We start from the raw sequence: 72,089 nt of genomic DNA, 5'->3' as shown, positions 1-72,089 counted from the left end.
CCTTCTCCCTCCAATCAACGGATTCCGGCAATTCCTCACCCACGCGTGGCGCGTAACGATCACTCTTCTTGGAAACTTTCCTGATGGGTTTCTTAGTTCCCAAATACATGGCTCGGTACTCCTCGTTGGTCAGATCAGCGAACCGGTTCAACCCAACCTTAAAACTGTGGGTATCATCGGCGTTATGTTCATCGATGAATCTAAGATTATCTTTGAAAATCCCAAACCTCCTCTCTTTCTCCCCCAAACCGTTGTACGCTTTTCCATGCTTTACAAGCCATTCCTCGTACATGGCCATAACATCGTCGTCTGTTCTCCAACTGGATTTGAACTTGTCGGGATGTCCTTCATCGTAGGATATGATGGACATGTCAAGCGCTGATGATAAAGCAAACATTATCAGCGAGAACACCGCCATAGTTGATCGCTGTAAACCCATATCTGAAAGAAATACAAAAAGGGGAAAAAACAAGAGGAAAAGGATAGGATTCTTTTTAAAATGTGGGGAGAAGAAAGGGTAGCGATGGAGGATTTATATAGGAATGAAGTGGGTAAACTCAAAAATAAATATTACCAGATGAACAAGAACTTTAATGCAAAAGAAATACTCCAACTGGATTAGTTGGGCACTTATTATTTATTTGTTTATTGAGAAAGGGAGGGAGGGGAACTGACAAGGTAGAACAGAACATCAAAGAAGCATGTGGATGAGTTGTAAATGCAATGGGTTGAGAAAAAGACAGCAGCCTACGGAAGTAGATCTTGTAAAGATTCAGACGCCCGCTTTGACAGTTGTAAGAACGTTTGTTTTTTAACCTACTCATGCAAGCTAAACTAAATGCTTCGGGTTGGCCATTTCTTGGGATAACCCATTATGTGTAGGAATGGCAACGGTTCGGGTTCGGGCCGGGTATTGGTCTCCCGTCTCTGTTTTCGTTTAAAAAATCGGTATCCGTTTCCGTTTAAAAATTCGTGGGGATTTAAACGGGGATCCCCGTCGGGTAATCGGGGAAAACTGCGGGAAAACGAGTATCACCGTTTAGCATAAACGGTTATTTAAACGGGTTTTGGGCCGGGTATTGGGTCGGGTATTGGGCCGAGAATCGGGCCGGATATATATATATATAAATAATTATTTTTAATATTTATCGGGTCGGGTATCGGGGCGGGGATTTTTTATTTAAATTAATTTATAATATATATATATATAATATTATTTTTAATATTTATCGGGTCGGGTATCGGGGCGGGGATTACCAAACCCATCCCCGTCCCCGTCCCCGTTTAAAATAAATGGGTTTTCCCCGTCCCCGTCCCCATCCCCGAACCCGACCCGTTTAATTCAGTTTTCGATTTTTCTCATTGAATTCGGATTTTTTTGCCATCCCTAACTATGTGAAGTTGGATTGCACTGTTAGAGGAAACAAATTATATCACGACTTTTTATTATATCAGTTATGATTTTAACTAATAAAAATTATTTATTTTATTTTAAAATTTTTTAAAATTATTTTAATCAATATTTGTTCATATTATTTTTTATAATTATTATTTAAGTAAATTAATGACATCAAAATAAATAATAAAAGAAATAATTTTAAATGATCAAGAATATAGTTGTTATTAACTTAGAATGAGAAGAGTTATGATTTAAGAAGAAATACTATATATGACTATAATGACTTCAATGTTTCAGCTTCTGTAATTTGTGTCCACAATTTCCGACTCCCATTTTTTAGGAAATTATAAAATATAATTTGTTAATTTAGATATCTATTAGTTAATTTTATAATATATTGATAACAAGCATTTTAATTTTAATTAATATCAAAATTTGATATCAGAGGCAATTTGGCCATTGTTTAGAGGGGAAATCAAACGCTGTCCCAATAAATAAGAAACATGGTCTCGTTTTATCTTCGATTCATTGAATATGTAAGAAGATCCATAAACTTCAAGAATAATGTATTACCATATGATTTTGGTTCCACTTAGCACGTGCTTTGTTGAACTTTATACCTAATTTTAACCTTATCGCGACTTAAATTTATATTACACGTGATTTTGTCATTCTATATATCCAATCTTTATCCTAATTAACAAGTTCAAAATATATCCAATCTTTATCCTAATTTATATTACACGTGATTTTGTCATTGTAATTATCGAAAACCAACCAACATCTGACACGTCCCATCCAAAATATAAACAAATATCTAGTGGAAGCTAATTTCAGGCATGGGGTCTAAAATATATTTACTCGCATAAGCTCTTATTTCTCACACCTAACCCTAACGTCTATATATGGACAAATTAAAAAAAATGTTATTTTTGACATATTAACGACATTAGACCAAGAACCCATGCTTCATTAATTTCGCTGAACATACCCATGTCTGCATTATTATCATATATATATCTTTTATTTCTTTATATTATGCCGATGGTTCCTGGTGGTTGGTATTAGTATTAATTTTTGTTTTTAGACATAAGATGAATGAATTTATTGATTGATGTGAAATTTGTTAAATGGATTTTATTATTGTTGAGAATTTGTTTTCAATTGTTAATTATTGAAACTTTTTAAATGATTAAATAAAAATGTAATACCCAAAAAATTTGGTTAGTAATCAAAATGAATAAATTGAAAGTTTGGTGGCTAAAGTATAAACTTTGGAAAGTTTAGGGACCAAAGTTTAATTTTAAAAAGTTGTATAATTTGGTCCCGTGAATGAATAATTTACACCCAATAATGATATTTTCGTGGGTTTCAGATTTTTCGTACGTAGTTTGTGTTAAAAGCTATAAAGTATGAAAGTTCGAGAAAAATTCGGATAATCGGATCGAATTGAAAATTCAAGAAATTTTGCTAGATGATAAAGCAAGGGAAAATTTTTTAATGTTGTTCATGCTTATAACCCTAAATTTACGAAAAGGGTGGATGAAAGGGATGATGAAATTTGAGGTTTCAAAGCTTGAAAATTATGATATATGTGTTGTGACGTTGATTTCATGTTTCAAGCAACGAAAAATCCATTAGTTTTTCTTTAAGGATCCATTTGGAAAAGATGAAAAGTTAAGGGGTTGATGTTTTGAATTGATTTTTATGCTAGATATGAAGAGAATATTATGTTTTTATACCTTAGTATGTTTATTCAAGCTGGAAAGGAGGAAGAATGGTTGAATCCTAATAGTGACCAAAACGACACTTTAGGAAAAGTTTGGAAATTATAGTCAAAGTTTGAATTTGATAAATGTTGTGGTATAAAATTACAATACATGTTTAAATGTGTTGTTTGGATCTTGAAAACACATTGTAAGGTGATGGATTACATTTGGACATATAAGTTTCTTAAGAAAAAATTATAGGAAAATTTAAGTGACTTATTTATGATATTTGTTACCTTTCAAGGATTAATTTGATGATTAAATTATTGGATTTAGACTTGCAATGTGAAATTTTTATGATTAGTATTTAAAGCTTAAAAGAGAAAAATAAGGGCTTAAAGTGAAATTGTGATTTTAAAGGTGAATTCAAGTAAGTCAACGTGGAAAGAAGTGTAGGAAACATTGTAATTATAATGTTGTATTGGAATGAATATTATGAATTTTTCCTACACTATATGTGCATGGGTTAGATGGACTCTAACATGTGCTTTTAATTATTTGTGTTATATGTTTGATATATTTATAGACATCAATCAAAATCGGGATCTAATAGCGACAAAGAAAAGGAAAAAGATCGAGCTTAATGCTTAGTGGAGCTTATATTTTGACTTGTACAATGTAGCATCCCAACCCGTATCCGACCCGGATACGAGTCCGAGATGTCACATTGACATTTCAAAACCTTTATTCTTGCAAAATAACAGAACATTTGGACTTATATTAAGAAAATACGATCATATAACGTTGAATTATGTTTGTTATTGTTAGGATTTTCGGAAGCTCGAATCGACAATCGGAACGGTTTGCAAAGAGGGGTCGGAACGGTTTTGTGTTTAGGGAGTAAGGAGATTGAAAGATAGAGAATTGCACAGCGATTTAGTGGTTCGACTTTCTTAATCAAAGTCTACATCCACTACCTTAGCTCCTCACCAAGGATTTTCCAACAAATTCACTAATTTGTTCTTTCTTTTGAGGATAAAGAGTAACCTTACAAACTCCCTAGTTTTTCCGGGATAAACTAGAACCTTTCCCTAGCTTTTACACGGGACTAGCTAGAACATTTCCCCTTTACAAAAGGATAAGAAATGTAAACAAGAAAACCTCTATAAGGTAGGTGTTTATAAGATTGAGCTCACAAGAACAAAATATTTACAAGAGAAAGATGAAATAAGATTGAAAAACTCTTCTCTTGTGTTTGATTGTTTGGATAGTTGTTCTCTTACTTCTTCAAGTGTCATTAGCTTGTATTTATAGCTTGGAATGTGTTTGAAGTCATATCTAGCCGTTGGGGATGTTTTGGAGCGTTTGGGAATGTTTTTTTCTGCAAAAATAGGCTGCCCAGAATGGGGGGAATCGGTACCCTTTCATAGGGAATCGATACCCCTTCATAATATTCAAATATTATGACCGTTGGGCTGATGAACAGTGAGGGAATCGGTACCCTCAAGGGGGAATCGGTTCCATCCGAGTAATTTGTTATTTCTCGGAGCCAAACCATACAGGGGGGAATCTGTACCCGGGGAATCGATACCCCTGGGGGGAATCTGTTCCCGGGGAATCGATACCCCCTGGGGGGAATCTGTTCCCCCTGGGGGGAATCTGTACCCCCTGGACAATCTGATTTTTCTTGAAACCCTTTAAAAAGAAAATATTTTTTGCTCGATTAAGGCTCGAAATACTTTGTAAAATTGTTTTAAAATAGTTTTAAGTATAAAACATAATTTTACACTTTAGTAAGGATTAAAATGAACTTTGAAAGACTTGGAGTAATATTTTGATATTCGAATAATTACATCGAATATACTTAGAAAATCTTTTGTAAAATCTTAAAATTCATTTAACTTAATTTGTTATATCGAAACATCAAAATGTTTTCAACAATCTCCCCCTTTTTGATATAACAAAACATTTGAGTAATTTTAAGATTTTGAAATCAAGTTTGAAATTACTCCCCCTTACTTTAACACTTCTCCACTTTAACACCTTCACACTTCTCCCCCTTTTTGTTAAATCAAAAAGACTCTAATCTTTGAAGTTCAAAATAACTTTGGAGAGTAAGTAGTAAATTTGACATTTTAAAAATCATTTGAAAAAAAATCAAATATCCCCCTCAATAAATGCATTCCAATTAAAAATTTTCTTTTAGGATCTTAACACTTAAACATAATTGAATTCAACAAAGAATAACAAACATGTTAGTAGCATATGAAATTCAATATATCCAAGACTAAAATACTTTATACAATATCAATTGTTGAATTTAAGATCATATGCATAAAGTTCTCTAAAAATGTTATGCATTTGAAATTTTTTTATATCAATTATTAGAGGGATATCATTTTTATTTAAACCACATGCATAAATATTTAAATTTAGGTCAAATTTTGTTTTTAAAGATTTATAAAATCAAAGTATTTGAAAAGTTGATATCAATTGTTAGAGAGATATCATTTGCATTAAAACAAATTTTGACCAAAATTTTATTATGATGAACTAAAAATTCTGAAAAAATCATTACAATTTTAAAATGTTCATCATAATCATCTTTTCAACATACATGAGATTAAAACAATGATGCATAATCATTTAAAACCAAAACTCATGCATGCTTAAAATCAAATGAGCAACCAAATAATCCAAAATTAAAAGTATTAAGCTTAGAGGTTACCCATTCCTTTTTTATGTGTGGCTAGAGCATCTTGAATATCATCATTTTCATCACAATTGTTTCCACACAACTACAAGAGACATTTAAGTAGATTTTGGTATCCAAATGCCCCTTGTCCTTTTGGAACCCATACTTGCCTAATTTAAATGTTTTCCTTCTTCAAAGGACAAGTATGTTCCATATGACCATGATAATGGCAATGTGAGCATTTTTCCATTTTAAACATAATAGATTGTTTTTAGAAAATAATTCTTTTTCTTTTGTTAAGCTTTCAAGCTTAACTTCTAACTCAAAATTTTTCTTTTCTAAATCTTTATTTGATTTTTGAAAGTTCTAATCATTTTTCAAATTTCATTTTGATTTTCAAATCAACTCTACTTTCAAAATCGATTTATTTTCAATTTTGAGTTTTGAAATTACTTTCGTATATTTGGAATTAATGGTCTTAAATCCAAATACAACCTATTATAAGCATCTTGTAACTCATCAAAAGTAAATGATTAAATTCATTTGAGTTAGAAGATACCTCAAATTCTTCTTGAGTGGTCATGAGGCATAGGTTGACTACTTCATCTTCATCATTGGAATCATCTTCATCACTCCAAGATGCAACAAATGCCTTCTTCCCCTTTTTCTTTAGAAGAGGACATTCATACATGACATGCCCCTTTCTTTGACAATCGAAACATACCGGGGGACTCTTCTTCTTGGTTGATTCATGTTTCACTTCCTTGGAAATCATGAATCTCTTGAGTTCGTTCAAGAGCTTGACCATCTCTTCTTTTTATTTATCATCGTCTTCACCCACCTCATCACTTGAATCTTGATAGCTTTTATTGATGCCTACGTCCTCATTCTTCTTCTTCTTCTTGTTTTTCTTCTCTTCCCTTTCTTCATCTTCCTTCACCATCATCTCATGAGTGAGAAGGGAACCAATTAGCTCGTCGAGAGTGAGAGACTTTAGGTTTCTTGCTTCGATAATGGCCGTCTTCTTTGATTGCCACTCCTTTGGAAGAGAGTAAATCATCTTCCTCACAAGCTTCTCATTTGGGATTACTTCTCCATATCCATTAAGACCGTTAACAATCATAGAGAATCTATCATTCATAGCTTTGATGTCTTCATCGGGTTTCATCTTGAAGTTCTCGTAGCTATGGTTGAGAAGACTTTTCTTTGATTCCCTCACTTCGTCGGTTCCTTCATGAGTGACTTGGAGCTTATCCCAAATCTCTTTGGCACTGGAACAAGATGAGACTCTTCCATATTCATTTGGGCATAAAGCACAAAATAGAATATGTATAGCCTTAGAATTAAGCTGAAAATTTTTCTGCTCTTCTCTACTTCAATCGTTGTACTTGCCGGGTGGAAAGGAGTAACCGTCCATGATTGAGTACCAAGCTCCTAGATTGTATGATTAAATGAAGTACATCATCTTATTCTTCCAATGTGCATAATTTGCTCCATTGAATAATGGTGGCTTGTTGACCGGTTGTGAATCCATAATAGGATATTCTTCAAGATAATAAGCACCGGAGGAAAAAGTCATTTCTTTGTTGGTTGCGTCGGGAATTGGTAGATCTTCTTCTAGGATCGTCTCAAGGTGGTTAAACCTTCTTAATGAGTTAGAGTCTGATGCCAATTGTTAGGATTTTCGGAAGCTCGAATCGACAACCGGAACGGTTTACAAAGAGGGGTCGGAATGGTTTTGTGTTTAGGGAGTAAGGAGATTGAAAGATAGAGAATTGCACAACGATTTATAGTGGTTCAACTTTCTTAATCAAAGTCTTCGTCCACTACCTTAGCTCCTCACCAAGGATTTTCCAACAAATTCACTAATTTGTTCTTTGTTTTGAGGATAAAGAGTAACCTTACAAACTCCCTAGTTTTTCCGGGATAAACTAGAACCTTTCCCTAGCTTTTACACGTGATTAGCTAGAACCCTTCCCCTTTACAAAAGAATAAGAAATGTAAACAAGTAAACCTCTCTAAGCTTGTGTTTGATTGCTTGGATAGTTGTTCTCTTACTTCTTCAAGTGTCCTTAGCTTGTATTTATAGCTTGGAATGTGTTTGAAGTCATATCTAGCCGTTGGGGATGTTTTGGAGCCGTTTGGGAATGATTTTTCTATAAAAATAGGCTGCCCATAATGGGGGGAATCGGTACCCCTTCATAGGGAATCGATACCCCTCCATAATATTCAAATATTATGACCGTTAGGCTGATGAACAGTGAGGGAATCGATACCCTCAAGGGGGAATCGGTTCCTTCCGAGTAATCTGTTATTTCTCGGAGCCAAACCATGCAGGGGGAATTTGTACCCGAGGAATCGATACCCCTGGGGGGAATTTGTTCCCCCTGGGGGGGAATCTGTACCCCTTGGACAATCTGATTTTTCTTGAAACCCTTTAAAAATAAAATATTGTTGGCTCAATTAAGGCTCGAAATACTTTGTAAAATTGTTTTAAAATAGTTTAAGTATAAAACACAATTTTACACTTTAGTAAGGATTAAAATGAACTTTGAAATACTTGGAGTAATATTTTGATATTCGAATAATTACATCGAATATACTTAGAAAATCTTTTGTAAAATCTTAAAATTCATTTAACTTAATTTGTTATATCGAAACATCAAAATGTTTTCAACAGTTATAACCAATTTAAGAAAATATACATTTTATGAAGAGTAATATATAGTATGAACAATACTATACGTTATGAACAATAATGTGAACAATACCAAATGTTAAAATTTTTCCAGATTGCTTCAGGGGTATCGATACCCTGCTACAGTAACTTCGGCAAACATTTATAAAACTCATAAAATACTAAGCTTTCATCAGTATAAAAATTCCATTTTCATATATACGTTTAAAACATTACAAAAATCAATCATATGATTTTACAAAACTGATTTATAACATATCGAAGTCAAATCTTTATATACATGGCAACCAATATCAATATTACAAAATACAAATAATTCAATTTTTTTCTGATCTGATCTTTGGAAATGAGGAACAGACATGTCTTGCATAACTTTTATCAATCTTCCTTTTCTCGAAACCTACGTGTGAAACAATCACACGCTAAGTCGTTGACTTAGTGAGGCATATAAAACATATAATAAACCATAGAACATTTCATATAACAAAAAATGCATACATGCATTTATATATACAATCCTTATCATCATTTATGTTCCTATCATATTCATACACTATTATCATTCATATTTCTTATCACTTGTTCATATAATCTCATATATTCTTATCATATATCTTATATCTCATGCTTATAACAGAGGCAATAACTCATAAAACACATATATCATTTCATATAGTTCATATCACACATCATATAATTCATGTAACACTTTTCATATCACCAAAAGCATGCACACCACATATATTGTATTTGTTATTGTCTCTTTATTAGCCCATGTACATTATTGAGAACTCAAGGTATTCGAGTACATTGAGGTTGTGCACTAATGCTGTCACCACAGCTCGTATGGGGTTCCACTAGGGGCATATGAAATTTGTCCCGAATGACCTATGTATATCCCGAAGGACCGCTTAGACCCTCGACTTTTGGTATGCCAACTACACCTATAGCTCTCGTATCATATAACATGGGCATTTTTCTTATGCTTCATATATTCACGTACTTATATCATTGCTCTTATGATCACATATCACATGTGCATATAATCACGTAGTTTACTTTCATGTAATTCATATCACTTTTCATATGATTTCATATTCATATGTCATTTAGCTTATAACATTTCTCTTGTTCTCATATGCTTCACATACATCACATATTCATATAGGCTCACGGTTTTATCACCTATCAATAGTATATGTTCATATAATTTCTTTTTACCTTATCAGTAAATACTACTTATTTTATCTCACCTTTCCATTTATTTACATAAGCCACATAGCATTTACAATAACATATCCAATCATAAAATCAAGCATACATACATTTCGTGTCATTCATTTCATTCTCTATATCCTTATCACATAGCTTATTTTATTTCTCATGTTCTTATTTACTTATGTTCATATATATATCACACAACACATAGAACAACATGTCAAACATATCATATATACATGTAACCATGTAAATCATGTCACATATCATAACCTTTTAAGAGTTACTTCTTACCATGGTAACTCCGTCACTGGCTCATCGCAAGCCAATGTTTGTTCAATAACCTAAGTACAAATTAAATTGCACTCACCTTAGCATTGCTTTGATTCAATCGTAATTCTTTGATTGTTCCGGAACTCGTTTAGGCTATGTATCTACATAAATATAATTTTCAAGATAATTATCAGAAGCCTAAACCTTATAACGTGATGTTAATAACTTAAGCTAGTCTAATTAACCAAAATTCTATTTTTCCTTTAGGGGTATCGGTACCTCCCCCTAGGGTATCGGTACCCTTGTTGAAATCTGTAAATTTTTGCCCAAAAATCACTATTCAAATACGAAAATTCACTATTTTCAGCTTCAATACTTCATGTTTCATTCCCTTTCATATTATTAACTCAAATACACATACTTAAACCAATTTATATTCATTTATCTCATCTTAAACCTCAAAATCTGCTCCTCTTTATGAACTTCAAGAATCATACCAAATTTTCAACATGTTTCAAATCCAATTCTAAGACTTAATACTTCTTAATTAAGCTGATGACAAGTCAAATTTAACTTCAAATTCAACTTATCAACTTTATTTCAAGATTTCACTCGAGAACTCCAAATCTTTAATCTTCTCTAACTCCTTTATCTTTTGATTTTAAGATAACTTAAGCTTTCCTTAAGCTTAATTATCTTTTAATGATCAAAACACATACTTAAAATCAACAAATAATCAAGAAATCAGAAAACTCACCTTTGCTTGGGTGCTTCACGGTGGAGAAGAAGATAAAGAAGAGAAGAGAGTTTTCTATTTCACTTGTAACACCCCCAACCCGTATCTGACCCGGATACGAGTCCGAATTGTCACATTGACTTTTCAAACATTTATTTGTATAAAATAGTGAGTAATTTAAAAACTTTTATAATATTTAACTTATTCAAAACGTTTACAAAATATATCAGAGTTCATACAATTTATATCTTTAGACTATATGCCAACTACACTCTATATACAGTACATATATTTTCTGATCTGACATTTGGTAAGAAGAACTGACATGTCTTGCTCTGCATTACTCTGACTCTTCTCGAAACCTACGTGTGAAACAATCACACGCTAAGTCGTAGACTTAGTGAGGCAATAAATGAATATGCAACAATAAACTTATGAATGTTCATACTTACCATTGGATCATGACATTTCAAGATGCATGTATCTATCACACGATAACATATATAATCATATAATGCACATACGAAACTTACCTTCTTGTATCACTTTCACTTTAATTCGGTATTTCAATTGCATTGCCCATGTATATTATTGAGAATAGAGGTATGTGAGTGCATTGAGGTTGTGCAATAATGCTGTCACCATAGCTCGTATCAATTCCCTCATGGGGCACCGAACCTTAGTTCAGTATTCGTCCCGAAGGACCACGATCCAGAGGTCACAATATAAACTATTCATATGTGCCTTTAAACATATGTAGACTGTTCATATGTGCCTTTAAACATATATAAACTGTTCATATGTGCCTTTAAACATATGTAGACTGTTCATATGTGCCTTTAAACATATATAAAATGTTCATATGTGCCTTTAAACATATGTAAACTGCTCATATGTGTCTTTAAACATATGTAAATTGTTCATATGTGCCTTTAAATATATGTAAACTGTTCATATGTGCCTTTAAACATATGTAAACCCTCGACTCTTGGCATGCCAACTACACCTATAGTTCTCATATCGTATACTATGGGCATTATTCTTATACCTTTCATATCACTTGTTCTTTCTCTTCTGTCACATACCACATGTATGTGTAATTATATATTTCATATCATATCACATGTATCACAAGTGCATACATTCACGTAGATCATGTAGCTCATATCACTTAATTCATATAATGTTCTCATATCACATATCATATCACCATAATTATCATGTATGCATGTTCACAATCATTGTATTATAAAAATCAACATAAGGATTAGACTTATCACAAGTCTTATTCCATTATATTATACATATAGTATGCACTTACCTTAGCTTTGCTTTGATTCAATTCTAATCCTTTGATCGTTCCGGAATAAGCTTACTTTTAGTATCTACATAATCACACATGAATCTATATCAGTATTATAACTAATATACTCTAATGGTTCACTCTTTAGACCAAGAGAAAAGTCAATTTCATCTTTTAATGAAGGTATGCATCGATGCACTACTGATGCATCGGTGCATAAAAGGTATTCGATGTAGTATTATTGCTGGGATGCATCGATGCACTCCTTATGCATCGATGCCCCAATTGCATTAGATGTTTCATTATTAATGGGATGCATCGATGCACTACTTATGCATCGATGCATGAATTGCATTCGATGTATTTATTTTAAAAGAGTGCATCGATGCACTACCAATGCATCGGTGCACATTCAAACAATTTATGGGTTTTAACCTTGATGCATCGATGCACCATGAATGTGCATCGGTGCACTATGCCCAGAATCCTCTTTTTGAACCCGAAAGTTCATTCATTTGGATTAAATCCTTCATGTTTAATCCCCTCTTTCACTCTTAACTCTAGTACACATCCTTAAACCAATTTATACTCATTTATTTCATCTTTAACCTTCAAATCCTATCCTTCATATGAAATTCAAGAATTACATCAATAATCCAACATGTTTGAATTCCACTTTTAACACTTCATATATCTTAACTAGATTGATGACAAGTCAAATTTAACTTTCAATTCTAGTTATGTCTATTCCAAGATTTCATTTAAGAACTTCAAATCTTAAATCTCCTCTATCTCCTTTATCTTTTGATTTTAGGACAACATAAGCTTTCCATAAGCTTAGTTATCATCTAATGATCAAAACCCAATCTTAAACTTAACAAATAATTAACTAAGTAGAAGACTCACCTTTGAGCTTGGAGATACGGGAGGAGAGGAAGAAGAAGAAGAAAAGAGATTTTCTGGAGAAATCTCTCAATCTTATCCTATATATATCATTATCTTATCCTTTTCAAGTCAAATGGCCACTTTGCCCTTAAAATCCTTTAATAATTACTAACAACTTTTAGGATTATTTTCAGATAAATCATTGAACTAATCCATTCTTCTACTTTAATCACCAAATTCTGAAACTTTATAATTAAGTCACTAACCCATAGTTTGGGATGTTATAAATCATTGAACTAATCCATTCTTCTACTTTAATCACCAAATTCTGAAACTTTACAATTAAGTCACTAACCCATAGTTTGGGATGTTACATCACTATCCCCCTCTACGTGTTTATCTCCTATTAAATGGGAGAAAAATATATTTCCTTGTCAATTGACCATTTTGCCCTTTAATTCCTTTGATAATTACTAATAAATTTTTAGGAAATATTTCCAAATAAATCATTGAACTATTGAACTATTCTACTTTTATCACCAAATTCTGAAAATTTACGATTTAGTCACTAACTCGTAGTTTGGGATGTTACATATAATAAGTGTCAAGATGAGTGCAACGCATACATAACATGATACATGGATGTTTTATACATCATTAGGAAGACTTGCGATGAGTTACCTTGTTTATATTTGCATGAAATTTATGTCATTAATCATATATTTTACATATTTTAAATATGTCAAAAGTTAATATAAAATGCATTAATCACTAGTTTATTTATGATGTTATAAAATGAATGTTATTTCGGGTATGAATTGTCAAATGTTGAATTATGTTGATATACAATGCCATGAATGAAATAAATATATATTATATGCCCAAGTAGGTCATTGAGGGATAGTGGTATAGTTGACATACCATAGAGTCCAGCAACAGATTGCATATTTGATTTAGCATTGTAGTGTATATAAAGGACACTTAGTGCATATGTTTGGCACGATCTTATGTGTATTAGCACTTTGGTGCATATTTGACTCGTGTACCCAAGGTTCTCATATGCTTATATTTAGGTTATGGTTTATTGATTATTAATAAATTATAAGCATATGATTAAGTTTATGAACTTATAGAATAGATGAAAAGTATATTGGTAAGAAATTATATACATTGTTTATTTCATGTTAATATGTGTAACATGAAGGTGATATAGGTAAAGTGATCATGATGCATTGAGTATAGTTATTTCTTTATATATACATTGTATTGCATGATTTTTATTATTGCCTCATTGAGTGTATACTTAGCATGTGATGATTTTCACACATAGGTAAAAAACAAAAAATTGGAGTAAAGAATATCAAACATCGCACTCATAAAGAGGTATATCTATAGTATCAATAATTACATCAAACTGATGTAATTTAAATTTCTAGTTGGCATATATATAATAATAATAGTTGGTTTCTACTAGTTTAGATATAATTGGTAATAAATTATAAGCTAGTCATGTAAGTAATGATGGATAATAGTTAAAATAAACCGTGGATAGTTTATATTAGTGTTTGTAATTATTAAATGAATTACAAGCTTAATAATATGGTAAACAATAGAATAAAATGGAGCTATTGATTAAGGTTGAATATAGGAAAAATTTTAGTAGTTATTAGTTATGTATTGCTAAGTTGCTACCTGAATTTGGATTTATTTTGGTTAATTAAAAACTAGAAAATGATATTACTTGATAAATCTATAAATAGTTTAAATTTAAATGTTATAAAATTAGTTTGTGACATTTTGACTCATATTTAGGAATTAAATACAAGTAAGGGTGTTACAAAAAACATATTTTTAAATTATCAAAATAATCTTTAAATTTAGATCTAGATTAAGTGAAAAATAGTATTTTTTGAAATCGTCACATCTTTCGAGTTAAGTAAAGTTAGATACTTCAAATATTTTTTTAAAACGGATTTACGTTTTACCAAAGATTTACTTGAAAATGTTCGAGAGACGATTACGCGTGAAGAAGGATGAAGATCCTCACAAAACTCGAAATCGATACCAAATTGGTTAAGTATTGTCTTAATAATGAAAACTATAAATTTGAGCCAAAATTTGGAAAATAACCATTTATTTATATTTGATTTGAAGTAGTTAACATAAATATCTACAAAAAAAATAAAGAAAATAATAATATTTAAAGATAGAAATATTTTTAAATCATAATATAATTATAAATAAAATATATACATTGTAGAAAATAGTAGTAATAATTAATACTCCCCTCTCTTATTAAATCTATCAATTGTACATTTTTTTTGTTAAACTGTGTAACTTTGACTCATTATTATTTAAAATTTTATTATTAATAAAATTATGTTTTTTTAAAAAAACCTTAAATCAATTCATTTTTAAATATATATTTTATAAAAATTAATTGTTTAAAATATTTGAAATAAGCATGGTTAAAGTTTAAAAATTTTAACTTTTAGAAATCAATGATGAACACATTTAATAGGATGAAAGGAATATGATATATTAAATATGAAAATATATGAATATTAATGTAGTAATAAATAATGAGATTTACATAATAAAAATAATTATCATTTACGTGAATTAAAGTAATAAAATGTAATAAATATTATAAATATATGAATAATAAATTTTAAAATAATTTTATATTAATAATATAATAAATTTAATCATATGAGTTAAAGGAAATGTCAAAGATCCTAAAAGATTGAATTTAATCTAATGAATGTTTGTGTTTATGAGCTCAATTTTATCGTGAGTATGGTAATTTGGTTTGAGTGGAATCTGCTTAAACGATCTTCTTATTAATAAATTTTACGAGTCAACTGAAAAATTCTACAATAACAACCTACACTCAAAAGAGGGGGAAAGCCGAATAAACGAATATATATATATATATATTTGCTTTATTATTCAAAAAGTAAAAAAAATATTATTGTATTGATTTATTATAATTTTATAGGAATTAAGATTAAAAAGTTAAAAAACATGTTTAAAAATAAATTATATAATCAATAAAATATATTATTTTATAATTTTATATTTATTTAATTAAATATTATACTTAGTTTTATATTTTAAATAATATAATGGTTTTATTATTTTATTTTTTGAAAAATCCAAATGCAATGGGCGGTGGTCCAAATTGGATAAAGTGGGATCTCAATTTTTGGTAAACAGCTTCACCGCCCATACTTAGCCGGTAGGCTCATGGGCTGATATGTATGACTGGCTGATCCTTCAATTATACTCACTTTTACTATTTCATACCAACTTTATTTCCCTCATTCATCATTTTTATACTATGTTAATCTCGATACATATAATACATAAAATAATATTTTAAATGCGATACTTATTAATAATGTGAACTCAAGTATCATAACAATATTTAAAATTATAGTTCAAATATTATGCAGGACATTCTCACAAAATATAGAAACCACACTAGGCATTTTATTAAAAACTTAGCCAAATCGGCCCTGAACTTCAAAGTTGATGAAACATTCATCTACCCTTTTGGAAAACCATGATTCGATCTTGCACTGCAATTAGAATCCAAGATGGCTCTTTACATTGTTTTCTTCTTTGCAAAAAAAAAAAATGCATTTAGTATTGGACCTTTATTAAGTCGTACTTGTAGACTTTGACATAGATTCCCCCTCCTTATGTATTTAACTTGATTTTCACAGCTGATGTGTGGGTATTAGTATTTCCATGGGAGTTGAAACATGGCAATCAAAGGCTTGGTGTAACATCTTCAATACCGGGTTAGTGACCAAATTGTAAAATTTCAGAATTTGGTGGTTAAAGTAGAATAGTTCAATAGTTCAATGATTTATTTGAGAATATTTCCTGAAAGTTGTTAGTAATTATCCAAGGAATTAAAGGGCAAAATGGTCATTTGACAAGAAAATATATTTGTCTCCCCTTTTTCATCTTCTTCATCTTCTTCTCCACCGTGAAGCACCCTAAGCAAAGGTGAATTTTCTGATTTCTTGATTATTTGTTGATTTTAAGTATGGGTTTTGATCATTAGATGATAACTAAACTTAAGGAAAGCTTAAGTTATCTTAAAATCAAAAGATAAAGGAGTTAGGGAAGATTAAAGATTTGGAGTTCTTGAGTGAAATTTTGAAATTGAGTTGATGAGTTGAATTTGAAGTTAAATTTGACTTGTCATCAGCTTAATTAAGAAGTATTAAGTGTTAGAATTGGATTTGAAACATGTTGAAAATTGGATATGATTCTTGAAGTTCATAAAGAGGAGAAGATTTTGAGGTTTAAGAGGAGATGAATGAATATAAATTGGTTTAAGTATGTGTATTTGAGTTAATAATATGAAAGGGAATGAAACTGGAAATAGTGAATTTTCGTGCATGAACATTGATTTCTGGGCAAAAATTTACAGATTTCTATAAGGGTACCGATACCCTAGGGGGAGGTATCGATACCCCCTAAAGGAAAAATGGAATTTTGGTTCATTAAACTAGCTTAAGTTATTAACATCAAGTTATAAAGTTTAGGCTTCTGATAATCATCTCAAAAATTATGTTCATGTAGATATTGAGCCTAAACAAGTTCCGGAACAATCAAAGAATTAGGATCAAGTCAAAGCAAACAAGGCTAAGGTGAGTGCAATTTAATTGTACTTATGTTATTGATCAAACATTGGCTTGCGATGAGCCAGTGACAGAGTTACTACGGTAAGAAGTGACTCCTAAAATATTATATGATTGATGTGATTCTTATGTGTGCATGAGTATATGAAAATAGGTATATGTTATTATATGTGACATGACATATATGATTACATGAATATGCAATATGTGATATATGAACATAAGAGATTAAGTGAATGAATATATATGATGATATAAGAATAAGACATGAATCAAATGATATGAGTTATATGGGAAATATATGTGAACAAGATATGATATATATGTTTATGTGAAACCATGCAAAGTGATACGAGCTATGTGACATATGAATATGAAATCATATGAAAAGTGACATGAATTACATGAAAGTAAACTACGTGATTATATGCACATGTGATATGTGATCATAAGAGCAATGATATGAGTACATGAATATAAGAAGCATAAGAAAAATGCCCATGTTATATGATACGAGAGCTATAGGTATAGTTAGCATGCCAAGAGTCGATGGTCTACGCGGTCCTTTGGGACAATTCTACGTGGTCCTTCGGGACATATATGTAATTCCGTGGAACATGTATGTGGTATTTCGATACACTTATTTGGTCCATTGTATTATGTATATGGTTCTTAAGGAGTGGTCCTTCGGGACATAGTGGTCCTTCGGGACATTTCTACGTGATCATTCGGGACAAATATTCAGTGTCCCTAGTGGGAATTTATACGAGCTGTGGTGACAGCATTTGTGCACAACCTCAATGTACTCACATACCTTAAGTTCTCACAGGTGTACATAGGCTAATAAAGAGATTAAACAAATATATTGAATGTGATATGTATATGTGATTTGTTATATAGAATAAATTAAAGGATTCATGTATTGGTTATATGAAAGGATATATGTTTTTAGTTATATGAACTGTATTACATGAATTATATGATGTTAAGTGTATTTCTTTATGAAATGATATATGATGATATATGTGCATGTATGCATTTTGATTTATGAAATGTTTTATGGTTTTTATTATATGTTTATATGCCTCACTAAGTCTATGACTTAGCGTGTGATTGTTTCACACGTAGGTTTCGAGAAGAGGAAGATTGATAAAAGTTACGCAAGACATGTTAGTTCATCATTTCCAAAGATCAGATCAGAAAAGAATTGAATAATATGTATTTTGTAATACTGATATTGGTTGGCATGTATATAAAAATTTGACTCCGGTATGTTCTAAATTAGTTTTGTAAGATCATATGATTGAGTTTTGTAATGTTTTAAACGTATATATGTGAATGGAAATTTTATACTGATGAAAGATTAAATTTTTATGAGTTTATACATGTTTTGCCGACAATTTTTATAATTCGGTATTGTTTTTAGCAATCTGTTCATAAATACGTTTTGACTTGAATTTTTATACTGAAACATAATTTAATAGAATATTGTGATATTTTCTTAAAATGAGTTCAAATGTTTTGATATTTCGTAAGAATATCGTTTTTAAAAGTTAATGTGACATCTCGGACTCGTATCCGGGTCGGGTGTTAAACTTGGGGTACTTCAACAACTACATTTATTCGGGTTGCACCCACCTTTCCATTTATATCAGAAACCATAATTGTCTTCCAACCCCACCTCAATGTTAGCCCCAATAATAAGTAGGCTAAAACCACCCTCAGAAACTCGACCCTATCCAATTTCCAATTCTCCCAAACGTCATGTTTTTTATGGTTTATATAAGGGGCCATAGCTAAAGGAGCCACCGAAATAAGAAGCGACAACGATGAGTATCTATAGTAGGGACTTCAAGAGAGAAAATGGCTAGTTTTTCTATAGAGAATAAATGAAAACTTTTAATATTTGTCTCACAACTTATATTGTGTTGTTTTGCACTTATCAATTTTTATTCAATTTAAATAATATTATTTAACCTCCATATCATCACATTTCATAAAGTACTTTCTACATCATCATACCGTATGGAATTTAACGGTTTAGTAATCATATTGATATACAAATTAAATTTTAGTGTTAAAATTAAAGCATTTTAAAATTGAATGACAAATTAATATACAATTTAAAGTTTACTGACTAATGATACTTGAAGTGTGAATTCACGTGGCAGCTGTTTGACAGCGTCACATGTAAAAAAAGTTAAACCCAATATTGAATACGGAAAGACAGATATCTGAATGTTAATGACCTCTCGGAGAAAGAACAAGAAAGTAACAAAGACTAGGATGGTGAGTTATTTAGATGGAGTGGAAGTAGTTGGTTATGGGAAAATGGGCCAAGTGGCATCAACTACCAAATAAAGAAAAGAGCGAGTTTATCAACCGTACAGAAATTTACAAAAACAATATGATATTTAGGTGAAAAGCTCTATTATTATATCCCCTAATTCTTTGCCTTGGGTTCACGTGATTCTGAGCTTGCACTCCGACAGCTGCTCCCCTAGCTAATACATGCTTTTGTCTTTCATATTGTCTCTTCCCAACATTTGCCCTATCTGATTCAGGGGAATGAGACGGACTACTCAACTAAGCTTATTGCTTTTGAAAAACACACTGAGAAATTGAGACTGGAGAAGAAATGCTGAAGAAAAGACAACCCCTTCTTCTTCACAGCTTCTTCTACATTTTGTTGTTAGTATTATGTAGTATAATTGCTTCTGCTGAAGCTGCAAAGCTAATCCCATCCCCTGAGGCTACTGCCCTTCTGGGTTTTCAGTCCAAAGCAGATTTGAGAAACCATATCGGGTTCTCTCACAATGCAAGATTTCACTTTTGTGATTGGCAAGGAGTCACATGTTACCAGCAGAACGTGGTACGTCTCATATTAGAAGATCTAGATCTCGGTGGCATTTTTGCTCCCAACACATTGTCTCAGCTCAGCCAGCTCCGCGTTTTGAGTCTCCAAAACAACTCCCTCACGGGTTCGATTCCTGATCTTTCAGGCCTCGTCAACCTCAAAACCCTCTTCCTTGATCGTAACTTCTTCACTGGTTCTTTCCCTCTTTCTCTTCTTTCCCTTCACAGAATCAGAACTCTTGATTTCTCCTACAATAATCTCACTGGCTCCATACCAAGCACGTTAGCTTCTGTAGATCGATTATACTACCTACGGTTGGACAGGAACCGGCTTAACGGAACGATTCCTCCTTTGAATCAGTCTTCCCTTAAAATCTTTAACGTTTCAGGGAACAGTCTTACTGGTGCTATTCCAGTGACCCCAACGTTGCTACGGTTTGAGTTCTCTTGTTTTTCGTGGAACCCTGGTCTTTGTGGAGAAATTATCCGCAAAGAATGTCATCCAAGGCCACGCTTTTTTGGTCCCACAGCTGCGGTCGTGCCGCAGCCACCGCCTACGGTGGCTCTTGGTCAAAGTGCAGAAGTGCATGGGGTGGAGTTGGCTCAGCCTCAGCCAAGTTCAAAGGAGCACAAAAGGACCGCGATTATTATAGGGTTCTCCGTCGGGGTGTTTGTTCTTATCGGTTCACTTCTTTGCTTTGTCATAGTGGTAAGGAAACAGACAGATAAAAATCAATCAACGGCTGCGGTTGAATCTGATGACGGGGAGGCCGCAGCAAAAGCTGTGGCGGTCATTCAAATGGAGCAAGAAAATGAGTTGGAAGAGAGAGTGAAGAGAGTGCAAGGAATGCAAGTTGCCAAGAGCGGGAACTTGATATTCTGTGCGGGTGAGGCGCAGTTGTATTCGCTGGACCAGCTAATGAGAGCGTCAGCTGAGTTGCTTGGGAAGGGCACAATGGGGACGACGTACAAGGCAGTGCTTGATAATCGTCTAGTGGTGACGGTCAAGAGGCTGGATGCTGGGAAATTAAATGCCACAACGAAGGAAACGTTCGAGCAACACATGGAATCAGTTGGCGGCTTAAGGCATCCCAATTTGGTGCCTCTCAGAGCTTATTTCCAAGCCCAAGAAGAGAGGTTTCTTATCTATGATTTCCAGCCCAATGGCAGTCTTTTCTCCCTCGTGCACGGTAACAAGTTCATGCTTTCATTTTCTTCAATTTGATTGAGTTGGAAATTTCCCAAAAACATGTGGATTAAGTGATATAGAAAATCATGTCTTAATTTGTCAACGCCAAATTGCATGTGCAGGATCGAAATCAACAAGGGCAAAGCCGCTCCACTGGACCTCATGCCTGAAAATAGCTGAGGACGTAGCACAAGGCCTCTCTTACATACACCAAGCATGGAGGCTTGTCCATGGCAATCTCAAGTCCTCTAACGTCCTTCTTGGCCCTGACTTTGAGGCTGGTCTTTCCGACTACTGTCTCTCAGCCCTAGTCACTTGCGTACCCGACGAAGATCCTGATTCCATTGCATGTAAGCCTCTGGAAACGCGCAATTCTAATCACGAGGCAACATCAAAGTCCGATGTTTTTGCATACGGGGTTTTGTTGTTAGAGCTTCTGACAGGGAAACCTCCTTCCCAGCACCCGTGTCTGGTTCCGGATGAGATGATGCATTGGTTTAGGTCATGCAGGGAAGATGACGGAGGGGATGATGAAAAGCTAGGAATGCTTATTGAAGTGGCCGTTGCTTGTAGTTTGAGCTCTCCCGAACAAAGACCCACGATGTGGCAGGTTCTGAAGATGTTACAGGAGGTTAAAGCAGCGTCAATGGAGGATGGTGAATTTGACCCACTTTCTGGGATATGTTAAATCAATTTATGATGTTACCAGCATTTAATTGTAGGATTACAGTATGCAATAGAGAAAAGTAAAACCAACATATTTACACTCCAAGATAACAATTGCAACTGCTGCTATTGTTACCTTAGGAATTCATTTCTGACATTATTTACGTTGTTTCATAGTCATGGCCCCTACATCCACATGGGTACTTTTCTGTGCTTCCATGTCCATGTTCTTTGCTTTCATTATCTCGGATACAAGAACTTTATCATCATCATTCATCATCATCATGCCAGTTGCAGTTGATGTTAATGGCCGGTCAACGTTTAATTTTTTTAGAAAAAAAATTAAAAGGTAGGTAGTTGCAGTTACTTTCTTCTACAAGCCTTCTGAGGCATCTCATCGTTTGTTAATCTCAATATGGACAGACTTCAACTCAAACCAATTTCCAGGGAGAGACGAAATGAATTGAATATTTTTTCCTCATATAACACCTGAAAATGCTACAGGCTTCAAGCTTGCACACATGCTGAAATATATGGACCAATAAATTACAAATTTGGGTAAAAAAATGAAAATGTGAAAGAAAAATACAATTAGACTGCAGCTTTAATACAAGTTTCTACCACTTACAACCAGTTTCTTCCCTAAAAGTGTGTTCTTGATAGAAAACACAGCAAAACCTTAGAGACAGCTCAAGTAAAATCCAAATATACTTATTTTTATTGCCATTGGAACCATCCCATGTTCACGTCTTCAACGTATCTGACACGGCAGCATCAACACTTCTTTACAAGATGCTCCAGATTTCGTACTCACAGCCCAAAAAAAACAAAACAAAGGAAGATTACAGACCTATACGTTTGATATTATCAAAAAAATCAATTAAACCAAACACGGCTCATGCAGATCCCAACAGCCAGTTCCAATACACTGCATCAACTAAGAAAAAGATACCATAAGGCTCAGGCACGTTGATGAATGGGAAACAGGGTTTTGCCGATTCAATCGTGTTCAACCAAGCAGATCATGATTTTCATAAGCCATTAGTCCCTCTAGGACATTTGTGTTAGAGTTGACTACCCTAGCCTTCAAATTTGAGTTTCTTGCAATTAGTTCAATTTACTTTGTAAATTGTTCTTCATGTACTGTCAAAACTCATTTTTCTCGAGTTGAAATTTGCAAAAATGATGCCATGTTTTTAGCTGACAATATGTAATTTATCCTTAATGACATAAAATTCATGCTATCTAATATAATTTGTAACAAGAGCATGAATAGCATATGATTGGAGGCTATACCAACATGGCAACATGAAAATACAAGGTAGAAAAAAAATACCTGATCTCTTTTCTAGGCTTCACCTGCACCTTGGTTAGGAACATGCATATAACCAAAGATTACTGTGGCCAATGTAATTGGGTGACCATCGAATATCAGACTCTATATTTCAGGGTTTGAGAACTAGGCCTTGCCCTTACTAGTGTTTCATGACTGTGTCTGATCCATTCTGAAAGTCTCCATGGCTTCTGCCATTTCCATTTGAATTGTAGGAGCCATTGGTGATGGCTTCTTTTCCACCTCCACAGTTTGCCGTTGCCAGCTTGTCCTATAGCTACCAACTTTTTTATTGGTAACTGCCCAAGTGGTACCATCTGCATGACCTGCAAATCCAACTTTCCTTAGCTAAGCATGAAAGCAGATTGCAGCACTATGATTCAAGTTGGACAATGAAGTTACCTTTCTTGTTTGATCCCTGAATGCCGCTGATTCTCTTGCTGGACCATTAACAATACCTGGACTATATTTCAGCTGTTTCTGTGCTGGCGCAGACATTGGAGATAACGAACCGTTAATGTCATCAGCAACATGTTTCAGCGAATTTGGAGAGTTCCCCTGCACATGGATACTTTCTGTCAAAAAGTAGTGCTAGGAGTAGCAATGATGTTGATACATAAAACAGTGGTAACAGGTCCTGTACAATAACCTTAAAATTCTATTTGTCTTACTACAAAAGAAAACCCTATATTTTAGGAGGAATCCTGTTTTTGAGATTCCTTGACGCAATGCAGATTGCAGTTCTAGCTAGTCAGCTGAACAAAGGTTTGGCATTCTATGAGGGATAAACAATGCAGACTCAATTGTAGCTAAGGGAAGGGCCCCCATCATGATGAGGACATTTTGAGGAGGAAGTTTGTCATTCAAGAAAACAGTAAGAGATTCAAGATGCTGCCACTATAAAGGACTTTTTGTTGATAATATAAAGGGGTTTCCAAGTTCTGTTGTCTTATACCAAATCTGGCATTCTTGAGAAAAAATCACTCATAAATTTTAGAATTTGGAGTTTTATTCAAAGCATCTTAATGAGCATCATTCTTTTGAGCCATTAAAGAACTCCAAAAGAGCAATTCAAGATTCATAGTTGTAATTGTAGAATTCAACCACATGCTTAGAAGTTGGAAGTCATTTAATCAAATCAATTTCACAGAACCTCTTTTGGATGTCGTATATGTATCTAAGTTCAACATCATCTGTGTGTAAATGTGAAAACAACTTTAGAATATGTGATCAGGTCTATGTTCCTCAATGAGTTTAGCCTGTTAAGCATGCCTTGGATGAAAAGCTTAAATAAAGCATTGGATGTAAAACTTGAATAAAGTTTCCATATAACTAACCGTAGCTGCCGTAGCCAATGCAACGGCATCAGCTTGCTCTCTTAATTTTAGCTCATTCTCAACTTCTTTTCTTCGTAACTCGCTCTGCCGCAACAGACCTACAAGTTCTTTAAGTTGTTCTTTCATTTCCTTGATTTCCATGTATTTTTCCCACAATTGGCACCTGTTCATATTATATAAGCATCCATAATTGATTTGTTTTCTGTTCTTTCTCGTTGAACTCCAGGAATAGGCCATTATGTTTGACCTACTTTCATGTATATTTACACATATCACTAGGTGAGAGAAAGCCCCTTGTATCTCCAAGAGAATTAAACATATACTGGAGTAGGTTCTTTGCATCTCAAATGGAGCGCAACTGATTCCAACGTCCATGATTAGTGAAGGCACGCTCCCGCTCTTCCGCCGCTAAAAGTTGTGAAGCCATTGCTACAACTGAATTAGAGGATATGTCATATGCTGAGCATATTCTCAAGTGAAGATATTCTAGCCACTCTTGCATTTGGTGACATGGAGGCTGCCCTGTGGAGAAGTAAAATATATCAAGGCATGTTAGGAGAGGTTGCAGTACTTATACACAGGAGAACAAACTGCATTTAAGTAATCTCCTCAAATTCATGTTGGATTGTAAAAGGATTAAAATGCTAGTATAAAGTACAACGTTTGGGCGTTAGATACCTGGAAAATCCATTCTTTCCTCTTGGAGGGCTGAGCCCCTTCGAAGCAAATTCATTTACTTGTTTCAAGACAGCTAAATCTTCTGCCAGTGCAGCTCTCCTGGAGGTAGTGCGTAATGAGTGACAGTGACATAAAAATAGTCCATCTATCCCGAAGCAGATTTATATACAAATAAGATTTTGTTATATACACTCGGCTTTGCTTCTCATATTCAAAGCGAACTTCATGCACATTCACCATCACTTCTAACTCGTGATCTAGCCAACGTTGTAGTGCTTTCTCATTGGTCTACAGGAAAAGGTTACATAAAATGGTTTAAAGATGTGGGTATAGAAAATAACCCAAAAAAATAAAAGGAGAGAAACATAGATCATCACCTGCCCATTTATTCCATTCCCATTGGCAATAGCTGGTAGACACAAAAAGTTAGAAATTAAAACAAATGAAAGGAAGGGCATGAATTATGTTTACCTAAATAAAACTAGACTTTCTAGCATAAGACATTACTAATATCTCCTAGAATACAGTTGAATTGCCATGCCTCTATGAAGAGCATTATATTAGATAAGACATGGAATGTCCAGGTCATCAATCTTTAAAAGGATAAAACCTACCTGAGTTGTCACGGACAGAAGATTTACGAGCTTCCAGCAACTCTTTTAGCCTCTTGGTGGCCATGGCAGCCTCCTTGGTTTTCCTTTGGAGAACCTGAAAGCATGCATAGCTTCAAATTATTTCTCTACAAACAAATCAGTCAGTGGTAGGTACTCATCACACAAGAAATTAAAACATGCTCACCAGTTTCTGGCGTTGATTTAAAGCTTGCAGCTTATACCTTTCATACTCATTTCTCCGGCCATCTTTCCGTAACTGGTTGTGCATGCAATTAGAACCAGTTAAACATATAATACAAACAGTGTATGCAAATACTGGCCACAAATCCAAAATATAATTCCAGCAGTAAATGACTATCTTTGTTCTCATGTACACCACAATAATGTGTGCAATAGTTAAGAATCTGACACGCTATAAATTGCTTAGATTGATAGAAACAAAAGAAGTAAGGCACCTGTAACAGTTCCTTTTCTCGAGAGGCTTTCCACTGACGAAATTGTTCTGCCTCTTGTTTTATCCTATGTTGCAACTGAACCTACAGCCACATGATGGGCAAGGGAAGAAAAAATAAAAAAGGGCAGGGGGGAAGATGGGGCGATTTGGCAGAGTGTATACTATATATCATAATTAACCATAAGAAAAGATATAAGACAAACATAAGATTTAACCTTTTGTGCCTTTATGAATAGAATTTCATCTTGCAGTCGTTTTGCTGCTTCGTCACTCTTCTGTTTCTGCTTTAAAAGTTGAACCTGGTTCTCTTGTTTCTTCTTAAGTTCCAGAATCTGGTGCAAATAAATATCCACAATTATAATGAAATCAGTATCATCCCTTCTGTTCAATCCAACAATGAATGCCATTTAACTTAAACACTATGTACATTTGCTTCAAGGGATTTCAGTTTCTGAGCATGGATATCTTGAACTTTTTGTTTTTGTCCATCAGAACCAGCAGAAAGATTTTCAATTTCAGCCAATAAGCGGTCCCTTTCTTGCTGCAGTGAAGAAATAGGTTAAGAAATGTTAGCATGCTTATTTTTTCTTCAAGTAAGGTATGAAAATTAAAAGATATTTAAACCTGCACAGCTATTTTCTCATCCTCTAATTCCTGAATTTTCTTCCCAAAATGAAGCTTAAGAGCAATTGCGTCGCCTCCAAAAAGTTTCATCTCGGACTGCTCAAACATAAAATAGAAGAATTAGCTAGTGTTAGAGAAGTTGCCAACCATGCCAATAACAAGAGTTGCAACCAGACATACTATCTAATTATCAAGAATTGAAACCCCCTAAGAACTTGACCTCTGAATGACAACTACTGAACATTATTTCACTACGAAAAAAATATACCTCTTTCTCCTCTAAGCGTCTATTCAATTCATGCAATTCTTTGTCCATAGTATTTTGTAAAAGCCTGTGCTCCCACTCTTTTGTTGCTGCTTCATCAATTCCTCTGGAATAACCTGCTAAAATAGCCAGTAAATTCAAGTCAAGAAAACACCTTTAAAAAAAATTCGTAAAGATGAATGATATACGTCTTTTGTAGGTCAGGTAAGTCTGTATCTATCGTGGTTTCATCCATTTGATAGTCAGAAGACTCTAAACTGTGCAAGTTCCTTTTCAACCCATCACTTTTGATAGAACAAGGACTACCATCCTGAAATAGGAAGTTTTTCATTCATAAGCATTTGAAATGACAACGTACATGATAAACCATTCAAAAAAAATGAAAACTACATGATAAAAACTTGCATGTAAATCAGCCAAGAAATTTCAAGTATAGCTCAAGGGTTTCCTTAACATACTTGAGCATTGGTTTCATGTTGATTCACACTGGTGCATCTGCTGCGGAACTCCTGAAGTTCTTGGCAAAGATCCTCATTAGCAGCTTCAAGCCAAGCAATTCTTTCCCTGAGAACCTGCAAAATCAGTCCTATTAAAAGGCCTGTGGGACTAATCCTATTTATTATCTCCAAGAAGAAGTTTAAGGACCGAATAAGTTATTTTACCTATTGTTGAAGTGTTCTAATGAAAGATCCCAAGAAACAATTAAAAATAATCAATAAGTTTATTTCAGCAGTTAAGAGTACCATGATAACTGCACTTCATCAGAACCCCCGCGTGCACAAAGTTCTGCTTGCAGATATTCTAACTGTTGATGCATCTTTAGCATCTCGTTGGACATGGGATCTCAGTTAACCTATTTAAGTCAAAACGAGAGTGAAAGTTCTGTATAGACACTACCTTGAATATCATCTAATATCTGACAAAAGAAAGAGGAAACTTTGAGTAATGAAAACTATTCTCTTGTACTTACTATAGGCTTGTTTTGGATGTTGCGAGCACGATTTGCTTTAAAGTATTAAGGGTTTCCTCCACATTGATGTCGGCAGGACTTATGCATGATGCTCATAAAGAAATAGTTAAGGATAATAATTGAAGTGCACAAAATTGGGAAGGAACTAGAACATGAATGTGCCAAATTAGAAAAAATGGCAGTACCTATCATCACAGTTCTGCTGTTGCCACCAAGTGAATCCTGCACAAAGAAATAATAAAGTTTCATCACTTAATAAACAATCTGAGAGAAAATAAAGATAACATATTAAAGACCGAGTAATAGTATATATGTTCTCTTGGCTAATAATCAAGCCTAAAAGGTCAATTTCAAACAAAATAAACCTTCAATTTAACATTCTTACTAGATTTCTGTAAAATAGTACAGTGTAAATAATGCCTAGCAAAGTGGGAGATACAGACTTCTTAAAATATCCATACCTGCAAAAGCTGTGTAAGTTTACTATCTCGATATGGAACGTGAACACCTTCTTTTTGCTTTTTTTCATCACCAAGGGCACTGATGACATTACCAAGTGCAAGTAGGCCCTTGTTGATATGAACTCCTGTTTAGATGCCAAAGATGTCCATTATCATGTTTGATTTGGAGAAGAATTCTTTCATGAGATAAAGAATGGACAAGCAGTGCCACTAACCTTCTTTAAAACGCAATCCATCAGAACCGGTTCTTTTTGCTCTCTCCGATCCAGCAAGATCTACCAAATGTAACTTGGCACAAAGGTATTCTTCACTTGTTATGTCATTACGACTTCCATCTCCATAAATAGGATTGAGTTTACATATTTACTCTAAGGTGATGGTGAAGATTGCATGTGAGCGACTATACAACCACATGAATAGATTATCAAAAATCACCAAGGCATATAAAACTATAAAAAGGTAAAAAGTAGAATAAGTCGAGAGAGCATTGCTCGGTATGCATCATGAGATATATCAAAAGCAACAAGCTCCAAAAACCGAAAACCTTGTAACATTTTCAGATTTTCTTTTCTTTTCTTTTCTTTAAAAAGACTATTAATTACAAACATCAAATAAAGTACTTTGTAGAAGACAAATTTTGATTGGGCCTTGTTTTAAAAGTATCTATAAATTTAAAGGTTTTCATGTTAAAACTTTACCATCATGGAAACATGAGCCTTTCCATATTTTGCTATTCCCCATTCTGGGTTCATCCACAGCCAAAGATTGCCCAGTTTTCCTCATAAACTAAGCTAAAGACATTACCTTTGCCTTGCATGCAGTGCATCCATAGCTTACAGGATTAACAAATGATGATATTAGACAGATACGTTTTTCCATATTTAAAGAACAAAGAACCACAAGATAGCATCTCCTCCAGAGTTTCGAAGAAATTAAAGTGCATAAATACCCAAGAACGGAATGTGAATTAACCTTGATTGGTTGTTCATGTTTGTACTCCCCGTTGCTCGACTCAATGATCCCTGTTCTAGGCAAGCAGCCATTTCTTTTAATGTACGGACACTAAATTCGGTAGATCCTGCAAGCGTAATAACACCATTTGATGATTCACGGATCTGTATTGGTGGTTTTCCTGGGACATGTACTTTCCCTGCATTTGGACTTGCTGTACCTGATTTGTTCAAAGAAGTAGGATCCAACAAATCTCGTACTTCTTTCAGAATCTATTACATCAACATCAGATAAAGTTATATATTTCCGAACCATACACTATAAAGAGACACACGTTATATTGCAAAACAGTGTGATCGCCCATTATATTGCTAATAGCATAACTGGAAACTGAAACAACAAAAGGAAATGCTGGGTTATTTAACAAACCTCAATGAAGGAAACGTGCAACTGAAAATCTGTTTGATGTTTTAGACTTTCAATCTTGGTGAACAAAGTGTTCATTACTTGAGAAATGATTCCTGTTTGACAACCATCTTTGAAGCCTGTGCTCATAGTATACGTTTTACCTGATCCAGTCTGCAAATTTATGGATTCTTCAATCACAATAAAACAGAACTGCAATATTTAGCGGCTGTCTTGTGGGAGATTCAGCGGTACCTGACCATAAGCAAGAACGGTAGCATTATATCCTTGGAATAACCCATCAACGAGAGGAAAAATGCATTCCTCAAACATGGAAGATGATGAAGAACCAGTGCTCCCATAGACATGATCAAATGTAAAGGAATGTGCCCCAATTTGTACCTGCATCATAGTCAAACCAATATGAAGCTTCTTTTTTTTTTAAAAAAAAAAAGGTTTCCTCCTCCTTTAAAATGGATTATTTCACCTAAACAGAAGTTTCAGAGCAATTAAAATCCAGCATCAACTAATTCAACTTAAGAATTCACGTAAATAACCATATTTTAAGGGTTCATAGCTTCCTACTATAATAGGATCATAAAGTCGTAGCCCCAAAAATGGATATCATAAAATAGAACCATCATAAAAACCAACTGAATTCAGCTTAATTTCACATATTTTAACTTCCACTGCAAAAATAAAACAACTCATAAGCATCCCAATTATAGAAATTGTACTAATGACAATTTCTGATCCAAAATCAGACAGTGAATCCTCACTAATCAACCATTGAAGCTTCCAGATCTCCGTATAAATAAAATTAACCCACAACTGGATATACTCAGAAAACCAACACACTCCCAATAAATCGCCCATTGAACAAGAAGTTAACAGTGAAGACCAGCATTCTCTACCTGTGGCTTTCCTGGGGTGACAGTAACACAATCTTTACAGCCTTGAAGCTTTTCATCGCCAATTAGCGGTCTTACATGAACCGCAACCTTAACACAACAATCCTCAGAAGCTGCTGCAGCTTCCATAGGAAGCAGCTAATAATGAAGAATTCCACAATTCCCGAACACAAAGAAAGAAAGTAAGGAGAAAAAACACAGAAACAAAGAGAAAGTGTTTATTTTATTTTATTTCACGTTAAAGAGTTAAAAGATTAAATCTTTTTTTTCTCTTTTTTTTTTTCCTTCTAAAAGATCCGCTCTCATTGAAAATACAGATGTTTGAGGACAAAGAAAGTGATACAACAACTAACGAAGAAAACAACATAGAAAGCTGAGTGAGTTCCAGAGGGTTGCTGCTGTTATTGTTGGGACGTTTAAAAAAATGAAGGGGAGAGAGAGAGAGAGAGAAGGGTAGTTGAGGAATTAGATGCTATGGGGTGGCATTAGAATAGAAGAATACCCAGCAATAAATTAACTGCAGTGACAACCACCACTATCATTTTCCTTACCCACCTCTACCCTTTATCTTGCTCTCCGCCTCTGTTTCTCACCTTCCTTGAACATGGAGTTTTTCTTTTTGATCCCTCCCCCTATTTTTTTTCTCATTTTTACAATTCTACCCTTTTCACCACCAATCTTTTCTGGGTTTTTCTGTTTAAAAAGGAAAAGGAAAAAGAAAAAGAAGATAGATGAGTGTTCCTAAAACCACATATTATGATGCTGAAGGTCTCATGATTATGCCCAGAATACGGTAGAAAAATAGGATGGCACAGCACATAAGCCACGTGACTAGAAATCATCTACGGTTTAATGGGGGGGAAAACTTTGGATCATAGATATTTATACGCTAACAATACGTGTACGTTCTCTGTTAATCTTTTGCATGCGTTATATAAATGATGCTACTTCTGAATTTAAAGATCATGATCTATAAGTACTAAAATAATAATGTGCTGCTTAAATGCTAATACAGATGTTAACAAACTAGTAATATATACATAAATTAATTCATCTCCATCCACCTCCATTATTTCTTAATAATTGATATTAAGTTAAGAAATAAACTTGATCATCTATAATAAACAAAAGCTACTCTCTTTATCTTTATCTTTCAAGGACAAAACAATTGAAAGAAAATTTGCATAAATGTTCTTTCTTTTCATACTGAGAGCTAACCCGTGAAGTGGCGAAGAAGAAGGGAAAGAAAAAGATGCCACAAAATAGACATAGCCAGTTGGTGGTCTCCGACACTCACATGCCCCTTCTTTTGTTCTAACCCTTTTAACCACTTTCACTTAGACTTATGTTTGGTTCCACCCTTTTACTGTAATTCTTCTTAATACCTCTCCAGGGAGTTTCGTTTCCTATCATTTTGATTTAATTTTAATTCAACTTAAAATTTAATTCTCAATTATATGTAAAGGTTTAGGTTTGGATATTTGAATATTCTGAGTTTTGTATACAAAACTTTTACCAATTTTTCGTTAATTATCTATTGAACTTAATTTTAAATATATTTTCATATAAAACATTTTTTTCTCCCTAACATGATATGTATGACAAAATTTAGTACTATTTTCATGTATTGCATGGTGTCGTGTACGACACATTGATTGGCTACCAAAACAGAGGGAAACATGGTTAACAATAAACAACCATAGATTGGCCTTTATTCCTGAAAACCAATGTTTGAAAAAGAAAGCACAAAACCAAAAAAAAAAGTTTATAAATATTTGATTTGTAGGGTTGGACCCTATTAATTAAAACGGTATATCACCCAAATGCCGGTGGTTGTTACGTCGCTGGGTCGTTAAAAGGTTTACGAATTTGTAGATCAACAAGCAGTATCAATTTAACATCAAGATTAAGGCGCTACATAATTAGCTTGACAGCAACGTTTTGATTAAAGGTTTCCATTGCAGGGAATGGCTGCTTCATTATTTACAAATTTCAGCATGAAAATTTGATAAAAGATAACTCCTACCATCAAGCTAAAGGCCAAGGGTTACTGCAATGCTTTACCGCTTTGATATTTGTAAATACTTTCTCCATACGATGTATAAAATGATCATTTAACATTGTATATATGAAGTTAGAATCTTTTACATTATGACCTCCACATATATATATGTTTGACAATGAATTTGCCATCACTTTGCTGGTAAAAATGTGATTGACAATGAATTTTTATCCGCTGGGGGGGTTTAAAGAATCGTAATTAGGGTTAGTTGGACTCTTAATTTTATAGGATTATATAACAAATGACATTTAGCTAAAGCTAACAACTGAGACAATTATTATGATTAACCATAGCAGAGAAGATATGCAGACCCGTTCGCTTTGCTTGCTAGCCTTTACATTGATGCGGTCAACTGCAAGTTAAAGCAAGCTTATCATGGAACCAATTCTCTGAGGGCTGAGGCACATGTCAAACACCTTCATTCACAAGGAATGTCACGGGGAATAACATCGGTTAAAAAAGAAAGGTTGATGCAAAAAACCCTAACCCCAAGTTTCCTTTTCATCAGCCTACTCACCATTTCACTGGATTTCTTTTCCCTTTTTTTCATTTCGACCGTTAGATTGGACACATACCACGCCACTAAAGGAAACCCCCCCCTTTTTTTTGTCGTTTGATGTTGGGTGCGTGCTTATTTTATCATAAAAGAATGGGTGTGACATTGAGTAATACTTCTTGTTACTCTGAGACGTTTTCCTCTGTATATTTTTAAACCGATAATTCCATTTTACCAAACCTTGAAAATGGTTCCAAAATAACACATTCCTTTTGTTACTGTTATGAATAATGTATTACATACCAACCACAAAAAGGCAGCATCTGGGATGACTGCAACAGTTTCTACTTCTAGACTGTTTCGTGTTTCAACATCCGACCAATTATGATCTTGTTTTCTCTGTACGTGTGTTTGTGCACTTTTACATGTCTTGTCATAAGCTCACAAGCTGAGCACACGTGTATCTAACGAACATTCATTGGCGATTGGACATTTGCTACATTATCCGTTGTATAAATATTATAAAATGTAGCTGTATGGAACACGTATCTTGAAAATTGAGTCATGTGTGTTAGATTTGTCTAGAAATTAAGTTGACAAGTTAAAAATTTCATCTTGGTTGGTGGTCAACTTATTGGAAATTTCATCTTGGTTGGTGGCCAAACTTTAAACATGTGAATTTCATATTTGGTGGCTAACTTGTACACATTGAAAAATTCTTTGGTAGGTGGCCAAACTTTTAACATATTGTTCTTGAAACTCAACTATAAATAGGCCTAAGTATTTCAATTAGAAATCATCCCAAAAACAAGTTCTCTCTTCCTCTTGTATTCTTCATTATCCCACTTTGGGAATTCCAAAGAATTCCATTTGTTGTAATATTGGCGATATAGTGAAGTTATCATCCGGTGTGGTGCCCAAGGAGTAGACGATATTCTCGTCGAACCTCGTAAATTTGGTGTGTTCTCTCATTTATTGTTTTTTATTCAGTTCTTTTCCATTGTGTTTCAATATTCAATAGTTTGACAGGTTTATCCGCTGTGCAACATTTGATGGTTTTAATCTTGACATTTTAGGTCAATTTTAAAACTACGTTCGTGTGGAAAATAACATGTTTTCCCCAACAATTGGCATCAGAGCTTCGGTTGAGGTTATCCTGGTGGTTCCGTTGCTGAAAAGATACCGTTCGTGATATTGAATATTGTTCGTTAGAATTAAAATGCCAAAATACGGATCATTTGAGACATCAAGCTCTTCATCTGGACCGGTGAGGAGGGTGATGTCAAATGCAAATTTCTCGGTGGAGTTGTTCGATGGATCCAGTCATTTTGGCATGTGGCAAGACGAGGTGTTAGACGCTTTATTCCAACAAGGTCTAGACATCGCCATTGAGGAAGAAAAGCCCGAATATATGGAGGAGAAAGAATGGGGAACAATCAATCGTTTGGCGTGCAGCACTATTTGATCTTGTCTTTCCAGGGAGCAGAAGTATGGCTACAAGAACGAGACTTCTGCAAGTAAGATGTGGAAAGCTTTGGAGGAAAAATTCCTGAAGAAAAGCTCTCAGAATCGTCTCCACATGAAGAAAAGATTGTTCAGATTTGATTATCAACCAGGCACCAGTATGAATGAACACATCACTGCGTTCAATGAGCTAGTGGAAGACTTATTGGGCATGGATGAAACCTTCAAAGATGAAGATTTGGCTTTGATGTTGTTGTCATCTCTTCTAGATGAATTTGAGCACCTTGAGACAACGTTACTTCATGGTAAGGATAATGTTACCCTTAAAGATGTAACTGTTGCTTTGTATAGTTATGAACTCAGGAAGAAAACCAAGAAGGAGAGCAAGTACGAAGCAGCAGAGGCCATGGTGGCAAGAGGTCGCTCGAAAAGTCAAAAGCCAAAGTGGAGATGGAGATCAAAGTCGAAGTATAGACTGGGAAAAGATGAATGTGCCTTTTGTCATGAGAAATGCCATTGGAAGAAAGATTGTCCGAAGCTGAAGAAGAAAGGAAAAACTGCTCCAGATGCATGTGTTGCAGAGCATGATGCACGTGACTCTGACATATCATTGGTTGCTTTATCAAAAACATTCCATTCCGATGAGTGGATATTAGATTCGGGTTGCACCTATCATATGTCCCCTAATCGGGAGTGGTTCTCTGATTTAGTGGAACTAAATGCAGGAGTTGTTTATATAGGCAATGAAAATGCCTGTAAAACTGTTGGGATAGGTTCAATTCGATTGAAGAATCAAGATGGATCAATCAGAGTTCTGACGGATGTCCGATACGTGCCCAGTTTGAAGAAAAATCTCATCTCGTTGGGAGCCTTAGAATCCAAAGGCTCAGTAGTCACTATGAGAGATGAAGTTTTAAAAGTTACATATGGCGCACTTGTGATGATGAAGGGCATCAGGAAAAATAATTTGTATTACTACCAAGGTAGTACAATTATTGGAGCAGTTGCAGCAGCTTCAGGAGGTGATGATTTGGACGCAACCCAGTTATGGCATATGCGGTTGGGACATACTAGAGAGAAATCCTTGCAAATTCTGGCAAAGAAATGATTGTTGAAAGGTGAAAAGGCTTGCAAATTGAACTTTTGCGAGCATTGTGTTCTGGGAAAGCAGAAGAGAGTGAAGTTTGGCACCACTATATATAATACAAAAGGTATTGTAGATTATATTCACTCAGATGTATGGGGTCCTTCAAAGACATTGTCTTTGGGAGGACCATTATTTTGTAACTTTTGTAGATGGCTTTTCCAGAAGAGTTTGGGTGTATCCGATGAAGTCTAAAGATGAAGTGCTTCAAATTTTCCTGAAATGGAAAAATATGATCGAGAACCAGACTGGTAGAAAGATCAAACGTCTTAGGACGGACAATGGAGGGGAATATAAAAGTGACCCATTCTTTGACGTTTGCCATGAGTATGGTATTGTTCGACACTTCACTGTTAGACATACACCACAACAGAATGGGGTGGCAGAGCGTATGAATCGAACACTATTGGAGAAAGTTCGATGTATGTTGTCTAATGCTGGGTTAGGCAAGGCATTTTGGGCTGAGGCTGTGACATATGCTGGCCATCTTATTAATCGTCTGCCGTCATCAGCGATAGGAGGAAAAACACCATTGGAGGTATGGTCTGGAAAACCTGCTACTGATTATGATTCCTTACATGTATTTGAATCCACTGCTTATTATCATGTGAAGGAATCCAAGCTTGATCCGAGAGCAAAGAAGGCTCTCTTTATGGGAATCACCCATGGAGTGAAGGGATTCCGCCTTTGGTGTTTAGACACCAAGAAGGTAATTTGTAGCAGAGATGTTACCTTTGATGAATCTGCCATAGTAAAAAATGTAACAAGTGAAGCTGTCCAGACAAGTAGTACTCCGCAGCAGGTGGAGCATACTCCAAAACAGGTGGAGTTTCAGCAGATGATGATCCCAGAAGTTGATGCAGCTGATTCTTCAACTCCAATAGAAGAATCAGAAGATGAAGAGGTTCAAACCCAAGAACCATTGGAGACACCAGAAACACTTGCAGTTACAAGGCCAAGGAGAGAAATTCGTAGACCTGCTCGATTTGTTGATATGATGGCCTATGCTCTTCCAGTTGTTGATGATGATATCCCTATCACTTACCAAGAAGTAATACAAAGCTTGGAAAGTGATAAGTGGAAAAGTGCCATGGATGAAGAAATGCAATCTCTCCAAAAGAACGACACTTGGAAATTGGCACAATTACCGAAAGGTAAAAGAGCCATTGGATGCAAGTGGGTATTTGTAAAGAAAGATGGATCTCATAACAAGAAAGATGTTCGCTACAAGGCACAGTTGGTAGCTAAAGGCTACGCTCAAAAGGAGGGAATCGACTACAATGAAGTATTTTCCCCTGTTGTGAAGCATTCCTCCATTAGAATATTGTTGGCCTTGGTAGCACAGTTGAATTTGGAGCTAGCTCAACTTGATGTAAAGACGGCTTTCTTGCATGGTGATTTAGAAGAGGAGATCTATATGACACAGCCAGGAGGATACAAAAATAGTGGTTGTGAGAAATAGGTTTGTAAGCTGAACAAATCGCTATATGGATTGAAGCAATCTCTGAGGCAGTGGTACAAGCGATTTGATAGCTTTATGAGGAGGCAAAAGTATACTAGAAGCAAATATGATCATTGTGTGTATTTGCAAAAGCTCAAAGATGGATCTTTCATTTATTTTCTCTTGTACGTTGACGATATGTTGATCGCTTCGAAGAGTCAAAAGGAGATAGACAAATTAAAGGCTCAGTTGAATCAAGAGTTTGAGATGAAAGATCTAGGTGAGGCCAAGAAGATTCTTGGTATGGAGATAAGCAGAGATAGACAGAGAGGGAAGCTTTGTTTAACACAGAAGCAGTATCTGAGAAAGGTATTACAATATTTTGGCATGAATGAAAATACCAAACATGTAAGTATCCCATTGGCTTCTCATTTGAAACTCAGTTCTCAATTATCTCCTAAAACTAACGAAGAACGAGTGTATATGGCAAAAGTTCCATATGCTAATGCAGTTGGGAGCTTGATGTATACAATGGTGTGTACTCGTCCTGACATTTCACAAGCAGTTGGAGTTGTGAGCAGGTACATGCATGATCCTGGAGAAGGACATTGGCAAGCTGTGAAATGGATTCTACGATATCTCCAACAAACCGTGGATGTTGGTTTAGTTTTTGAACAGGATGAAGCACTTGGTCAGTGTATGGTTGGATATGTTGATTCCGATTATGCTGGTGATTTGGATAAACGTCGATCAACTACTGGGTATTTGTTTACTCTTGCTAAAGCCCAGTAAGCTGGAAGTCTACATTGCAATCTACGGTGGCCTTGTCTACTACAGAAGCAGAATACATGGCAGTTTCAGAGGCTGTAAAGGAAGCAATTTGGCTTAACGGGTTGATGGAAGGCTTGGGAGTTGTTCAAAGTCACATTAGTCTCTATTGTGACAGTCAGAGCGTTATTCACTTAGCGAAAAATCAAGTCTACCATTCAAGGACTAAGCATATCGACGTGAGGTATCACTTTGTGCGGGAGATCTTTGAAGAAGGAAAGATTCTACTTCAGAAAATTGTGACATCAGAAAATCCTGCAGATATGATGACCAAGGTGGTAACAGTAATCAAGTTCAATCATTGTTTGAACTTAATTAACATCCTAAAAGTATGAACACCTTCGGGTGTGTGGCGCTTGTGAGCGCAATTAGAGGCACTACAAATTTGGGGAGTTGAAGAAGTTGAGTAGGCTTGGTAATTTCAAGCCAAGGTGGAGATTTGTTAGATTTGTCTAGAAATTAAGTTGACAAGTTGGAAATTTCATCTTGGTTGCTGGCCAACTTATTGGAAATTTCATCTTGGTTGGTGGCCAAACTTTGAACATGTGAATTTCATATTTGGTGGCTAACTTGTACACATTGGAAAATTCTTTGGTAGGTGGCCAAACTTTGAACATATTGTTCTTGAAACTCAACTATAAATAGGCCTAAGTATTTCCATTAGAAATCATCCCAAAAACAAGTTATCTCTTCCTCTTGTATTCTTCATTCTCCCACTTTGGGAATTCCAAAAAATTCCATTTGTTGTAATATTGGCGATATAGTGAAGTTATCATCCGGTGTGGTGCCCGAGGAGTAGACGATATTTTCGTCGAACCTCGTAAATTTGGTGTGTTCTCTCCTTTATTGTTTTTTATTCAGTTCTTTTCCATTGTGTTTCAATATTCAATAGTTTGACAGGTTTATCCGCTGTGCAACCTTTGATGGTTTTAATCTTAACATTTTAGGTTAATTTTAAAACTACGTTCGTGTGAGAAATAACCCGTTTTCCCCAACAATGTGCACATAAAGAGACGAACCGAAAAGGTAGATATTAAATGTCACCTTCAAAGATATCGAAAGTGTTGGGGACAGATATATGTGCAGGGTCCTAGGCCTTCATCATGCGCATGCCTTGCAATTAGATTGTGGGCCGGGGTTCATATTCAGAAAGATGCTCCATTTGTTAATATGTAGTCATAAATCACAATCTAATGTGTTATCCCAAAACAAAAATCACAACCAAATGCATTGATGATCGGCTCTTCCAACAGTCATAACAATGCAGAGATGCTTTTCCAGCCAGATTGAGGGCCATGCAATTTCTCCTCTTCTCTGTTCTACGGATCTCTGAGTGTTTTCTGTCCCCTTTTTTTCTCGGGTTCAACTAAACAAGTTTTACGATGAAGAATTAATAATAATAATGTAACTACGTACAATGATTTAATTGAGAAATAAGTTTTGATTTGTCTAACAGAAACAAAGCGCATGCTTATCCATTAACACCAAACTTTTTGCTTTCTTTTTATATGTCAATTATCAGGAAAAGATAGAGGAAAAACTAGCACTTTAATTATTATTATTATTATTATTTGGAATAGTTTCTTTTTGCGGAACGAAAAGTAGGAAACCAATAGGAGAAAAATAATAATGATGGAGAAGTTCCATTTGAACCGGTTAGAAATGGCCCAAAAAGGAATTATACCCTGTGGAAAAGGTGATCAAGCCTTTATCGGCCGGAAATTTTGAGCCCATCATTAGGTAAAACTTATACGGGATTTTTTTATACAGGTCAAGCCTCCTCATAATTATGATAGGATGTATAATTAGGTCAGTTTGTTTCACGAAAAATAAATTATGAAAATTATTTTACGGTTTTTGAATGATAGATATAAATTATTTTTTATTGATTGATAAATGTTCTAAATTATTATTTATTATAAATATAAAGTATAATAAATAATATTATTTACTAGAAAATAATTAATATTATTATTTTAAAAATATTGAAATAGTTTATTTAATATTATTTTTCAATATTATCATTAAAATATTATTTCTAAAATTTTATAAATAAAAATATTAAGACTATTATATTTTATTAAAATAAAAAATTTATAAATTATATTAACTATTTATTAAAAATAAGAGTATTATGTTATTAATTATATTTAGTACTTATTAAAATAAAAATATTATTATAATATTAAAAAAATATTAATAAAATATTTTATATATTTAATAATATTATTTTATGAAATTAATAAATAAATTAATTTTATTATATATTATTAATATAAAAATACAGTATCATATATTATTATAATATAATTTAATATATTATTGTAATACTAAAAAAATATAACATTATATTATTATTATTATTATATATTTTAATAATTATTATTTTTATTAAAATAGTACTAAAATAGTATATTAATATTAAGTTTTAGAAAATATTATTGTGTATTAATGCTTTGAAGTGAAAATTTCAGAAAATAAATTACGGCAAATCAATCCGTTAGCCATTTTTCATAAAATTCAAAATAAATTTTGTTGATCAAGAAAGTGAACTACGTTGACCATTTTGTTTTCTACTAACCAAACACTGAAAAATAAGAAAATATTTTTCAAAATATCAAACTACAGGAAACAAACACTTGTAAAATATATATATGAGGTAGCTCTCAATTTCGATAAAAAGTTAATTGGATATGTTTCAAAACAAATGAAGTAACTTCGTTCTTTCAATTTAGAAAGCAAGCAATTGAAATAATAGATCGCATCGTTGTTGTTTTTTCCATCCATTTATAATTTTTTATTTTTGGGTAAGAAAAGAGTTTGCCATTAATTATGCAGTATTAGCCTGCCTTGAGGCTCTACCATCATTTTGCAGTAAATTTACAATTTCATCTGGAGGGTCCACGAAGACTCTGTGCTCGACCGTGCCTATGTTTGCAATTTTGGCTAGTTTGTCATCCATTGCGTTGACCTCTCAGGGGATATATTTGATGTCCCTATCTATTAGTTCAAAAATCTTATTTACTAAGATCAAGTTTGGCTAGTTTGATGATTATATATTTGAAAAAAAAATCTAAAATGATAATAGTAATTTAAAATCAATTTTATAATTATTTTTATTCACCCGAAAGAAATCATTACTCCTTTATCGACTCGTTAAACTTTAATTGCACTAACAACATGATAGAATACGAGACATGTGTTATGAGTCCTTGAGTAGTCGATGAAAATAAAATTAAAGTTTTAAAAGTGTATGAAGACACCACTATGGTGTTTTATTAGTTCAAATGATAATGGAAGACAAAGAATCTCAAATTAATGAAGTATCGTAAAACCATCCTTGAACTAATTAAGGAGTTTAAAGTAATTAATCACGTTTGGCAGAGTGTTGAGTTAAGGTGCTTTATCTTAAAGTGCTCACACGCAACAATCATCTTGTCCTTTTTTTTTAAATTCAAAGCATTATTAAAAATGATCTTTCTTTAAAAAAAATTAGAGATTATCAATCGAGTGATATTCGTATATGAAGCGATTTTTACCAATTTAATAAAATAATCGATGACCATAAAAATAAAGTAGTATTCATTAGAAGATTTTGGTGTGATTCATCCAATAACATCCGTCATATATCGATAAAATATATCTATGATATTCTTGTATAAGATTTTCCTATCAAGAACAAATCCCAAAACTATTATTTCTATCTTCCCTTTATCATTTTAAGTTGTATGATATTTTGTAAATATCGTAGTTCTGGATGTGGACATCTTTCTCTTGTTATAATAGTGAGCAGAAGATTTATACACTTATCTCTTAATTGGTATTATGTCAGACTGCTTAATTACTTTAAACATAACAATCAATGTAGCTAAGGCATAAGTCATCTGGTTCTCTTATTTTTAATAGATAATTGAACGTGATTTCTTCGTACTTCTTAATTTTAAGGGTGAGTTTACGGTACTCTTTTAATTTAAAATCCTTTGTCTCCCGTTTTTCTCTGATCAACTATAAGAGCGAAGTCTTCATACACTTTCAAAACCTTATCTTTACATTTAATAATTGCTCAATGATCTATAACACATGTTTTATATTCTACTATGTTGTTAGTACAGTTGAAATTTAACCCGTTGATAAAAGATAATATTATTGATACAACAGAATTTTAACATGCCTCATATTTAAACAGAATGAAAGAGAACATGCCTTGATAGTAAAGGAATTGTTATTGTTCCTTGAGGTCCTAAGTTTGAGTAATATGAATATCAGGGTGTGAACGTTCAATGTCAAATGGTGTAAATGTTTAATGCCAAATAGTTGATAGTTATGTTTGAACATATAATGTTTTATACTTACCCCAAATTAATAAAAAAAATAGTAACGGGTAACAACGTTTCTAAACAAACAAATTGATTGACTTAACAAAATCAGTCCAACAACTTTACCTGCCTTAACCAGTTAACAACTTAAAACTATTTCTATCAAGGAAGAACTTGAACTTTGTATACTAATTTTTTAATCTGTATTTGTTTTTTTATATATACAATTAATATAGAGAATAAGAAAATATTGGTTAAAGCAAAATCTTGAGAGAGACAAAAATGCTTTAATCATAGAGGTGAATACAAAATCGTGATCTGAAAATAGGCCTCTTGACGGAAAGGAGGCCCTGGCAAGGGCAAAGTTGTTTTGATAACAGATGCTGCTGCCTCCTTAGAATGATGACCTAAATTCCCTTTCTTTGACACATAGTTGGGCCTGATCTTATGCATGAAATCTGCCAAACTTTCCAGTTCACATCTACGTCGTTTCCTCTTCCAAAATCACCAGCCGCACCTAATGCCAACAGGTTTGATCTTGTTGAAGCCAAATCGACACCATGCATTTTCAACGTCCAAGGCGTTAATTCTGAACGGGTTTATTTGATTCCATCCCCTCTTGTACGGGCTTTAGTTTTTCAGTGTAATGGGCTTGGTTTATCATAATCCTATATTTTTTTAATAAAAAAATTTTAAAAAGGAAAATAAAGAGTCACGTTTAATGTGGAAATCAATTTGAAGTCGGCTTTAAAAGACCTAAATCAACTCGAACTCTGCATAGATAGAGAAAGCTTGTTAGGCAAGAACAAGACAGAGAGATCTTCTTAAAATCTCAAGTAAGAAGAACCCTTAAGTCTTTTTGACACGTTATGCCGAATCGTATCGCACGAAGCCGTCTTGCCGAGGAACGAAAAGCCTGGCGCAAAAACCATCCGCATGTATGCACATTCTTCTCCCATTATAGTGTTGTTTTTATTTTATTTTGTTTATCTTTAGTTGGTGATTTTGAAGGGTTTTGTGGCTAAGCCCGAGACAGCGCCAGATGGGTCTGTGAATATGATGGTTTGGCAATGTGTTATACCCGGCAAGGAAGGGGTCAGTCTTCACTTTTTTACACTACAATTACATCCCCTTTTAATATTTGAAGTTTTTCGTTTATTGGGTTTTGACGTTTTGTTTATTTATTATATTCTATATTCCTAAGTCTGGGATTTATGTGTACCGGAATATATATGTCTGTTTATTAGTTAATCTCATCGAGTATTACTAGTAAAGTTTTGTATGTAAACAGTTTTTGCCCTTTCTACTATTGTGTTATTATACTATTCACTTTGTTCATTTGATGTATATCTTGCATTGTAAGGTAAAGCAATGCCATTAGTTTCAGATACCGGCGAATGACTTATGTTTCCAAGTTAACTAACAACATATTTATTCAAAAGGAGAGGTTGTTAAGCACTTTAGCCATTAAAATTGAGAATCGTGAGTTGACAAGTGTTGTTAAGCACTCTAGCCATTAAGAGGTTGTATATGGTTCATTGATTTTTCTTCAACTGTGATGTCCTTTTTCAGACTGATTGGGAAGGTGGCTACTTTCCTCTTACACTTAACTTCAGCGAGGACTACCCTAGGAAACCACCTAAATGCAAGTTTCCGAATGGGTTCTTCCACCCTAATGTTTATCCTTCGGGAATTGTGTGTCTGTCTATCCTAAACGAGCGCCATGTAAGTACTTTCACACCAACCTTTGATGTTAATTCATTATTATTTAGCTAAATTAAACCCTGTTTTTCTCCAAGGGGTGGAGACCATCGATTACAGTGAAGCAAATTCTAGTGGGCATTCAAGATTTACTTGATCAACCCAATGCAAGCGACCATGCACAAACCGAGGGATATCAGCTTTATGTATCGGTAAATTGCTTTACTCTTTAATCATTTCTGTTGCTGCTAAATACTAAATAGCCTTTTTGTGTGTGTGTGTGTGGTTTTATTTTCCTTTCACTGATGCGCAATCTTGGGTAATACAGAACTCAAATGAGTACCGGAGAAGAGTTCAACAGCAAGCTCTGGAATATCCACATACACTGTAGACACATGAATGGTCACTAGAAATGACGGAACTATTACACACGTCATTTGGCTTTTTGACTTAATTTATGTTTAAACCTCTTTTATATACGAACAATTTAATATTTTTATTGTTTATATTATAATATCATGCATATTATTATCGACTTAATTTTCACATTATATATATTATATGATATATTAAAAACAAAATATTCAATATGGAATTCAAATCTCATTTATATATAAATGAATCTATTTTTATCTCAATTCGTTTTCTGAATTTGATATTATTTAAATTCTTTTAAATATTTTTTAAAGACTTTTATAATTTAAATAAATAATTTGATCTTTGAACTTGTCTTACATTGATGGTTACCGATACCTAACCTCAGCAGTAGTACCTTGCTGACAAGTAAGATCTAGAAAGTATTTGAGAAAGAGATGATAATCCAGTATTATTAATAAATCATCTTATAAAAGTCAACCAAAGTTTGAGTTTGACAAGTGTATTTAGATTAATTCCACATTAATAGAAAGAGGAAGAACTTGAACTTCTACTATATATTTAATTTGGATTTTATTTTTTTGTATGTTGAATATAATTTTGTTGTTGAAACTATTTATTCCTTCAAAAGAAATTCATGAAATATCATACATTAACCGGTCAATATAAAATTTTCAACAAATTTAATATTTTATTCTAAAAAATTATAATGAAAAATGTTCAATTCTTCTCGATACGAGAATTCTGATAATTTTTTAATATTCTCTAAGGATACAGGAGTGAAAATGACACGTTTTCAGCATGAAAAATAAAATTTTGAAATAAAGAACAGATATTAAAAACGTAATACTAAGGTTATTGAAAAATTCACTATTGATTATCAAACAAATTACATGTTGTAAACTAAAGATAAAATTTTTATCTTTAATCCGACAATTCCAACATAAGTGTTGGTATATAAAATCTAGAAGAGAGCACCAAAATAGACATAACAAGACATTTAGTGTTCCAGATATTTTAATCAACAACTTTGGTTGGCGGAAAGTCTGAAATTATAAATTCGGTTGCCAAAATCCTCATCTATCGCTGCCTTAGACATCATTTTCAAGCAATGATAGATGTCATAGGATGGTTTCACACGCTCCCAACCAACATTAGGTGGGGATATTTTTTTTTCATCTGCAGACTTTTCGCTCGACTTGTTGATATTTGATCATTCCATGGCTTGCTGTGAAAACCTCTTCATGCATTTAGATATTAGACTGTTACGCAAATTTATATAAAATTTGATATTTTCATTTAAGGGACTTTTAGATCTTATTGTTATTTCAGTGCGGGATTCCTCTGCTTTCTTTCTTACCTTTTCTATATTCTCTTTCTTTTGACCTTTTTCTGATGGTCTTCATTTTGATAATTGAGCCGTTAAACGATTATGTAAATTCAGTCTTTCTAAGCCAAAACGTGCGCATCATGTTCATATCAGGAATTTTGAGGGTGAAAAAATGTATGCAGAAACGATTCCAAAATGAAAAGAAAAAAGGTTATTGATTCTATACAACTGTTACACAACATTGAGAAACCAAAATATACATGGCAAAAGCCAAAATGTCAGTGAACTTTGTAAAACAATGAAAAGTATTTTCGGCACCCAATGCCTCATAAAACTTGTTTGTCTCTGTATTTCTAAATATTGAAGAGGTTCCAACATTCCAAGTAAAATATATCAACCTTCTATGGGAACTCTAGTGCGTCCATGGCCATGGATGCCGAAACACTTCATTCAATGCCAAAACCAGACAACACTCTTTGCAGAAATAAAATTTTCCGCGTTGAAGCTACAAAACTGAGTTGGGGGATCTTCCGTTATCATCCAATATGATTTCAAATAAATCAGCCTCGGATTCCTCATCGAAATCCACCATCGGGTAATTACTCCCATTGTTGTGGCTGCCCTTAGTTGTGCATCTGTTAAGCCACTGGGAGTCAATTCTTCCCATTGAAAAAAGCTCTTTGCTGTCTTCATAGCCCAGAGCGGCAGCAGGGGAGTTTACAAGAGGGCCAATGAAACATGGATTTGGCGTCCGTTTTCCATTTGCCGGTGTATATGCAAAGGCACTTTGTCCAAAATTAACTAGAACCGAAACATCATCATTTGCTGCAAGAGTTGGATAAAGGGGAGTTCCAAATTCCTCAGACTTGCAATTTATTACACGTACCAGCTCCGAATCTAATGTGAAAAACACTTTCTTTTGCCTAGGATCGAACCCGCAACCAATCACCTTCTCAGTTTTCCCCCACTCTTCTTTCTCGGATTCAAACACTAGTTTAATCCCTGCAATATGAGAATCAAATGCTTATCAGAACTCGAGAATTAAAACAACACGAAACAAACAAGAGGAAAGAAGATGGATAAAGGAGTGAGTGACATATGACTAAGAAAGTCGGACTGCTTAGCCTAAAGTTTTATTATTACAGATCATACAGCAATAAATTAGAGGAAAATGCTGCATCTTTTTTGGGTCAGTAGCTTTACACCTATCCAGATACACTGAAGGGTGGCACTATTAACTTATAATTCATGACCGTGTGGCGGTGGGCCTTTTCTCAACCACTTCGGGTCAGTCTAATATGGAGACCTTTCAGTTGAGAGATTTGCTCGCTGGTGGACGGTTGCCACTTTTTTTTTTATTGCTAAACACAAGAGTCTAGCTTCTGAACTGAACTACTATTTTATCTGTACTTGGAGTGTGTTTAATCTCCATTCACATTTAAAAAAATGTGTCTATATTGAAGAAAATTAATTACCATCGAGATAGACGGAACCATCCGAATTGAAACCAATGGATCCTGGATAGCTACCAAGAAGCTTCAAAGGAAGAGAGCCTCCTGCAGTCAGTCCCACCGATAACATTACTGTTTTACCTTTTCCGTCATCTCTAATTGCAAGCTTTAATTCCTCGATCGTATTAATATCATGATTGCCGATAACATGGACCAAAGATTCTGAACTTGCTTTCGGATTTGAATTTTCTTTGATGAGTTTTATCTTCTCGCCTTCTCTTAGCTTGCCGCTTGGACTTGAATCATGATCATCTCCGCGGCAATACAAAATCGTGATCTCGAAATAGGCCTCTTGAGGGAAAGCTGAGTTGCCCAAAGGAGGCCCTGGCAAGGGCAAAGCTGTTCTGATAACAGATGCTGCCTCCATGGAATGATGGCCTAAACTCCCTTTCTTTGACCCAGAGTTCAACCTGATCTTTTGCATGAAATCTGCTGATCCTAGGCAAACTTCCCAGTTCACCTCTACATCGTTTCCTCTTCCGAAATCACCAGCCGCACATAATCCCAACAGGCTCGATCGTGTAGAAGGAGACGACATGTAATTCGTGAAGCCAAATCGAGACCATCCATTCTCAACTGCATCCGTGATGAGAGATGGATGATCAGCCCAATTAAACAAAGGTTTTGCCGAAACCCCACGTCGAAAAACATAGTAATTCCCTCTTCTCTTGCTATCTAAATCAATCTGATGATGATGATGCAGACTCGCCTGGTTTAGTCTAGCAATCCCGTCTTGAAAATTTTCAGTCCCAACGGCTCTGTTGTCGTCAATATCTTTACGGTAACACCAGCGACGTATAAACACAACCAAAAGGATCAGAAGGATACCGACGGCCACCGCTGCTACCGCGACAATAGTCCATTCAGGCATCGCGGTTGTAGTCTTTTCTCAGCCTATATAAATTTTCAAATACAAATAAAAAGTTTTATCTTTTTCCCTGAAAATGTATCAAGGGAGGAAAGGGCGATGATTGATAAAGAGATAGAAAGGTCAAGGGAAGAGTGGACCTAAACTGGATCAAGAAAGGCAGGAGCGATGGTGGTGTCAGCAAATATGGTAAAATAGTAAAAGAGAGGGAACCATTTCGTGGGGGATTAACGTGAACCGACAATCCTTCTTCGTAAAAAAACGCGTTTATTAAATTCATTTCCTCTTATCTTCTGGGCTTTCAAAGGAGAGAGAGAGGATGATGCCTACTTATTGCTTGTTTGCAAAATTGCAATCCCTTCTAGAAAACCAAGAATTACAAGTCTGGTCAGCGGGGCACTTTCATTGTTTTTTTCCCTGCAGGGTAAAGGAGACAATTAAACATTTTAGGGTAGAGCAAGGGCCAAAGCAGGGGAGACTGTAGGAAAAAGTTTTAAGAAGAGCGGCCATGGTAAAAGGAACAAGGTTTTTATTGTACTGCGTGCTTGTAGTTTCACAGTTAATTTGATGTAAAAATTACAATGATTTTACATGTATTTGCACATTAAAAGTTTGTCTCATTTAAGGCATGGTCTCTGGGCCTGGAAAAACAGAAGGCTATTCCCGTGGTGGGGACATTGGATTTTTGTATGGGATACAATGTTTGAGGTTGAGGGTGGGGATTTGTCTTAGGCACCTTTAGGTGTTTATGTAGGACCCTGTATCTGTTTAATTATTGGTATGTAATATTGGAAATAAAGTCTTTTCTTCGATCTGATATTGAAACAAAGTGCTGTTTAAAGTTTAAAGTTTAAAGTTTAAAGGGAGTTCCGATTGTGTATGATTTCACTGTCGAATGTTTGATTTTTGGAAGTAGTGGGAGGCCTCCATTTTCTGCAAACCCATTAAACCGCAACTGTTTTTATTTCCTTCTCAAGAAAATGAAAAACAACAAATGAGAAATATATGTTGACCTTTTTGTACCTATCCTATTTAAATGAGCGATATCAATATTTTGATTTGATTTAATGTTATCTATTTTGGGCATCCATTGACAGGTTTCAATTCAAAGTAATTTTATAAGATTTGATATTTTTTTTCTTTTTTTTAAAAAAAATTAAAGTTTGTCTTGAAGGATAAGATGAGTCGGATTGATTTCAAGTTCGTAGCAAAGATCTTTGATACGATCAATCGAAGAGAATTGTATAATTATTATAATAATATCTCTTTATACATTTTCTTAAAAGTCTTTATAAATTATAGATATTAAAATGTTTAAAACTAAAATGAAAACATATCAAAATTGTAATTTATTAGCCTGATAAATATCTCTTTAATGGACTAAGAATTAGCTTTACTTATTTTTTTTATTTGAATCTTTAATATATTATTTCTTTTATCATGACATAATTTTTTATTTCTAATTGTAAAATTATGTTATTTCACTCTCATCTCTATTATTTTCATTTGCAACTAAAACAAGCTTTTCAACTAATACAACATCGTTATTGACTTTCCTTGAATTTTAATATTTAATATTTTTATAACGTTTTACTCATTATTTTTCTTAAAATTTCTTAAATTTTAAACTCTTTTTTTTTAGAAAAAACCGCACAATAACATTATCATTGGCATATAGTACGATCTTATGTTGTTAACTTATTATATCACCAAAAGTTAATATTAATAGTGAATAAAAAAATTTAGATATTAATATGAGAGGAAAAAAATCTTTAACTATAAATTTGAAAGAAGATATAAAACACCCAATAAAGTCTGGTTTCTTAATGAAGGCATTTACTTATATATATATTTAAAATTTTATTATAATTATCCATATTTTATTTATTTATTTATTAGAATAAAGATATGAGGCTATAAAATCTCATATTTGGATCTGGAATTCTTCGAAAAGCCTAACATACGAGGTCCAATTGATAGCCGTTGCAGGTATTTGGACCATGGGCTTTGGTTATCCAAATTTCAGTTCAATGAGTCGAAAGCAGACTGGCAGTGCAAGTCCTCGTACTCCTACCAGTGAAATCCTCTCCACACAAAGCCAGACCTCTCATGTCTGCATACGATAATCCTCACGCGTTTATCCATTTACCTCATTGGATCTTACAAACAAGAAGGTGGCGAGAGGAAAAGCCGCCGCCATCGACATCCTCGAACGCAGAGGAATGAATGGTAAAGACAAATTTTGATTTGAAAAAAAAAACATTTCAAGCAGTTGCAAGAAAGGGAACGACAGGAGGAGTTAAAACAGAATGAAATCTTTGAAAGTTAAGAAACGATATCGGTTTACTAATGAATTGAGTATAAGTGGGGATCACTAAGCACAACGAAGTGGCCAGAAGTTTAATAATCCGAAGATTGGATATTGTATGGCGAGTGAGCTAAGGAGAGGTTTGGATGGTTTAGAGGTATTAACAAGAGGGAGACTGCAGAACACAATCATGGGTTTCAAATCATTGTCTGTTTCATAAACAACTTGGTATGTGTATCCTGAAATTTGATTTGTGGACAGTGGTGGAATATGGTTTCTGACGCATTTATATTTTAGTTGATTGGATTTGTTTTTAGAAATCTTCAAATCATCTAATGGCCTTGTACAAACAAAGCCATATTTGTTGTCACTTCAGGTTGGTGCTTCTCTAGGGTATGGAGATCGAATTTCCGTTCCCTTTCAATCTGAAGAACTATCCCCACTATCTTATGCATCCTCGGTTGGCTGGTGAAAATGCTTGTGCGGTTGTGCAGTAAACTTAGGGTGAACTAAAATATTAAGAACTACCCCCAATCCAAAATCCAAAGTTTGTTTGGATGGGAGAAGATGAATAAGGGAAACAATTATTCCAAGGTGGAAAAGAAATGAAAACAGAGGTGTCGAGAATAAGAAGATGTTGATTCTAGTTCTAAATTGTCTCCTGCCTGTTCTTATAGGGGCATTTTTGCTTATCAAGGCCTCTAAATAGATTTGTATGTGGTTAAGAATGGTTTTTATACATATTCCAACCTAGACCAATATGAACCTCAGTTTCTGATATTCAATCTTTGATTTGACGGCTTTGTTATTGGCATAAATAGGATTTACTGTTCCATAATGAGTCTGCTTTGAAGAAGCGGCATGCATAATATTTAGTCCACTCCCCAATCATACTCCATAATATCACAGCATAGTGGGACGTTGTCATGGCGTCTCCTCCCCGCCACCATTTATATGAAACTATTAGCTTGTCGTTTCGAATACACACTACTCATTATCTTCTTGTTTATGCTCATTAATGTTCAGGTCACTGTCTTATTCTCTCTGGACCAACCCTCCATCTCAAATACAAAAAGGAAGATGACACACATGCATCTTCATGTTACATTGCACTGAAATAGGAAAGAAAATAGGTATTTAAATAGTTTGCCGACTAACATAAAAAAAGACGAGTGCTTGCCGACTAAACATGCAAAAAATGAGTATGTTGAAGCACATGGTAAGAATGATTGATTAAAACAATGAAAATGGGATTTGTATATTCTACTAATAAATCAAGATTCTACAATCCTGGCTTTGGTAAAATCCAATTAAAAACAAGGCAGCTGTCTTTGATTAATGTAAAGGAAACGGGTGATAGAAGCCAAGTGGAAGAAGCTAACGATTTCTGCCCCTTTTTCTTTTATATATATAATTTGGAGTTTGAAGCCAAAATGGTTTCCTTTATTTAAATATAGAAGTTGTCTTTTAATAATTCCAAGGGCGGTATGAAATGTTGCACTCCCGACTGGCTTTGATTTGTTTTTTTTAATATATATTTATTTTACTAAAATAAACCTGAGCTGGGTTGATAGTCAATAATCAAAGGGGTTGAAACTTAAAGAACCAATGAAGGGGTACCACATCATGGATTAAGCACTCAGAAAATGTGGAAATTACTTACGCTTTCACCGACTCTTATAAATAAATAAATAAAAAGGTTATAATCAGATGATTAAGATTGACATTTGACACCCCAAATAAAATAAGGGTTTGAAACATGGTGATTAAATCAATTTGGTAATTTCACCATAAAAATAAAATGAAATTAATTTAACTCAAGAAATAATTGTTGTTTCTAAAGTTTATAGGTTTTAGTAATACAAATTACAAGGTATTTAAATTTTCATTGTCAAATAATTGTGAATCTTTAGAACAAATATTATTTTGTATTCACCATAAATTAATTTTAAAATTTTAAAATTTTATATTATTGAAGTATATTTTTTTAATAGTTTGTGATAATTACAATGTAGTATTTATTCAAAATCTTTTTTGACTATTGATAATGTATATATATCTTCTAGACAAAACAAGTTGAATTTGATTTTTTTTTAAATATTGCTCCCTTTAACTAATAAATTTATTTACTAAGTTCATATTTTTAACATAAAATATTAGGTTTGATCAAACAAACTTAAACTAAAAATGAATTGTGTGAGTGTGGACGGAAAGAGAGATACCCATCTCTTTAGTTTCTCAACTTGGATCCCACTTGGCTTGCCAAAAAGAGTTAGGCACTCAAAACCCAAAACTCACTATTATATCCCAGCAACAAAACAAACTAAAATATCCAATAATTTCGTTTTTCCCTTTCCTTTTCAGAAAAACATATCGTGTCTATACCTTAACTATGTACGTCGATTATTGTTGACTTAACGAGTTATCTGTATCAAGACCGTTATATTTAACGAAAGACAATTGTAAAATGGTATCACATGCATACCTCAAACCGGGGAAATTAACCTAAAATTAAGTATTTCTTTGGGACGGTGAACTAGTGCAAGTTAATTTAAAAGAAATGCCGACGTTGTTTAATATGGAAACAGCGGCATAGTTGAAGTTGAAAAACACAAGGCTGAAGTTCGCGCGGGTGTATAACCGCATGCCTACAACTACAATTACAAGCCTAAACCAAGAGAAAGACAAAAAATTTGTAGGCTTTTTAGAAAGAGAAGAGCAGCTGATGGATTATGTCGGCCCAATTTGGATTTATCTTTAGTTACATCCAACAACGGGGCGGCCGTGCCCAGACGACACACTATCAGCCAAGTGGGGAACTAATGCTCAATTCCCTCTCCTATCGTCGCTCATATATATTTTATCACGTCTCCTTTTGTACTTATATATATGTACAGGATACATAATAGCTTTTGAAGCAAAGGGTATTCTTTGATTAACCCTTCCATTAAAAAAAGGTTCTGTTTTTGTTTTTTGATCTTTTTGTGCCATGGAGTTTGGTGATTGTTGTTTAACTTCAAGTTCAACAAAGGGAGGGAAACGAAAGTTGCATAGGCAACAGCAGAAGGAGAAACCATTCAGAGGGATAAGGATGAGGAAGTGGGGGAAGTGGGTTGCTGAAATCAGAGAACCAAACAAGAGGTCTAGGATTTGGCTCGGTTCTTACACCACCCCTATAGCCGCCGCTCGTGCTTACGACACCGCCGTTTTCTACTTGCGTGGGCCTTCTGCTAGGCTCAATTTCCCTGATCTCGTATTACAAGAAGACGACCTTAGGGATATCTCCACCGTTTCCATACGTAAGAAGGCCACCGAGGTAGGGGCTAAAGTCGACGCTTTAGAAACTTCTCTCCATCATGCATCTGCTTCATCATCGGAATCATCGAACCCTTCTCGAGTTCTCCGGAAACCTGATTTGAACAAGTATCCCGACAGTTCTGATGAGGATTGAAACAATATACTAGTTACCGTACCCGCAAAGCCTACAACTGTTTATAGTCCCCACTTTTTTCTCCTTTCACTTTTGTCTTTTGATTCTCTCAAGAAATATCAAGTGCCCGAGGAATAGACTCAGTAAAGAATGGATTGATTCTCAGTTTTATAAGGTTTATAAATAATTTACTTTGGGAAATACAAGTTTGGTTTATGGCATGTAACATTTAACATGGATAGTGATGAAACAGGGAAATCGTTGAATTCTTGATCAACTGTGTGTTTTTTTAGGTTATATATTGTATACAAATTCCTTGTATTATATCAAATATATTTTCATCGAAAAAAATTAGAGAGACGAGGGATCCGGGGGACTTGAGTTGAAATTGCTAGAGGATAGGTATGGAGAAGAGAAACAAGGGCGATGGCCTACCAGCTTGTGTCTCCATATATATATTCTCTTAGCTGCTAAAACAAAAGTACATAAGAAAACTAGGACAGATACATGTGAGAACCAAAGTACAGTTAGTTACGACCTTGCTTGTGGACACCAAAAAACACAGTCAAATTAGAGAGAGAGAGATGAGCATAGGAGGGAGGGTGTCACGGTGACCGTGACCGTCACCGATGGCGGTGGCTTTCACGAAAGGGATTGCTTGTTGCAAGTTAATAGATGATGAAAGATAGGCGGTGAGGGGGTTTTCTTCCCCATTTTTATATACTTGATTAACGTAAGTTGATTCCTTCTTATTTAGTGTTGATTAAATTTTATCTTATTTTTTTTATTTGTTAAATGTAGTAATAAATGCATTAACAACCAATTGGTATAGTAAATCTTTTAAGTAAAGTTAAGAGTTTAAAATTTTATATTTGAGATTCAAATTTTCTTATGTGCGAATGAAATAAATTAAGTTAAAAAAATTATTTTTATTTTTATGATATTTAATTTAAATTAATCGATTAATAAATTTATGGCGGTTGATTTTCTGTATGTTATTTAGCTGAAATTGTTAGTTCCAATCGTCATGCAATTATGATATTGACTTCTGCAATGAGAATGCAATTATGATATTGACTCTGCAATGAGAAAAAAAATATTAGTATGGGTACATTCTATCATTCTTCACTGTATTTTATTTTATTTTCTATTTTGTTGATTATATTTTTAATTTTTTTAATTTGTTTACTGAACTTTATAGATTAAATTATTTTGTTCATTTCTACATTATCTCTTTAACGTTTTAATGATATGGTATTATTTATTTATTTATTAATATAAAATAATTTAAAAAATAACAAAAAAGCTAAAGGTGATCGGATGCTACTGTCAGTCATTGTCGACCACCGTAGATGTTGGTCGTTCGATTTTAAATTTCGTGAGTCGCTTCGCCTCGACACTGTGGTTTCGAATCCGACTTTTATTTTGTTGGAACTTACTCCGACAACTACAAATTTGATATTGAAAGTGAGAAAACTGAAAATTTTCAGTTTAGATTTGCAGGTTTTGAGACATTTCCCGAGGAAACAATCACCAAATTCGGACTCAGAAGGTCGAGATGAACTGACCCGTAAAATTTGGGATCCAACGGCCACCATCAATGACGGTAGATGGTGGCCGACGACTACAACCGATTGCGGAATAGAGAAAAAATGGGAGGAAGAAAAAGGAAAAATAAAGAAATAAAGAAGAAGAAAAGTTTTATAATGAATTCGAAACGACGTTGTTTTGATGCTTATGTCATTTCTTATGCCATGTCATAATACCGCTAAATAATTAATGACAGAATGAACAAATTTGATTCAATCTATAAAGTTTATTAAATAGAAAAATTACAAGTATAATGAACAAAATAAGATAAAGAATAAAATACAGTGAAAAACGGTGTTATTTACCCTATTAGTATCAATATCAACCGAATCTGAACCAAGTCGTGAAAATTTCCGTAAAAGAATTGTCCATCCTTCCCTGAATTGACATTTAAAATATATTATTTGTGTGTTAACCATCATCGTCCATTAATTGCCCATGAACAGCGATTAAAGTGCAATTTAAAACAAGTGGGAAAATTCTGGACAAAAAAAATAAATTAGATCGCAACAGGTCAGTCAACGCAGGTGCTCTTGGAAAACCGAACTCTCGATTTTTATATCATGATTATGACTCATTCGGTGCGGAATTCAACCGTAATTATTTGGACTATTTAAAATTTTGAAGATCATTTTTAAAATATAAGTTCATAAGGATCAAACATATATATTTTAAGAAGTTTTTTTCTTTTTACATTTTTGTAGGGAAACATCACCTCCACTGATCTTTTCCGTGTTCTGCCAATGAATCTATTAACTGGGTGGCCTTATTTGATCCAGAGATGCTTGAATGCAACATAAGATGAAATCAGATCTATTATCAAAACTCATATAAGAATATTCCATGCCAGATTGTCTCACCGACCTCACCTGTATATTAATCTCTAGCATGTCGCTCTTGAAATATTAAAACTAAAGGCAGGCAGTACAAGAAGTAAACACATGAAGCTACCATTACCATGTTGTCATTCTCATACGAAACCAACTTCGAATGCTACCTTCAACCTACCGAAATTCTCATGAGGTGGGGACTGAAGACTCCCATCTTCTAAAATTATTCATTAACTTGAACCAAAAGCAGTTAGTCATACACCAATCAAATTGCGTATCATAGGCCAGTATTTCACACCTGTTTCAAATTATGCCATATAAAAGACCCTTCTTCGTGCATACAAAAGTTTTCGCTTCAACCATGTCTTCTGCATTGGTGTTAGAAAAGGTTTCATCAGCAAGTAAAATGTTACCTGCAGAGGGGGATTAAAAGAATAACATGTACAAAAATTAACTGTTAAATTCAATAATTTTACATAGCAAGGCAACTCTTCAGCTAGTCATGTTCGACAGTAAGGTACAACGACATTTTCTTTCACCATAAATGCAAGAGATTTTCCAAAATGATATTTAGCTGCAATAGCATGATGTGGCATGCTGTTGACATCAACAGGATGCCATCAATATGAGAATGCATAGATACCACGATCACAAATGGAATCAATCAAAAATACGTCTGCATTCATACGCGTTTCTGTCCAATCAAAAGAACCATATCAGTTATAATATAACACCTTTCTCTTTTCCCCCCCAAAGATATGGACAGATGATTAGTGACATTCTTACACAAATACCTATAAAGACCAAATGCGTAACAGATACATGATTAAATAATATAAAACTTTGGCATCATGTCAAGCCGGTCGTAGCTTTCGTTCCAGAAAGGAGTAAGAATAGCAATAGTACGTCTGGTTGAAATTATGTAAGTTGAGTTAAAAGGCTTATCTTCGTAGTATTATAAGCCCCCAAAAGATTCTGATTTTTATAAGCTTGTTAAAAAATAATTACATTAGTCCACTACAGGGGCCAATAGATACAGAGAGCTTTCATATTAGTCATATCTCGGAAAGAAAAAAAAAAGAAACAAAGAATATGACAAACCTGCTCATTCTAGAATGGGAAAATAAGTCGGCATCTTCAAACTCTTTCCACCCACTCACCCTTTCCCACTTTGCCACGGACACATGTACCATAGTTAAGGATAGAGAGATGTGTAACATGTTCCATCTTACTTAACTAAGAAATCTGAAAAAAGAACAAGAGCAGAATTAAAAGAGGAGGGTAAATGTATCAGATGATTAAAAGACGCGTGTTTTTAGTTGTTTATCTGTTAAAGTAATGGAAAATCATCCTGACATGGAAGGCAAAATATAATCATGAACAAACCATTGAAATCGTAGGTATTCAACAAACATCTCCATTCTAATGTGAATCCCGCAGCTTTTTCATGTCAAGTAATGGTATAAAAGCAAACACCAATTTCACACTTTGAAAAGCTCTTGGGTACCAAAATAACAATCTGACATAGGAAAAGGATGGGAACAACATGGTTCCACGTGTGTTTGAAAAGTAAAACCGATAAGTTCACCCAGAACATAGACTACAGAAGATGGGGGTAATCCACCAAACCTATTGTCAAAATATGTAAGGTAGAGGATACATAAACCGTCAGGAGTAATTATCTTAATACCAATCTCATCATATCTTGCACAAAGGGGAGGAGAATTTAAGGGACACCAAATCAAGATTGAGCCACGTGTATGAGAAGCCGACAAATTAAGAAAAGAATCTCTCCGCATTAGCTTTCCTACATTGTCATGACAAAGAGAAGGTTTATAAAGTCCAAAAGCAAGTCCATATCAAGATCTACCATGGCCATATCAAGACCACATGCTAGACCATTTATCAGCAGTCATTATCTGACCTATCATCTTCCCCATCTACACCTAAAACTTCAACAAATCATCAGCACTAGGAATCACATACAAATTTTAGACACCAAAATGAGTCCTTTAGCAAACAATATATTTTGTTAAGATTTTCTGCATATTGTATCGACCATTCAGTCACCTTTGTATTGGTTGTTTCAGTGCTTGGTTGTTGCTTAACCTTTTTATTATAATTAAGCCTCGTTTATCAAAAAAATTAAACATAATTTCACAGCCCCCACACCAGCAACCAAGCAAATTTATTTTCTGAGAGAAGTAAATTAAAAGTTTTAAATTTTAGCAGGATGTCAACATCAGAACGATAAAGTAAACGAAAAACTCGCCACCATTGAAAATGTCCATTACCTTCCTCCATATACTAGCAATGATCAAGTGCGAAACTAATTAAATAAAACCAACAAAAAAGCAGTTATTAAACAGCACTGGAATTGTTTTCTTTTAAAATAAATAATAATAAGTTCCACAACCTAATTCAACTGATTCAAGAATTACGATATAATAAATTACTCAATCTTCATAAAATAAAAACATCAATTGGTTGATAAACAAGCAACTAAATGAAAAGAATAAAAAGATACATCACCTGAAGAAACGGAGAGAGAAGGGGAAAAACAAAAAGGTAAGGCGGAGGAGTGAAGTTAGGGTGAAACCAGATAAAGGAGATTTACATTAGCCGCGACGGAAGCTAAACTAAGCTAAGCAGTTGTAACGAAGTAGCGTCGGTGTCGGGTGATGATAGACAAAGAATGGATTGGGTTTCTTTCATTTGCAGAAATATGAGAGCCCAAACTCTGTATATTTTCAAGTTTGGGCAAAATAATATTTTTTTTATTTCTTTTAACTCCTTGCATTTTTTTAGAGAAATAAGGTTATATTAGTCTTTTAGTTTATTTGTATTTACATTAAAAATCATTTTTATTTGGGTTGATTCTAAATAAACTAATATTTTACATTCCTTCTTAAAATTGGTTTCCAAAATAAAATATGTAGCTATAATTGAATATTTACTTGTCATGCTATTTTAATTTCAATATCTTATTTTTATATTTTAGCTGTAACTTATGATAATTGTAGATGGATTAATTTTTTTATAGAACGATCAAACTATAATCTAAAATTTAGTATAGAGATTGTTATTGTATTTTTATCATAATAATTTGAAGATATAACAAATAGTTAGAGGCCACAATTCCATCTACACGTAAATTTTTTAAGTCTGGTATATATTTTAGATAGTTGGATTACTTGAGATTAAAATTTTTAAATTAAAAATAATTTATTTTTATGTAATCAAACTTCTAATAGTATTAATAATTATATTGTTGTTAGTTTTCTTTTTTAAAATAGTAAAGAGGCCCAAGTCATTATACTAATTCTCTCGAGTGTAAGAAGGGCTGTGGGTGTCACGTTCTAAAATATGGCCAAAGTGATCCGACAAGGGAGATAAAACGACAAACAACTCATCTGAGTTGGGGTGCATCTTTGCAAGTAGTTAGCTGCTCTGTTTGCTTCTCGATAAATTTTCTAGAATTCTACAATGCTCTGTTGCACATACATGTTATGTTCCTTATTAAAGTAAAATGGTTGGTAGGGAATGACGGAGAAAGTAGCTGGAAAACATCCATGTTATGTGCATACTAGTATACGTTCAAAGTTGTTGGTCCATGCTAGTTTGAGTTCTTCACGGATTTCCCATATCTTAGAATCTAGGGCTATCGTATGTCCAAGATACTTGCTGAATGCTGTGAGGCATTGCCTACTTTGGTCTCAGAACAGGGCCCCCATAGAGCCAAAGTCAGTTGACTGCGAGATTGCACCATCCATATTCAGGCAAATCCAGCCCGACTCTGATGGCGTCCATTTGATGCGCCGCACGACTTCAGTTGTTCGATTGCTTGCAGTTTGGGATCGGGAGAGAGTGTGCAAACTATAAAGTTTTTCACATGTCATGCTATCATTTTTCTTCTTCATCTTTATAACCGGCAATGGCATCGGTCTTAATTTTAGTTGGCTACTCCTGATTTTCATTGTTTTTTGTTCTTTTTTTTTTTATTATGTTGTATCTTTATTTTTTCTTATTCTTTAATTTTTAAAAATTCTTGCCTTTATGGTACGTTTTTCTCTTTCTTTTATCACATTTTCGATCGTTTGACTATTTTTTTCTTTTATATTTTTCTATAGGGATTGATTTTATATCACTACGACTTATCAAGATGACGCTCGTTTGTTATCATATTGATTTTTCCTATTTTTGACCCTCAAATTGGATTTGACCATACATTTTGATTTCGTTAACAGTTTCTCACGTGACTCTATTCTATTTTTAATAAAGTTATTGATTTCTATCTTATAAAAAATAATAATTTTAATAATTAAATTAAATATAATAATATTTTAAAATTAATTGATTTTATAATTCACTCATAAAATAATAAGTTTAATAAAACTTACTGATAAAATAATAATTTTAATAAAACTTATAAAATTATGTAAAATTTGATTTTATACTAGTGTAAATTAGTCAATGTATGAGAAATAGACTTTTGAACTTTGAAAGGATGAGAGTTAGTTAGATCAAGATTGCAACTCTTTTGAGTTTGTGCTAAACTCTACAATATTTTTTTTAATATTCTAAATTAATTATAAGTTAGTATATATTTAAAAAAAATCAATTAACAATGTATGCGCATTCTATATATGTATTTATTCATGCCCAAAACCTTTAAAGAAATAATATTTTATTTTAATACTAAAACCGATTAATGGATTTACAATTAAATTCAAAACGTAGGAGAAGGCCAAAACAAATGAAAAGCAAGGGAAAGTTTGAATAGTGAGGGACATTTTGAGTGCCATCAATTCAAATTAATTGTGTTCGGACTGTCATCCATTTATTACCCTCTTAGAACCCCCCACCCCAAAAAAAAAATTCACTTTCCCCACACAATGTGCATCCACTTTACCTTACACGACATGACACTTTTCTCACCATGCGATCATGTTCGTTTCCTCCCTTTCTAATTCTTTTACTTTTCCTGGAGGAAAGCAAGCAATAGGAATTAAACTGTAGAACCATAAAGGGATACTCTCTCCGCCTTTACATCGCTAACCGAGAAGATATTTCAATCTGAACGATGATTTATTTAGCAGTAGAATTGGGGCAAGTAAAACAAACAGTATCCATCCCTTTCTATCAATTCCCAACCTGACAAAAGGTTTTCAAGCAAACCAAAACTAGAGTGTAAATGTAGAGGAGCATTGAGAACCTTTAGATCACGCGACTTCGCTAACTCTCACAAATTTCCAATGAACATTCAAACATGTTCAATGGATAAATAAACTTAATGAATCGGTGAACCTATCCCCTGAATAGACCAACAATTGATTATCCTCACAAACTCTTCCTATATAACCTCTATGAATCTCAAGTTTACGACTACTCCTAACATAACAAATTTAGACATTGATTACAAGATCTCATGTAACGACCACATCATTATATAAAAAGATAAACATATCTAAATCATAATATCACGTCAAATTATTTATAAAAATCTTATTATCATATTTGTTTTGAATCCATCAACTTTTTATCTATTATTTGACTTCTTAAATTTAAATTATATAAAGGTTCAACTAATGATGAGAGGGGTGTTCTTTCCTTCTTTTACGAACAAGTCCACTGTAACCAATTTCCCATTAATCAACTTCGACCATTCTATCCAATAACTTTCTTTTTCATCCTATAAAAATAAACTACCCTAAACCTCCTTTCCCCATTTGAGTATCAACAAGAACCCACGAGATCAATAGGCTACAAAAACTGTTGATGAAATATAAATTGCAAAATCAAACCGTTAGCATTGGTTGGACAATTGAAAAAAAATAAGTAATTGAATAACCGCGTAGTGTATTAACTACTGTCTTAGAAACGGATTCACATCAATATGTGTAATCACTATTATAGGCGGTTATACCTCAAGATTAACTCAGTCTCTTCGTGAATTCGTACACCGAAGGCCACAATGGACAAATAATGGTACTTCCCTTCTCTTATAACCGAGAAAAATAGAAGCTTTTAGAAAGCTAGAAAATATTTGAAAGTATTCTCATAAAGATTTTGAGAAAAAAAAGATTTATTGGAAGTGGATTGTGTTGCGTGAGATGATACGAGAATTCTAAAAACCCTATCTATTTATAGGCTCAATTTTCCAACACACAACGTGATTCTAGTCACAAATCACACATTTCTTATTGCTGCTGCAATCAAGATGCAGTATAACAGCTGAATAAAATCGATAATTAAGATGTTATCTGCTGCAATGAAGGGTTGAATCTAGCCTCAAAACTATCTAGATTCATTTGATTACAGTTGATTAATTTTGAATTTATTTTAATTAATAGATAATATTATGTGTATTAAAAATATTTATGTTTTAATAAATCGCCTATAAATGTTTTTGTTTTAATATGTGTCAATATATTTTTACGACTACGACCACTAACTAGTAAAACGGACGATAACAATGACAACGCGCACGTATGAGAAAAATATGTAATTACATTTAGTAAAAGAAGGGTAAAAGAATCTCTTCAAATACTCTTTCTAAAGGACTTTTCCTCCCAACGTGGGATAACATGCTAAGGGCCGAGAAGCATTACCAACACAAACTTCAATGCAAAGGTGCTTACCATCTGAAATACCATTATTATTATTATTATTACTACTACTATTATTATCAATTCTTCGTCTAATTACCATTATTGGAGTAACTTTATTAATGTTGTAGAGCAGTGGAGTTTTGAGTTTGAATTCCATGGGGGAGTTAACAGTGAATTTGATGAGGTACTTTAATGTGGTATGGAATTTGGAATAGGGTACGTAGACACGTGCAAATGATAGCATAGTCTTTCTAATGATGGATTCCCACCGCTTCTTCCACTGTGTGGGATCCACTTATATATCCGTGCTAAATTTATTTTGGACTCCCTCCTATTCTTTCCCACACCAGAATCACCTTTTTTTTCATCATCTTACATAGATATAGGGATGGACATGAGACTCGAATATGATGGATTTTGATTCTATCCGACTCAATTAAATCGTTTTTTTTAATTTTGGGTTCAGATCGGATTGGGTCGGATTTTTTTAATTGTGATATTCTAGTCGGGTCAGATTCGGGTTTATGGTGGAAAAAATACCCGCCTTGACCCGGAAAAAATGTAATTTTACCTTATATATTTAAAAATAATTATAATAATACCCTCTATATATTATTTTTTCAATTAAATTATTATTTTTATTAAATAAAAATAATATTTTTTATTATTTCAAGTCGAGTTTAAGTTTTATCTTAAAAAATCGGATTGAATTTAAGTCGGATGAAGAATTTATATTTTTCGGATAAAGTCGGATTGTGTCGACGAAACCTGACCCAAACCTATGCCCATCCTACAGACAACTACTCGTCTCAGCACTCTCACCTTCAGTTTTGACTGACCTTTCATTAAATTGTACTTAATCAATTTTTTAATAAAAATTATTGCTCTTATTAAAAAAATTGAAAATATTTAAATTTATAATAAAGATTTATAATTATTATCATAAATATATAATTTATATTTTTTTATAATATTAAAATTAGTCATTTTAGATTATATAAAGACAATATATGGAAAAAGTTAAAAACTCAATCAAAAGATTTGAACGAAAAATAAAATTTGACTGCATTAGCAAATAAATCACAAAAGATAATTAAGCTATTTAAATATCAATGAGAACCGTAAATCAGATCTGAGTGTTGTGAGAAACTATCCACGAACGCAAAATCGTGTATCCAAATTTAATCTAAAGATCTATAGCAAAAAAGATCAACGAGATTTGAAATAAGCATCATCTTGATCAGTTGTGACGTAGTCAAATCTAATCTTAAAAAATAAAAAAATATCAAAAATATAAAAAACAAGGAGTGAAAAAGTGTATCACAAAGATAAAAAAAACGTGGCAGAAAGATAAAATTATTATTATTATTGAAAATTTTAAAAAGAAAAAAAACTAACAGTCGAAAAATAATATTAAAATTGATACCATTATTGATTAAATAAAAAATAATAATCTTATCTATAAAAGGAGGCATATACTCTAAAGAAAATAAGGGAGTGGGGCAGAGTGGCTATTTTGTACTTAATCAAACTGCCGTGGTAATGATAAAAAGTAATAATTTTTATATTTTATCCAAATATATTGCATTCTAAATACTATATAATAGAGAGATACTACAAAAACAAGGATTTGTCAGTACTATGATCAATCCCACATCTATTCTATTGTAAAACTACCGGATTTTTCCTCATTTGGAGTCTGCAAGCTGAAATAATAGATTGGTGGGTCGAGATTAAAACTGTGCTTCATTGATGCTTTCGTTGAATCATTGCGACGACCCCACTTCCATTTTACTGGCTACTTGGTTTTATCATCAACAGCGGCGGATGAAAATAATAATAATAATAATAATAAATTATTAATATCTCATATTTACTATAAAAATGAGCTGTAGACGGCAAACACAAACGAGGAAAAGTAAGATAATTAGGGTGTCATACATGTGATTTATAATTGCAAAATAAAACAAGATTAGGTACAGAATTATGGGTGCCTATGTAAGTAGAGGAGGGAAAGATTAATGTGGTAAAGAAGATCCCTTAAAGTACTTTTGTCGCGATTGAAGGAAATGGTGGTAATCAGCTGTAGGGATGAACGTACGTAAGGCCAAAAATATGCATTATGGACCTCAACTCATCATCTAAGATGTCAACCCTAATATGATTATATCCCATCCTGTTAGAAGTCAAACTCTTGGAATTGTGTAGAAGTTCAACGTGGCAAATGAAGATAGATTCACAAGTAAACAAAACAAAGTGGAAATGCTTGGCAGTACACTAAACCACACATGCATATGTCGGCAAAGATTTTTCTTTAATTGTTTGAATTCACACGGCAACATGTCAAGCAAGAATTAAGGAGAGAAGTTGAGAAGCATCCAGAGGTCCTCAAATAAGTCGGTTATACAACCTATATATATGTGTGCTTAGCCTTTAGTTGGTGTGAGGTAGTGAGCGTGAATAAAAAAGTGAGTGAGCGTAAATACGATTGAGGAGTGAAAAAATAAAGAGATTTGAGAGATATATTGTGAAGCTTAGCAAAGCTTTAAATATATTGGTGAATTTGTAAACTAGCAGCAGCTAGTATTGCAGTATTGTAATATTGAGAGTGTCGTTGTAATATATTTTGTTTCGTATAAATAAAAATTTCTGAGTGTTATAAATTATCGTGAGCCCATCTACGCTTCTAACAAGTGGCCTCAGAGCTTGGTTCGAGTTCAACGTGGTGGAGAAGATGGCCAACATGATTCAACCTCAAATCCCGAGATTGACAAAGAAAAATTATGGCAATTGGAGCATTCAAATGAAGGCGTTACTAGGGTCCCAAGATTGTTGGGATATCATCGAGGATGGTTACACCGAGCCTGAAAATGCAACGGCAGAAGCAGCCTTGGCCAATGAAGAAAAGAAGGTATTGAAGGAATCCCGGAGAAAAGATAAAAAAACATTGTTCTTTATTTTTCAAGGAGTAGACGAATCTACCTTTGAAAAAATTTCTGATGCAAAGACCGCAAAACAAGCGTGGGAGATTTTGCAAAAATCTCTACAAGGTGTCGAAAAAGCAAAGAAGGTACGCTTACAAACTCTCCGAGCTGAGTTTGAGATGCTAAAAATGAAAAATACAGAAAACATCGATGATTATATTAGCCGTGTGAAAACGGTCGTAAATGAAATGAAAAGAAATGGTGAATCACTCGATGATGTTAGAGTGATGGAAAAAATTTTGCGGTCATTAACAAGAAAATTCGATTACGTGGTGGTGGCAATCGAAGAATCAAAAGATTTATCTCAGATATCGATTGATGAGCTTGTGGGTTCACTTCAAGCGCATGAGCAGAAAATGAAACAAAATGAAGATTCTGAAAATTTGGAGCAAGCTCTACAAAGCAAGATGAATTTCAACGAATGAGAAGCTAGCATCAACTACATACGAGGTCGAGGAAATCGTGGCGGTTATCGTGGAAGATACAGAGGAGGACGAGGAACTCGTGGACGTGGTGGTCGACCATATGGCCCCGAACAAATGAGTGAAAATATTCCAACATCAGGTCGTGGACGAGGATTCAGAGGCCGAGGTAGGGGCAGATATCAACAAGGAAGTAAATTCCAGGTACAATGTTATAATTGCAATAAGTATGGTCATTATAGTTATGACTGTAGATCTGCTCCTAAACAAGAAGAAAGAAATAATGTAGCAACAGCTGAAGAAGAAAAAATTGAAAAATCTCACGTATTCCTCACTTATAAAGGAAATGAGGAATTCAAGAAAAATATTTGGTATCTTGATAATTGTGCTAGCAACCATATGTGTGGTCAAAGGGAACTGTTTGTGAAATTAGATGAAATAGTTCATGGACGAGTAATGTTCGGAGATGACTCGCACTCAGAAATAAAAGGAAAAGGCAAAGTCATGATTACTCAGAGAAATGGAGAAAAGAAATATATTTCAAATGTTTATTATGTACCTGCTTTGAAAAGCAATATCATCAGTCTTGGTCAACTCCTGGAAAAAGGATATAAAGTGCAGATGAAAAACCTCTCGCTTGCCATTAAAAATAAAGAAGGAGAATTGATAGCCCAAGTTGATATGACTCGAAATCGTCTCTTTACAATTGATATCGAGTCGGGAGAAGTCACGTGCATGAAGACCGCGATCAAAGATGATTCATGGCTATGGCATCTAAGATATGGACATCTTGGATTTTCTGGTTTGAAGTTGTTATCAAAAACAAGCATGGTGAAAGGACTACCAGAGATCAACCCTCCAAATCAATTATGTGAGGCTTGCATCAAAGGAAAACAACATAGACAAAGCTTTGAAGTTGGTAGATCCTGGCGTGCCCGAAAACCACTAGAGATAGTACACACAGATATAGCCGGTCCTTTTGACATACCATCGCTTGGCGGTAACAGGTACTACCTAACTTTCATTGATGATTTTAGTAGAAAATGTTGGATTTATATCTTGAAAGAAAAGTCAGAAGCGCTGGAAAAATTGAGAGAATTCAAAGCAATGTCGGAAAAACAAAGCGGTCAATATTTGAAGATACTCAGATCAGATAGAGGTGGCGAATATACATCAAAGTTATTTGAAGAATTCTGCAAAGAGCATGGCATCATCCATCAGCTGACAGCCAGATACACGCCACAACAAAATGGAGTTGCAGAAAGGAATAATCGCACAATCCTGGACATGGCGAGAAGCATGATAAAAGGCAAGCAACTACCGAGAAATTTCTGGGCTGAAGCAATTCGATGTGCAGTTTACCTATTGAACCGATGTCCAACAAAAAGCGTGAAGTATATGACGCCAAACGAAGCATGGAGTGGACAGAAACCAGGAGTTGGACACCTCAAGATTTTTGGATGCATCGCATATGCCCACGTTCCAGAACATACTAGAAAGAAGCTTGATGACAGAGGAGAAAAATGTATTTTCATTGGCTATGATGAAAGAAGCAAAGCTTACAGATTATATAATCCTCTTACCAAGAAGATAATAATTTCAAGAGATGTTGAGTTCGATGAAGTAGACTATTGGAGATGGAGCAAAGAAGAAAAGAAAGTTGAAGGACTATTTTTTAAAGATGGCGATCTTATCAATCAAGATGAACAAGCTGATGATCAAGGTCCTCAACAAAATCTACCATTGTCGTCAAGCAGCAGCAGCGATGCTAGCAACATAATAGAAGATCCTGAAGCACCTCCCACAGAACTTCGAAGATCCACAAGAGAGAGAAGAATGCCAGAAAGGTACAACGATTATGAACTAAATAATGTTTTACTTTTCTGTTTGCTTGTGAACAGTGATCCAATAACATACGAAGAAGCAGTTGAAGATGAAAAATGGAGGAATGCAATGGATGAAGAAATTGCATCAATAGAAAGAAATGATACATGGGAGCTAACAAGACAACTAGAAGGCCATAATCCAATTGGAGTAAAATGGGTTTACAAGACAAAGACCAATAAAGAAGGAAAGGTCGAGAAGCACAAAGCGAGACTAGTTGTCAAAGGCTATAAGCAAAGACAAGGAATAGACTATGATGAAGTATTTGCTCCAGTAGCAAGGATCAAGACCATCAGACTTCTCACAGCAGTCGCAGCACAAAAAGGATGGAAAATTTACCAGATGGATGTGAAGTCAGCATTTCTAAATGGCTACATAGAAGAAGAAGTTTATATTGAACAACCACCTGGATACATTAAAAATGGACATGAAGACAAAGTTTAGAGATTGAAGAAAGCTCTATATGGTCTGAAGCAAGCCCCGAGAGCATGGAACACGAGAATTGATGAATATTTCCAGAGAAATGGGTTCATGAAGAGTCCATACGAGCATGCCTTATACACAAAGAAAAATGAAGACGGTGATATCATGATCGTGTGCTTATATGTGGACGACATGATTTTCACAGGAAATAATCCAGGTATGTTCAATGATTTTAAGAAAGCTATGACTAAAGAATTTGAAATGACAGATATTGGAGAAATGTCATACTTTCTTGGAGTTGAAGTGAAACAAATGTAAGAAGGAATATTTATATCACAAAACAAGTATGCAGAAGAAATTTTAAGAAAATTCATAATGGAAGATTGCAAGCCGGTAGCCACTCCAGCAGAACCAGGAATCAAATTAAGTGTGAATTCAACAAGAGAGCAAGCGAATCCGACGTTGTTTAAAAGCATCGTTGGAAGTCTAAGGTATCTAACTATCACACGACCAGACATAACATACGCTGTGGGATTGGTAAGCAGATTCATGGAGAATCCAAAACAAGATCATTGGATTGCAGCAAAAAGAATCCTCAGATATGTCAAAGGTACAACAGGTCATGGTTTATTCTACACGCATTCAGAAAATTCGAAGCTGGTTGGTTATTCTGATAGTGATTATGGGGGAGACTTAGACGATCGAAAAAGCAGAACTGGATATCTCTTTCATATCGGCTCTGCAGCATTTTCATGGTCATCAAAGAAGCAACAAACGGTAGCTCTTTCAACATGTGAAGCAGAATACATAGCCGCAGCAGCGTGAACTTGCCAAGCAATGTGGTTAAAGAATATTTTGAACGAGCTAAATTTGGCACAAGAAGAACCGATTAAAATTTATGTCGACAACAAGTCTACAATTTCTCTTGCCAATAATCCAGTCTCTCATAGCCGAAGCAAGCATATTGATACAAAATATCACTTTATACGAGAGCAGGTGAAGAAAAAAATGTGGAGCTAATTTACTGTAGAATTGAAGATCAAATAGCAGACATTTTCACAAAGCCATTGAGAGCAGATATATTCAATCGACTCAAAGAAAAGCTTGGAATGGAAAGTCGAGTTTGAGGGGGAGTGTTAGAAGTCAAACTCTTGGAATTGTGTAGAAGTTCAACATGGCAAATGAAGATAGATTCACAAGTAAACAAAACAAAGTGGAAATGCTTGGCAGTACACTAAACCACACATGCATATGTCGGCAAAGATTTTTCTTTAATTGTTTGAATTCACACGGCAACATGTCAAGCAAGAATTAAGGAGAGAAGTTGAGAAGCATCCAGAGGTCCTCAAATAAGTCGGTTATACAACCTATATATATGTGTGCTTAGCCTTTAGTTGGTGTGAGGTAGTGAGCGTGAATAAAAAGTGAGTGAGCGTAAATACGATTGAGGAGTGAAAAAATAAAGAGATTTGAGAGATATATTGTGAAGCTTAGCAAAGCTTTAAATATATTGGTGAATTTGTAAACTAGCAGCAGCTAGTATTGCAGTATTGTGATATTGAGAGTGTCGTTGTAACATATTTTGTTTCGTATAAATAAAAATTTCTAAGTGTTATAAATTATCGTGAGCTCATCTACGCTTCCAACACATCCATTGTCGTCAAGCTCGAAACGACAGCTTCGACAATGGTGATTAACCTCGAAATCGATTACCTTTTCCATGTCATATTTTTCCTTTTCAAGCAATTAACAGCCAGAGGATGAGTAATGGGAAAATGTCATCTAATTATAACTGTATTTTTTATATCATTCAGCTATTTTTATAATATTATCACTAATATTTTGTCAAAAAAATATTATCACTAATACTATATTTTAATTATATTTTGCCACCGATTTTTTAAAATTTAACAAAAATAATGATATGATATGGTGTAATAGTAGCCTCTAAAAGTGAAAAAATAATGGATTTGGCCTCAAATTTTTAAATGATGATTAAATTTGGTGAGTTATTTTGAATTAAGATCAAATTAATAGAATATGTTGTTATTATATAAGGCTACATCACAGGCTCTATTAAATTTTTAATGTTCATGACCAAAATAAAATTAAAACATAATATCAATGATAATTTTATAAAAAAAAAAGTTGATCGACTAAAACATAAATACGATCATAATTGATTGATCTAATAGGTAATTTATCCCTAAATAATATATTTACCAAGCCTCTTTTCATCTGACAGCTAAACCGTTAAGTAGTAAAATCCTTCAACAACCTTTTCTTTACCCATCATGTATAATGTTGTATCCTTGATTATTCTTATTTTTTAAGAAGACAGTGTCGCCTACACGGACAGCTAATTAAGGTACAAGGAAAAAGAAATTGTAGTGGAAGTTGTCATAGAGAAGAGTGAGTCCAAGCGATGAACTCAAATCAAGTACACACATTCACTTCCAAGCTTGTTATTGGTGAAAATCCATGTGAAGATCTTAGGATCAAAATGGGCTGTTTAGCAAAAATCAACAAATTTCAATTAGTTTATTGGCAAGTTTGTCAGTGTATGGCCAATTCCAGGGTCGGGAGAGAAAGGCCAGATCTGCGTCCGGCAACATAATCTCAAAACCTTGAATCCTATATTTATTTGATTACAAAAGGGATGCCTATGGCAGTAGACATGCATACAAATGCAACACGGCATTTTTTGGTTAGAATTTTGGGCTACATTTCAAATTTAGATGTTTTTGTTCCTCTATTTCAAGAATATGACATTTCCAATC

At 33.9% G+C, this 72,089-nt stretch overlaps 5 protein-coding genes, 1 long non-coding RNA gene and 1 pseudogene across 7 annotated transcripts in view; 3 read left to right on the top strand and 4 right to left on the bottom strand.

Annotated features, from left to right (window-relative positions):
* LOC120156766 (probable cysteine protease RD21B) overlaps positions 1–551 on the bottom strand; it is a 3,180-nt gene extending 2,629 nt beyond the window's left edge. Inside the window, exon 1 of the mRNA XM_039168023.1 lies at positions 1–551. This exon is cut by the window's left edge and continues 36 nt beyond it. Within this exon, the coding sequence (XP_039023954.1) occupies positions 1–439 (439 nt within the window). The 5' untranslated portion in view covers positions 440–551.
* Positions 552–20,097: 19,546 nt separating this feature from the next.
* LOC120156799 (probable inactive receptor kinase At5g67200) lies at positions 20,098–22,464 on the top strand. Its single transcript, XM_039168062.1, has 2 exons — positions 20,098–21,623; positions 21,745–22,464. Exons 1-2 carry the CDS (start codon positions 20,216–20,218, stop codon positions 22,308–22,310), a joined length of 1,974 nt encoding a protein of 657 aa, XP_039023993.1. The 5' UTR covers positions 20,098–20,215; the 3' UTR covers positions 22,311–22,464.
* A 1,163-nt stretch (positions 22,465–23,627) lies between these two features.
* Positions 23,628–31,486, bottom strand: LOC120156800 (annotated as a pseudogene).
* Positions 31,487–43,911: 12,425 nt separating this feature from the next.
* LOC120156767 (SUMO-conjugating enzyme SCE1-like) lies at positions 43,912–45,207 on the top strand. Its single transcript, XM_039168024.1, has 5 exons — positions 43,912–43,980; positions 44,054–44,137; positions 44,615–44,767; positions 44,842–44,955; positions 45,072–45,207. The coding sequence occupies exons 1-5, from the start codon at positions 43,912–43,914 to the stop codon at positions 45,132–45,134; spliced, it is 483 nt and encodes a 160-aa protein (XP_039023955.1). The 3' UTR covers positions 45,135–45,207.
* A 1,589-nt stretch (positions 45,208–46,796) lies between these two features.
* LOC120156765 lies at positions 46,797–48,849 on the bottom strand. The gene is made up of 3 exons (XM_039168022.1): positions 48,705–48,849; positions 47,924–48,668; positions 46,797–47,450 (listed from the first exon to the last, which is right to left on the bottom strand). The coding sequence occupies exons 1-3, from the start codon at positions 48,828–48,830 to the stop codon at positions 46,954–46,956; spliced, it is 1,368 nt and encodes a 455-aa protein (XP_039023953.1). The 5' UTR covers positions 48,831–48,849; the 3' UTR covers positions 46,797–46,953.
* Positions 48,850–54,076: 5,227 nt separating this feature from the next.
* LOC120156769 (ethylene-responsive transcription factor RAP2-1-like) lies at positions 54,077–54,842 on the top strand. The gene has a single exon (XM_039168026.1). The coding sequence runs from the start codon at positions 54,125–54,127 to the stop codon at positions 54,584–54,586; it is 462 nt and encodes a 153-aa protein (XP_039023957.1). The 5' UTR covers positions 54,077–54,124; the 3' UTR covers positions 54,587–54,842.
* A 2,124-nt stretch (positions 54,843–56,966) lies between these two features.
* On the bottom strand, positions 56,967–59,681 carry LOC120156796. 2 transcript variants are annotated; one of them, XR_005519086.1, is made up of 4 exons: positions 59,518–59,681; positions 58,087–58,230; positions 57,462–57,679; positions 56,967–57,353 (listed from the first exon to the last, which is right to left on the bottom strand). It is a non-coding gene; the product is annotated as an uncharacterized LOC120156796 (long non-coding RNA). The 2 variants fall into 2 exon arrangements; XR_005519085.1 differs by lacking the exon at positions 57,462–57,679 and having other exon boundaries at positions 56,967–57,398.
* Positions 59,682–72,089: the final 12,408 nt, after the last annotated feature.

Source organism: Hibiscus syriacus, unplaced genomic scaffold (assembly GCF_006381635.1).
Source record: "Hibiscus syriacus cultivar Baekdansim isolate YM2019G1 unplaced genomic scaffold, ASM638163v2 tig00111237_pilon, whole genome shotgun sequence".
Classification (NCBI taxonomy): domain Eukaryota; kingdom Viridiplantae; phylum Streptophyta; class Magnoliopsida; order Malvales; family Malvaceae; genus Hibiscus; species Hibiscus syriacus.
Note: the sequence above shows the minus strand (reverse complement) of the source record. Positions and strands in the feature narration are given on the sequence as shown.

What these genes read in the sequence shown, in the direction of transcription:
- LOC120156799 (XM_039168062.1), top strand. Translation starts at nt 20,216, where the DNA reads ATGCTGAAGAAAAGACAACCCCTTCTTCTTCACAGCTTCTTCTACATT. An exon ending in TCTTTTCTCCCTCGTGCACG is followed by an intron (nt 21,624 to 21,744) that starts GTAACAAGTTCA and finishes TTGCATGTGCAG; the next exon opens with GATCGAAATCAACAAGGGCA.
- LOC120156767 (XM_039168024.1), top strand. Translation starts at nt 43,912, where the DNA reads ATGCCGAATCGTATCGCACGAAGCCGTCTTGCCGAGGAACGAAAAGCC. An exon ending in TTATACCCGGCAAGGAAGGG is followed by an intron (nt 44,138 to 44,614) that starts GTCAGTCTTCAC and finishes GTCCTTTTTCAG; the next exon opens with ACTGATTGGGAAGGTGGCTA. An exon ending in GATATCAGCTTTATGTATCG is followed by an intron (nt 44,956 to 45,071) that starts GTAAATTGCTTT and finishes TGGGTAATACAG; the next exon opens with AACTCAAATGAGTACCGGAG.
- LOC120156765 (XM_039168022.1), bottom strand. Translation starts at nt 48,830, where the DNA reads ATGCCTGAATGGACTATTGTCGCGGTAGCAGCGGTGGCCGTCGGTATC. An exon ending in ACAACAGAGCCGTTGGGACT is followed by an intron (nt 48,669 to 48,704) that starts GAAAATTTTCAA and finishes AGACTAAACCAG; the next exon opens with GCGAGTCTGCATCATCATCA. An exon ending in TGGTTCCGTCTATCTCGATG is followed by an intron (nt 47,451 to 47,923) that starts GTAATTAATTTT and finishes CTCATATTGCAG; the next exon opens with GGATTAAACTAGTGTTTGAA.
- LOC120156769 (XM_039168026.1), top strand. Translation starts at nt 54,125, where the DNA reads ATGGAGTTTGGTGATTGTTGTTTAACTTCAAGTTCAACAAAGGGAGGG.